This window comes from Pinus tabuliformis, chromosome 9 (genome assembly GCF_031772625.1).
Source record: "Pinus tabuliformis cultivar Carrire ecotype Pingquan chromosome 9, CPIR1, whole genome shotgun sequence".
Taxonomy (NCBI): Eukaryota; Viridiplantae; Streptophyta; class Pinopsida; order Pinales; family Pinaceae; genus Pinus; species Pinus tabuliformis.
Window position 1 is genome coordinate 92,679,869 of NC_142307.1, and position 60,509 is coordinate 92,740,377.

At 40.9% G+C, this 60,509-nt stretch overlaps 2 pseudogenes; both read right to left on the minus strand.

Annotated features, from left to right (window-relative positions):
• Nucleotides 1-1,551: 1,551 nt before the first annotated feature.
• LOC149147253 (sister chromatid cohesion protein PDS5 homolog C pseudogene) lies at nt 1,552-1,947 on the minus strand (annotated as a pseudogene).
• A 19,875-nt stretch (nt 1,948-21,822) lies between these two features.
• LOC149147254 (sister chromatid cohesion protein PDS5 homolog C pseudogene) lies at nt 21,823-22,504 on the minus strand (annotated as a pseudogene).
• Between the last annotated feature and the right edge of the window lie 38,005 nt (nt 22,505-60,509).

The following is a 60,509-nucleotide window of genomic DNA, read 5'->3' on the forward strand; positions in this document are numbered from 1 at the left end:
GAACAACTGTGAAAAATATGAATGGTGGAAACACATTAAACAACTATCCATTGGGCTTATGGAGTCAACAACACCTCAATATAACAATGAACTCAACCTTACATGGAAGTCAAGGCATTCAGCATTTAAACATTCAGAACATAAACTCATATGGGACCACAGAGTTTATAAATGTATATAGGAAGTCAGAGCACATTCAGTGAATTCTGAGTGATTATACATCCATACCACTGTAAGGATTAAGAAAAGGACAACATCACATATTCTGAACATAAAAAATCCTTCATGAATCCTGAGAAGTAAAGTCAAGCATGTATTACTGAAAATGAGTCTTACATAGGCCAAATACAAGCTTTTGCATAAAATTTCCAACAACGATTACATTGTTGTTTCAGCTATATATAGAGCTCTTATTCTAACTGATCGAGATTCCTCCTTAAACATTAAGGGAACTCGAAAACTACTTCTAATGACACCTATTAACCCTTTAACTAACTAATAAATACAACTGACTACTAATTGACAGCTCTAGAATCCTAAAACAATTAGAATTCTAATTCTACATCATGCTGAATGTAGCATTTATTACAATCAGGATTTATTCCCTGACAAGTGGTCTCTTTTAGTTTGGCTGTGATGGATCTTCAAGGCTCCATGTTGGTCTTCAATGTCACACGTTTTCCATTGTCCTGAAACATAGGAAATTATCCCTGTTTTACTGGTCTTTGGTTTACCTCAAAATGTTCGAATCCAAAGAAGCATGTCCTTTATCCTTTAATTACCCAAAATAGAGCAGACTGCCACGTCCTTGATGTGCTGTCCACCGTTTTCATGTACCTGTGTGATGACAAAACCTTTCAAAAAGATTTGCCGCTTTGTCAATCATAATTGATCAACTGAATTGTAACATGCAGCTACAGCAGTTTCGTAGCACGCTATGAAACTGCTGTGTAATTTCAAAAGCACAGTCTTCCTTTCATAGCTAAATGATCGCCACTGTTCATGGCTTAAGCACCCTACTCCCTTGATCACTTTGATAAGATTTGCTTGCAACTTTTCAAGAAACAGATATTGCTCCTGAGGAAGAGATGCAATGACACGAATAACACCGTTGACTGTTCCAAATATAACTGTATGAATCTGGTTAATACCTCACGTCCAAATTGTATAGGCATCTTCTCTTCAGGTGCAAGGGGATGTCCTAATATAGTTCCCTCTGGGATCTCCACAAAGAAATAGCCCATTCCTCCATGTAATACTTTCTTCTATGACATTCTGACATCAATATCATTCTCTCCAGGTCTAATCACATCAAACTCAAATCCTAATTTCTTCCCTGCCTTTAAAAATTCACTTCACATAGTTGATGCTTTGGACAAGGTTATGGGAACAACCTGTAAATGAGCATGATTATTAGTCTCAACTTTTCTGCACAGCATTTAACAACATTTATGGCTAGTGCAAGGGCAGCTGGTGAAGCTTTTTGCTTGTCTCTTCTCAAGCTATTCAGTAAAACAGATAACAGTTGTTGTGATATGTCTTCACTCTCATTCAAACCAAACTCATAATTGTTTGCATCGAAGCAGATACGTTTTCAATGTGGTTCTCACTAGCACTGGCAAGGAAATGTTGAAACATGTCAAGGATGAGATTATCACACTGAAGGTTCAGCATGACAATGCATGACCTGACTTTTGTGACAGTTTCTAAAATTGTTACCCTCCTTCCAAATGTGGGACTATTCATTTGATCTAGTCCCTGAAGGCTTCCAACAATCAACTGAAATATTTCCCTCATTAAATCATCATTATATGGTGCTTCAGGTGCCGTTATTCTAGTGATTTCACTAATGCAAGTAACAATAATGAGCCTGACATCTTTGTCTTGGTGCCTTAGAAGCTCTGGCTTTACCAACGCAGTCATGGATGGAATCACTGCATCCTGCATTATCAAAGAAGGTTACTGTTCCACCATAGATAAATAGTCCTCCACTTTCTGAAATTCCTGAACTGTACTTGAAACATTTGGCAGAGGCAACTGAAGTGGTTGTTGAGAAATATCATAAATAATCTCATGGTATTCCTTTTGGAAATCACTCTGAGAATCTCCTTCCGCTGACATCTCTGCTGTCTCTTCTCGTGAAAGCGCCCGCCTATGGTTTCGTTCCTCCTCTACCTTCCTCATATAGTTTAACACCTTTTTGAAACCATTCAGATGTTGAAGCTCAGACAGAGATTGCCATTGACAATGCGTATATGACTGTCCTTTCCACTTAATCAAGAACTCCATTTCACTCCAATCTAGCTCCCCATCCATTTGCATGTTCAAGACAACCAGCTCAGGCTGTTCTTTTTCTGCTGGTCTGCTTTAGTCCATTCCAGAGTCTTTGTCAACATCAGGCAATTCTCGGTGCCATTTGCTTTATGAACCATAGGACCTGCACCAAGAACCCACCGAGGAATAGACATGGCAAACACACCCTTGTTCTACATCCTGATTAAGAAATTGTCTTTGCGCATGATACGCATTATAACATCATGAGCTGAAAGATCTTTGACAACACAGAGTCGCTGAATGCTTTGAAATTGAACGGTCTTTTCCAACACAGATGACCAGGAGATAGTTTGCATTTCCCAATCTGTAATTTTGAGGCTGTTCTTATAAAAATCGCGGATCTCAAGTGTGTCTTTCAGCTGGGTGAAAAATCTCAGAAAACAGAATATCCAGTACAATGAGAATATCCCTGAAAACTGAGCTCAAGATTGTTTACAAGGAATAGTTTCAGACTGCTCCAAATTCAAAGAATAGAAGAAAAACCCACAAGAACATTTCCCCAATTGCTCTGATACTATTTTGAAAACCCTGATTGAACGACCAAAACCGCTGAGTAAAATACAACTGCAAACATGTGCCAGTACCAAGACACCTAACGATCTAATGATGAGGATAAGCGGTCAGATATGATAGACGAAGTGTATAGGCTGACAACTGTTGATGGATTTTGATGGATATGACAGCTGTGAAAGAATGGCTATGGATTCGAACAAATCCCCAATTTCGTAGCACATCCAGTGCAAAATATGAATTATGCGCTACGAAATCACCTAAAACATGTTGCGCTGCGAAACTGCTAAAAAGGATTTATGTGCTGCAAAACCACTTTAAAATGATTATAGGTGCTACGAAATGAGTTTGGACATATGATATCCATGTGAGATGTGAGACCAATGATAGACTAAAACAGAGAATTGACCCCTTTATACATACCAACAATACTCTTAACAAGACTCCTATTCAAACTATTTAGACTCTAAAACCAGATGAAAAGACTAGACCCAAAATTGACACCAACCCTTTGGCAAACAATCGAACTGATGTGAACAATTTAGAAATTTTTCTTGAGTGATAACAGTGGCTCCACTTGGGATAATGTGCCCTTGTGTTACACTAAGAACTCATAGGTCCAGTGCTTTATTTTTTTTTTATGACAGACGGAAATTTGCTTGACAAACATCCCTTTCCAGCTTCTTGGGCCTTCACCTCGGGCTTAAGCTTGATGATGACTGTAGGAGAAAGAAATCTACATCTACTGAAAAATGCTCAGTTGACCTTGAGCTTATTTGCATTTTCCTACCTACCTACCCTATCAATTCAAACTTCTTTCAGCTCAATCAATGTGAAATTTCCAATGTAGCCAATCATTTGTCTTATCTGATATTGGAGGCTCTTGACTGCATTCAACCTCAAAATAACCATGGTAGTGAGATGACCAAATCAACCTATAATGTATATGATCTTCATAATGCAAATGAAATTGAAATACTGATGTGCAAAACTTTGCCATGTATTCATTTATAGGGTCAAAGAAAACATGGTTATTTTGATAATCATCATAACATTCTATCTCTTTAGACAACTGATCCTTAGCCACACAAAATTCCTTTGATATGCTATCCAACTGCCTTTCTGCATGATTCCCATAGACAATGTAATTTTCCTCACTATTGTGATCATTCTTTGATGTAAGCTGCTGCAAGGAATCACAAAAATGAACAACCTTTTCTTCTGCCTGAGGATTATAAAAAATTTCTTCCAGTATTTCTTCTTGGTGTTTGCAATCAATTTCATATTCTTTATGATCAAAATACTGACAAATCTGCTGCATCTTTTCATTCATATCAAAGGATGAAACATGGTTTTCACAAATAAACCCCTGCTAATCTTCATGCTGCGTTTCATGAGATGTTATACTTTCTTCTTGGTGTTGAAATGCATTGTTATGAAGAGCCTCTAAAATTTCTTCATCCATAAATTCATCATCATCATAACAATCCTCCAAATATTGAATAAAACTCGTAGAATGTTTACAACAATCTTTGACCAGCAATAAGGAGGGATGACACTCTTTATACATCTCATAGAATTCATCATGAAAACTAGCTAGCGAATATATTGAACCATTTTCCAAACTTTTATACCAAGACCATGCTTTTCCTTCTAAAGTGGTCATAAACATCCTCATGAGACAATCTTCAGGGAAATGAACCTTAAGACTGCGTACATGCATATGAAACCTAACCAAATGAAGAGCAGCATTGTCTTTCTTTTCATCTTTGAATATCGGAAGATCCTCTAACCAATCAAACTTTGGCATAGGATTTGGAAAACCAGGGATATGAGACCGATTCATAGGAGCATACCTGGCATTCATTCTTGCAGTGGAATTCATCTTGAAACTTCATCAAGCTACTGATCTTCTAGCAGTTGAGTCACCTTCCAATTTCTTATTCGATGTGTGGAGTTGCCAAGGTAGTTTTGCAGCCTCAAATAGATGTCTGAGCTCCTGCTACCTTCAGAAGTTCAACCTCTTAATTTCGGGAATGAATAGACTTCAGGCTCCCGGCAGACGCACCAAAATGTTATCTCAAAATCAGGCCCTGATAGGCTGCTGGTCAGGTTGACTCTAAGTAACTATTTCAAACCTACTTTAGGCTGAGGCTTAGCCTCCTCAACCTGAGAGGGCTCTCTTGTCACACGGAATCTGTCAAGGGTGCGGACACGACTGACCTTCCTAGAAGTCTAAGACATTCTAATGACAAACAAGACAAAATGGAGTGATCTTTCTCTAAATACACCTTTTACAACATGAAAACTACAAGTGTTTAGGCTTACCTTATTCCAAAACGCTGTTGTTGAAGTCCGTTCTTGACGATCCGGATGAGCTCCTCCTTCAAGTCAATTCCTGCAACCACAAACAATCAAACAATTACCAAGCACTTGCATTTCATATAATAAAACATATATTCAACATGCAGACCAAGGAACACATGAAATAACTCATTAACACAAGCTATTGAGAAAAATAAACCAGTTTGTATTAATAACGAAACAAAGAAACTCTTACAACCTGGCCTTGGTGTTGTGCAAGTTCCTCCCAGGGTCCATCAAGGGTTTTCCTCTACTTTGACAAAGCTCACCCTCTCCCAAGTAGAATCAAGTGAAGACAATCTCTCCTCACAAAGGCTCTAATGGAAGACCTAAATCCTGCAGCATTTACCCAAAGAAAATGTATAGCTCCAACCTCCTCTCCTTCTGGCTCAATGCCTTTATTTATAGTGCTGTAAAGAGGTTATTCAGGTCCACTATCAATGGGATCATCCCCCTCTTTGGGTGGGATAGCTCCCTTATTGATGGGATAAGTTCCCCCTTAATAGAGATACATGAACCAACTGGAGGCGCATCCATTTCATCAAACCGACCTCTAGAATGTTCTAGAAGTAACCACAAGTAACTTTTTCAAGATAAAACTCGCGCATTTTGCCTTTTACAGAGGGACGCACCTGTCCCTTAACATACAGAGCGTCCATGGACGCAGATTTTGTGAACATGGTCAGCGTCCCCGCAGGTAAGGCTAGAGAGAACCTGCGACCCCAGAGATAAACATAGTTTTTACAAGACTTTCTCTCTTCTTTGAGTTTGAGATGGATAACAGAGGCATGAGACTTGCCTAAGAGGGTAGCATGACTGTTGATTTGAGCCATACTAACTGTAAGTAGTCAAGGTGACATTTTTTAGTGTAACAGATTGCCCCCTAAAGTGCGAAGCCTGGAATAGAATAGGGTTTTGTAATTCTAGGAAGGGTGAAGCGCTTTATCATTTCAAGGATTGCCTTGTGGATGGCCTGGTTGGAACCTGCAATTTTCAACACAAAATACATGGATAAGATTATATCATCACTGAGGTAGGCATTCCCATACTCAGATTCAAAACTTTAACTAATGGACTAACTATTCTGATACAGGAATGATCTTGCAGTACATCATTTTTATAGACTTTTGTAGACACAGTATGGACGCAGCCATCTGTTTATGATTAGTCTACATAGATAATGAATACAAAACTCCTCGCAGCCTGGATGGTAGAAACTAGATCCAGGGTCTTCACTTCTACTTCCCGAATTGGTACGATTCTAGCCATGTGATTAAATGATTCGATGTCGAACATGGTAGAAACCACTTGATTACCAGTCAATGATGTAAACTGTTAACAAGCGTGAGAGAAACCACCAGTAATGTCAATGGTTCTCAAAGTACCAAGCACAACCCGTGAAATGTGAATAGATGTTTTGATGTCGAACACTTCACGGAATCCTCTGATCGAAAGTCAATGATGTAAACTGACGTCAAAGGCGAGAAACCTGCCATTGATGCATGCAGACTTCAAGGTACTGTCGATTCCTAAGTCATCTTTCTAGATAATGTGTCGATGTCGATAGAAAGCGACCCGTTGCAGGCAAGCCCGCAACACGAAATCATTGTTCAAGTTGAAGAAATGTTGCTGTAAGGACTGACTCAGGGATGGTCAAATGGATGACAAGTATTTTGCAGATGAAAGTTTTTGCTTGCAGACCTCTTGAACACATAACGACACAACAGATGGCTTGGTGACGAATAACTCAAAGTTAATCCCCGAAACCCGGTTAAAGACTTTCAAAGTGATTTGGTCAACTGTGAGGTAAAAGATTTCCCAACCCAGGTGAATGAAAAGTGTCGTGTTCAAGAGTGGTAATAAAGTTTCTTCTGAGACAAAAGGTGACAAACAGGTTCATTCTTCTCTCTTTTCCCCCACCATTTCTGGCAAGTACCTCTTTATTTTTAACAAGCTTGAGGAGGATAACATATGCTTGATTATAAGCTCATCCTTCGGACGAGTCCAACCTAGTTTAAATTCGAACCCTAGGAAGGAGTGGTTCGTTCCTGTTTGTAATTGAACAGGTCCTCTACTGTAAAAGTTTAACGAGCCCAGTATAGGAGAAACTCGGCGTTTTTCAATTTTAGAGAGTCTGAAAAAACTAAAGGAGACTCCACGTTGAACTTTTTCGTATATTTGTGTCCCTCAAGCCCGAAAAAGTATAAAATAATACCTGGGGGAACCGCTTGATCTTGCGACCAAGGAGTACTTTCATAATAGTGTCGTTAACCTGAAAAGTAAAAAGCGATCAAGGACACGTCGTTTTATTTCCTTATCGAGTTCGAAACGACAAAAACCCGGCAATCTTTTCCTGATTTTGCGGTCAGAAAAGAGCTAAAAGGGGACCGTCTTTTAATTCCGTTTTAACGAGTGAAAAAGAAACACTCGGCGATCTTTTCATGTTTTAGGAGTCAGAAAAGGGCTTAAAAGATGACTCTGATATTTTTGTTTGTGAAAAATTACAATTTCCCTCGAAATCCCTTTGTCCTGCACAAAAGCAACACATTACTCATACCTGTTTAAAATAGGCAAAAATACATTCAAAAACATCTTTTCATGGTAAAAAATGAACTAATTCATCCAAAAAACCTATAAAAAGACCTTTTACCATGTCATTTTTACCGTTTCACTGTTGAGGTTGAAAAAGGAGCTTTTGACAAGAAACTTCCCGTGGTTGCTGCGGAAAATCTGACCGTCGGAATCGAACGCCGTCTCATCCAGGTATTTTACACATCCTACTCTGCATTTCTATCCGTTTAGAATCAATTTTTAGGTTTTAGTTTCATTTTTTGGGGGGTTTTGGTTTTGGAATGCGCCTCTCGGCGGACGCAGGTGCCCTTCGGGTGACCTGCGTCCCCCGACTTTTTCTCATACGGGAAAACGGTCGGAAGACGCAGCCCGCCTTCAGGCCAGCTGCGTCCGGGCGCCCTGTGCTACAAAGCCGGGGTGCGTCCTCCGAGAAACGCGCATTTCAAAACCCCAACTCTCTCAAAAAACCACCAAAAATTCCCAAATCAATTTCTAATTGCTATTTTTGATATGCAGGGCATTAATCATGTTAGACTGGAGAGAAAGAGAGCATGTAGAGGAAGATGAAGCTGCAATAAATCATCAACCTTCCCTGGATGCCCTAAGAGCATGCGGATTATACAAATATTGGACCATACCGGGCATGAGGGGCCAGGTAAGATTCTTGGAATGGCTGGTTGAGCGATGGAACGTACAAGAACAATGCTTTTACATAGGAGGGCACCAGCTCGAGATAGAGCCCTCGGATGTATACTTTCTCACTGGCTTGCCAAACAGAGGTGAGCAACTCAGTCTTGCGGGGACTAGGCCGGGTGGCCAATCCCTTGATAGTCTCCGCGAGAATTGGTGCACACCTGGGGCTCACCATTCAAAAGGCATAGAGATAAAACACATCACTCTACCGGAACTCAAAGTCATAGCGTTCACGGTTACCAGAATTTGCGGCGCGGCCGCTTTACACATTGCTTCCGGATCCCAAATGCGGATGGCAATTGACTGTTACCAAGGCACCATTTTCAACTGGTGTGAAGCTGTGTCGGCTCATATGAAGAGCCAACTGACCAAGGCAAAGAACGGACGACTAAAGACTTTTGGATATGGGCCTATAGTCGTGAGCTTTGCCTTGGAGAGAATTCCAATGCTGATCCCTCAGCAACTCACTGTTGATATCTTGGGTCCTCGGCAGCCAAAGCTGATACGATGGGTTGCGGTGATGGCCCGGCATCCTGACGAGGGCGCGACAGTAGTTCGATTCTCAGATAGTTATTTTGACTGGTTAGAGGGCCAGCTTTTTGTGATACAGGACTTTCCGTATGCCGGAATGGATTTCAGAGGTGATCCGGACATGGTTCTTCCACAGGGAGAACAATGGGACGACAGAGGTACTTTTTATTTTCACAAGTTTTCTAGTTATGTATTTTTTGTATTTTTTATATATATCGTCTCAAAACTAATAGTAAATCTTTCAAAATGCAGATGTTGGTCCACAGCGTCCAGCCAACCTCCGGCCTTATGATAGACTACATCCAGCTGCACCGGTACCGGCCCCACAGGATGCGACAGCAGAAGTACTAGCTGAGTTGGAGCATGATCTAGAGCGTCTCACGGCAGATATACCTGAGACTACTATGGACGACATTCCTATCAGGCTTCAGCGCTTCGTAGTCGCGGTCCCTGGACCGTTTAGGAGATTTTTGCGTAAGGTAGCCCGCGCAGTGGTGTCGTACAGAGAGCACCACCAGTGATTGACTAGTCACTTTTGTAGTCACATGTGACATTTTTGACTTTTTGTACTATCATTTTGCCGATCATAAGGTGTTTTAAACCTATGATCGAAGACGATGTATATATTTTTTGACACACTTCTATCTATATATATCACTATTACCGGCTTATCTTGTTTAACATATGTGATGAAATGTTTTTAAATTTACTTGCATGATTATCGTAAATGTCTGTCCAACATTCGAGAAGCAATTGCATCTGCTAATGTATTCAAAGACCTTGGAATATGTTGATATTCAATGTAATCAAATTCACGTTCCAAGAGACGCACTCTCAAAAACAACCTTAATAACACAGGATTTCTAATGGCATAAACTCTATTAAGCTGTAATACAACAAGTTCAGAATCTAACCTCACTATCAAACGTCGAATTCCAAATGAAATAGATTCGGATAATAATTCAACCACTGCACTGTATTCTGCAATGTTATTCGTTGTTTGACCGAGGCTTACCCCATGCATAGAAACTAACTCGTCAGAGGGCGAATAGATAACCCAAGCTGCGGAAGAGATATTCCGTGTATTACGACAAGCACCATCAGCAAATCCAATGTATGTTTGGAGAGGCGTCGACATCTACAATATCAAGAGTAAAACCAAGATAAGCCAGAATAATGACGAAAAACCACACTCGCTAAGCTAAGCACACTGACTAAACTAACACACTTGCTAGCTAGAAAGGAAATCTAACCTATCTAAAAATTTCTCCATACCCATCATTTTAAGCATAATACCTCTTTAGGTAAAGTCCATTTCTGGGTTTACCCAAAGAGTCCCCATCAAAATCAACTAACTCATAAGCCCCTTTTGCTAGCTTTCGCTTTACAATGTAGGGCCCATGCCACATGGGAACGAATTTTCCGGCACCTAGCTTATCGTTAGCTTGATCATATAATAGTACTAGGTCTCCTTCCGAAAAACTTCGAGGGGTTACATTTTTATCGTACTGAGCTTTCATTCGTTTCGCGTGAGTCTCGATAGCTAAAGTAGCGTCACGTCGAGTCTCATCTAATTTAGCCAAGTATAATAACCGTTTCTCCTCTTCGGAAGTAGCTGGAAGTAATTCGACAGCCATTTGAAGTGATGGGATTTCGCATTCAATAGGTAACACAGCTTCTAAGCCATAAACTAGCTGGAAAGGGGTGAAACCTGTTGAATTTTTCACTGAAGTTCGATATGCCCATAGCGCCGAAAATAACATGTTATGCCAATTCGTTCGATGGATACCAATGATCCGTCGAATCATGATGACTAGAACTTTGTTGATTGACTCAACCAAACCGTTGGCTTGCGGATAATAAGGAGTAGAGCTATCGTGGCGCAAACCAAGCTGGCTTGTAAGCTCAGTCATCATGACGTTTCGAAAATGGCTCCCATGGTCAGTAATGATTGCTTGTGGGACACCAAACCTAGTTATGATATGATTGAATACGAAAACTGCAGCTGTCTTGCCGCTTGCGTCGAATGTAGGCATCGCCTCGGCCCATTTTGTAAAATAATCAACCGCGAGGATGATATACGCATGCCCCCCGGCCGAGTGAGGGTTACAAGTAATAAAGTCAATGCCCCATTTGGCGAATGGACCAGCGGCAATTATAGGGTGGAGAGGAGCAGGTGGAGCGCGCATCTTTCGATCAAACACTTGACAGTTGTGGCATGTTCTGACAGCAAGGATACAATCTTTAAACATAGACGGCCAGAAATAGCCAGCGCGCAACACCTTCTGAGCTGTGGCATACCCAGACATATGACCGCCACATGCTCCAGAGTGACAATCATTCAAAACTCTCTCAGCCTCTTCGTGAGTTAAACAACGTCGAAAAACTAAGTCTGCCCCCCGGCGATAAAGTGTATCTCCAATAATTCTGTATTGCTGGGATCGAAACCGAATTTTTCGACGGTCTTCCTTGGAAGCTTCAGGCCGAAAGGTTTGGGTTTGGAGATAGATGATTATATCCCCATACCACGGATCTAAAGTGCTAATAAGAAACAAAGATTCGTCCGCAATGGACTCCTCTGCCACAGTCTCTGTGTCAGCACTCGGGAAATCACACATCAATTCCGCAAAAACTAAAGATTTCTTAGACTTGGACTTCTCGAACTCCAAGTCGAACTCTTGCAGGATAACAATCCATTTAGAGTACTTGCCCCCTAGCAGTTGTTTTGTCAAAATATAAATCATAGGGTTGCAATCCGAAATAACTGTAGTCTTGCGGAGAAGAATGTAGTGACGAAAACGCTGGACAGCTTGAACGGCTGCCAGGGCCAATTTCTCCACATGCGAATATTTTAACTCAGTGGGATTTAAGGTTCTACTAAGATAATATATCACATGCTCTGCTTTGAATTCATCTTCTTGAACTAACACCATTCCAATGGTGGAATGCGAAGCTGCGAGGTATAAGAAGTAGTCCTGGTTGTAGTTGGGAGGATGCAATAACGGTGCATGGGTCAACGCGTGTTTCAGTGCATCAAAAGATTGTTGGGCAATCTCGTCCCAAAAGAATTGTGCGTTCTGTTTCAACAACCGTGTAAAACCTTTAGTGACCTCGGCGTAGTTTGGGATGAATCGGCGTAAAAAGTTCGCTTTCCCTTGCAAACTTTGGAGTTGGCGCAAACTCGAAGGAGGAGGCAATTTGATGATAGCCTCGACTTTCGAGGGATCGACGCGAATGCCGGCTTTTGAAACAACAAATCCCAGCAATCGACCTGTTTCTATACAGAAAACACACTTGTGGGGATTCAACCGAATTCGATAATGCCTACACCTCATAAAGATTGCTCGTAGGTGGACAAGGTGATCAGCTCGTTGTAAAGAATGAGCAGGCAAATCATCGAGATAGGGTTGCACAATGTGCTTGATGTCATGAAATGCATAAGACATCGCCCGTTGAAAAGTAGCGCCGGCATTCTTAAGCCCAAAAGGTAATTTGCAATAAGCAAATGTCCCCCATGGACAAATGAATGCCGTTTTTGGTTGATCGGCAGGTAGAATATTGATTTGATTATAGCCTGAGAAACCATCCATGAAGGAAAACATCTCACTTCCGGCACAATCATCAATAATTTGATCGATATAAGGCGTAGGATAGTTGTCTTTTGGACAAGCTCGATTGATATCCCTATAGTCGATACAGATTCTTATTGTTCCTTGTTTTTTATTGACGGGAACAATATTCGATACCCAATCCGTTAACGGGATCGGATAAATGAAACCTGCTTTCAACAGCTTTTCGACTTCTGCTTTAATCGCAGCCGCTTTTCGAGGGTGAATCTGACGCAACCGTTGCCGAATGGGTTTAGCATCCGGGTAGGTTTTGATTTCATGAACAACAATGGCAGGATCAATTCCCGGCATTTCCTCGTAAGACCAGGCAAACACGTCGCGGAATTCTTGGAATAGGGCCTTGTAAGTTTGGATTTCTTCTTCAGTACATGCGGCACCTATATGAATGTTCTCCTCGATTCCGGGCTTCACTGAAATATCAATGGGAATAGTACGAGAAATATTCCCTAAATTCAGCTCTGAATCAGAATGTTTCGTTGGATCCTGAGCGTCTTTGACATATTCAGCGGTAAAGATAGATGAAAAATCATTTTCAAATGCATCATCCTTAGGTAAAAACGAAGATCTGTGATGGAGATCTTCCCATGGTAGATCATCTACACTTAGGATTTCGCGAAGTTGTTCGTCAGATGACACTTCTTCGGGAAACGTTATCCGTTCTAAGGGTGAGGTGAAAAGTGACTCTTCACTGACCACATTCATTTGGTCGGTTTCGGTTGAATGAAAGTCGGTAAAAGACATAAGAGCTTCATAAGCAATCTCATACGGACTCAACGGCATAACATCACCGAGTGAGTCTAGCTCAGAGTCAGAGGGAACATACCAAGGATCATCATAAATAATGTTTTCTGACGTGATCATATGAATTGTTGCAAACGAAGGGTCTGCATTGAGTGGAGGGAGAGGAAAAGTTCCCAGTAAACCGGAATCCTTAACTAAACCTACACCAATGTCCCTATAAGGGATTGTCGTTTTACCAACATGCTGGATAGTTTCTAAAGAGGTTGGGTCGGATGAAAAGTATGTCAGCTGATCAATAGTCACGATCTTACCGTTATGTGGAAACTTAATGACTCTGAAGACCGATGAAACGACCGCTGTCATAGCATATGACCAACTTCGACCCAAAAGAAGGTTGTAGTCTAGAGGGGCATCAACCACTTCCACATCCAGACTAACGGTTTTACCTTCGACCCCTATAGGCAATTCTTGTAGAATACCAAACGGACGGAACCCACGGCCATCAAAGGCCTTAAGGATGGTGGGGGATTGGTTCAACGAAGGAGAACCAAGCGATCTCCAACATTGAATCGACATAATACACGTAGAAGCTCCCTCATCAATCACAGTCCGATGAATAGGCCTGTTTTTGACTATCACTGGAATTTGGAAAGCCATTTGATGGGGGAGACGCGGTGTACTACTTTCTAGATCAAAGATCATTAGGTTCGGGTCCTGAACATCGACAGCTCCAATAGCCGACAAAAGCAATTTTCGTTGCGCTGGACATGATTGCAGCACTTCGAGTGCCGACATTGCTGAAGGTGAAACAGCTAAGTCTTCAACAATGTTGTAATTCTGGGCTGCTCTCGCATGTGGATTGAAAGCAGACCTTCGAAGTACACCCTTGGCGGGCGGCTTAATCACTAAGTCTGGGTTAGGTTTTTCGATCTGTAGTGGATCGGAACCAGGAGCTGAGGTTGATGGGTTAGAGTGAGAAGATTCTGCTTCCTTACCATCAACAGGAGCCTTACTACCATAATCTTGCGATCGAGTCGCAATCCTGACATGAGACATCATCAAAATGGGTTCTTCACTGGCATTCGAAGAAGAACCTATCATCTTATTCTCCTGCTCTGGAAATGGATTTTTTAACACAGCAGGAGTGGGAGAACCTTTGACTATTTTCACTACCTCGGCCCGATGAGGGCAGTCTCTCGTAAAATGATCTTCTTCACAAATAAGACAAGGATATCGAGGTTTGCGTTTTTCGTCATTGGTTTCCGACTTTTCCGTTTTCTCCTTTGGAGCCTTGTCTGCTTTAGCCTTCTTCTTTCCTTTCTTCTTTCCACCGTTTTTGGATTTGGCCGTAGATGACTCTACAGCGTGAATGTCGGCGGTAAGTTCAGGAGGAGAAGACTCTCCTGTCGGAGAATCAGGCAAAGTGATAATTGGAGTATTGGAGGTCTTGGAAGACTTCTTCTTACTCTTCGTAGTCACGATACCAATCATACCATCAGCGGCATGAGATCCCGAAGGAGCAGCAGCGATTTGGTTTGACTTTGGAAGATCCGGAATTTTCTCGTGTAACGTACCCGACTGAGTGTAAACTAAGTCAAGGTATTGTGCCTGAGCAATGACTTGCTCCTCAGTAACTACTCCGGCCTTAGCTACATCTTCAGTAATTCTTGGTAATAATGATTTGACAAACCATTCAGCTAAGATTTGGTCCGGGATAAAAACTTTCACTAATCTCCTTCGACGTCTCCACTCATGGATGTGATCAGAAATGTACGTGGATGTCGATTGTTTTAGCGAAGTTAATAATTCTGTACCATTATCGTATCTGACTGGTAACTGAAAATGAGTTAAGAACGAGGTAGCTAACTGGCTAAAGTTGTAAAAAGAGGCCCGTGGTAACTCAATGTACCACTTGGCTGCGAGACCAATGAGTGTACGCTGGAAAAGACGTAAGCGGATGGAATCATCTGAGATGGAATTTGATGCACACCAGAGGTGGTAAGTCATCACGTGATTAGACGGATCCTCTCCAGACTTACCTTCGAACTTGGGTATATCGCTGGGCAACTTATTTGGCATTGGCGGCCAGAACTGAAGATATTGAATTGGATCGTTCGTTAGGCGCGTCAAGTCGGGTAAATCTAAAGTCGCAATAAACGGTAACTGCCGGTTAGGATCTCTAAAACTCTGAGTCACAATACCAGCCCCAGGAGGAGGATATCCAGGATAACTAGGAACAGGAGTCGCATTTGGGATATTATATCCTCCTGGAAAACCAGGATTAACCGGACCGTACTGGGGTTGCTGAGGTGGTTGATAAGTGTACCCAGGATACGGTTGATACTGGTAAACCGGTTGTTGGGCAGCTTGCCCAGGTTGATACTGTCCCTGGTACGGAGGTTGAACAAATTGAGGTTGAGTAGTAACAACCGTACTTGTACCAGGTTGGCCTGCAGGCATCTGGACTGTGGTTTGAACCGTGGGTCCAGACAACGGTACAGATGTCTGAGGAGTGGTTACAGGGACAGTAGAAACCGGAGCTGCCGATACTCCAGAAGTAAGCATGGTAGATGAAGCGGTAGTTGCTGCAGCCGTGTGAGGTGGAGTACCAGGTGCAATTGGCGGCTGAGTAACTACGGAAGTTACAGGGGTCTGAACACTTGACTGGACAGGTTGCGGTTGCTGGGGTGGACCAGGAACTGCAGGTTGTCCTGCTTGAGGTACCGACTGTATACTTGGTTGCGACATCTGTTGACCCTGTGACGGATCCCATGTTAACATTCCAGGGTATTGACTCGTAACAGGTTGAGGATACTGAGATCCATAGCCGTATTGAGGATAGGGTTGATAACTGTAAGGTGCAGTCCCATATGATTGCCCTTGAGGTGGTTGATAACCTTGACCAGGGTATTGACCCGTAGGTTGATAACCTTGAGGTAAATACGAATACTGGGGTTGACCTTGACCTTGAGGTTGGTATCCTTGAGGTTGATACCCTTGGGGTTGATACCCTTGGGGTTGCCATCCTTGAGGTTGCCATCCTTGAGGTTGATATTGATACTGAGGTTGACTTTGGGGTACATATTGAGGCTGGGGTTGATACCCTTGGGGTTGATACCCTTGAGGTTGCCCCCCAGTCACGAATGAAGTACCTTGAGGTTGCCCCCCAGGCATTAACGAAGGTTGCCCCCCAGGCGGTAATTGGCCACCTTGAGGTTGGTTAATGGGAGTTGAACCTGACATCATATAAACGTCACCTATACTCAATGGTACATTACCACTGTTTCCAACTAATAACCCATGATCAACAGGTTGAGGAGATGCTCCCGCAAAGGTACCAGAAAGTGATTGATACCCAGTAGGAACAGAAGGACCGCCATGTAAAAATGATTCAGGACTTTGTGAAAACACAGATGACTGACCAGACATATTTACAGGAGAATGAATTCCTCTAGGTGGAACCGGAGTACGAGGTGTAGAAAAACCTACTGAGTTGTCTAAAAAATTGGTTAATGCAAGGTACCAAGATTCACTTCTAGGAGGACTGTAAAAGATGGATTCACGCTCCCTTAGATCAAGGGTAATTAGATCTTCAGAATCAGAAACGCCTATTTCTTCCTCTGGAACAAGTTCTTCTATAGCAATTAATCCAACAGGAAGATTTTCGGTGATAATTCTTTCTATTCTTGGTGAATCAGGAACACTAGGAGTTGGAGTAACAGGTTCGGAAATTTCAGGTTCTTCGCCTGTTTCACTGGCAGATGAAAAACTACCAGCAAGCTCGGAAACTGTAACAGCTTCGGGATTGTAACCTGTTTCTAAACTTTGGTAATCTGGATGGACTACCAAGGAAAATTCTCCTTCTTCAGGTGATCCTACTCTACTGCCACTAGGAGGAGTTACAAGGACCTTTAACCCTTCTAAATGACCCGGAATGTCTTCAGGAGATTCACCCCGCGATTTACGGAGTTTTCTTAACAAATCTATTCCGGTAACAATCTCAGGAGACTTGCCCCGAAGTCTACGGGACTGTCTCGGTAATTCCGCCACAATTAAAGATTTTAACTACAACACACGAAAACAAAGTAAAAAATTTCAAATCAAACCACCTAAAGTCTTCTAAAGAAGCAAACAAATTTGAAGCACACGCCTAAATAATCTAGAGCGTCAAACCACACACAAACAGTAGTCTTCCGGACCAAAAGCGCTAGTTGGTGATTAGGCCCAACCTCGCAGGATTCAGTACAGAAATGGTGGGTGGAACAGTTACCCCGGCAACCTGCTTAATGAATAGACTGGACCAAGTTCCTCCACTTTAACCGTCTCGAAGTGAAGCGAACCCCCCAGAAAATCCAAGTGAGTATAACCGACGTCTGCTCCAGGTACAGTGGGACCTTCCCTCCACCGTCACCTTGGGTAGAATCCTAGATATTATGGCCACTAAGGTTACCAATCACAACAATTACACCTGGGGGAACAGTCTAAACTCCGACAGCACGCAAGGGCAGAGTAGCAAGCTCCAATCCCCTTACCGGCTCCTTGACAACAATCCAAGGTTTACCGATAAGTGACCCCTGGCTCCTCGACAATGGTTAATCCGAGGTTTACCGTTTGTAATACGTACTGCCTGGCGTCGTTCCCAACGAGGGAGGAATGATCCCCTCACTGGTTCGGACACGAGCTCGTGCTTCTCCTTTAAGAGGAGCTTTCCCAGAATGTAACTGAAACAATTGGATTTGTTCTACTCAAGATAGACTATCTGTTTGGTTTTGTAGTCTTGGAGAGTTAAGTACTCACCTACTCCAAGACCCTAGCCTAAGCTATGTTGGTGCTTCAGAGCCCTAGAAAAATAAAGATTACTAGATTGATTTTAATTTAAGCGTTACTTTTAAGGTTGTTTCTTAAGTCAAAAGGTGATGGAAGTGAAACCAGTGGTGTGTTGACTCGACTCGAAACCACTACAAAATGCACCTAGAATGATTTATCCACTACTTTACTTTTTCGATGAATTGCTTAACTAAAAAGTTGAGAGAATGCAATCTTTATAAAAGCAACTTCTTAATTGAAGACAATCAAAGAAACAATTCGTTTGTCTTTTCCAAGCATAAAAACATAACCTCTCTTTACATGCACGAAAAAACTCTTTTCTTTTTTCGAAAACAAAAAGCTACTTGAAACAAGACTTTTTAAGAAGATGTTTTTGTATTTTTCTTTTAATAAAGCAAATAAATCTAATATAACCAAAAATCAATCTTAACAACTCTTAAAATCTATGAAAATGCACTCATAAGCAAACTAAAGGCAAATTTACTCTAAGCAATCTTAACGAGGCCAAAACTAACAATGATTATTTCTAAGGTGTTTTACTTGATCACAATCAAATCAAGGACTAGCTTATTGCAGAATCAAAAACTAGCCAAAACAAAACTCTAATCTTTTTGTTCTTTTTGTAAAATGGAAATCAATACTTTATAAACAAGTAATTCGAAATTTGACCCAAAACAACTCAAATGGCAAGTTGCTCACAAAAGGAGACTTTACGACAGGCCCGACTTCTAAGAAGGTTGACTAACCAGAGAGATCTAAGGCTGGACAACTTTCTACTATCAAAGTCACTACAAAGCCTTTCCAAAAATCAAACCCTAGGTCTAAACTTCGTTGAAAACCACTAAAACACTCAAAGCTCACAAAACTAGTTCAGGTGAAAATTCTTGACAGGGTACTAAAGGATCTGGGCAGAAAACACTAAGGAAAAACAAAATCTAAAAGCAATTTAAAGCAAAAATGGAATTTTCTTAAAGTTTACAGGAAGACGCAGGCAACCCGTTGTCACAGGTGCGGCCCCGCTCTGTGCAGACGGCAACAGCGCGTCCAAAGACGCACTGTGCAGTACTAAGAGGGTGCGTCCTTCTGGAAAAATGAAGAAAAACCAAATCTAACTAAATCTAAAGCTAAGCCACCCAAATACTAATTCTCACAGTCAAAAACCAGAAAATAAAAATGATTTTCTCAAAGCAAAGTTCATATAAAGGAAAAGACTCTCTCATTAATGGATTCCCCAGCGGAGTCGCCAATTTGTCACACGGAATCTGTCAAGGGTGCGGACACGACTGACCTTCCTAGAAGTCTAAGACATTCTAATGACAAACAAGACAAAATGGAGTGATCTTTCTCTAAATACACCTTTTACAACATGAAAACTACAAGTGTTTAGGCTTACCTTATTCCAAAACGCTGTTGTTGAAGTCCGTTCTTGACGATCCGGATGAGCTCCTCCTTCAAGTCAATTCCTGCAACCACAAACAATCAAACAATTACCAAGCACTTGCATTTCATATAATAAAACATATATTCAACATGCAGACCAAGGAACACATGAAATAACTCATTAACACAAGCTATTGAGAAAAATAAACCAGTTTGTATTAATAACGAAACAAAGAAACTCTTACAACCTGGCCTTGGTGTTGTGCAAGTTCCTCCCAGGGTCCATCAAGGGTTTTCCTCTACTTTGACAAAGCTCACCCTCTCCCAAGTAGAATCAAGTGAAGACAATCTCTCCTCACAAAGGCTCTAATGGAAGACCTAAATCCTGCAGCATTTACCCAAAGAAAATGTATAGCTCCAACCTCCTCTCCTTCTGGCTCAATGCCTTTATTTATAGTGCTGTAAAGAGGTTATTCAGGTCCACTATCAATGGGATCATCCCCCTCTTTGGGTGGGATAGCTCCCTTATTGATGGGATAAGTTCCCCCTTAATAGAGATACATGAACCAACTGGAGGCGCATCCATTTCATCAAACCGACCTCTAGAATGTTCTAGAAGTAACCACAAGTAACTTTTTCAAGATAAAACTCGCGCATTTTGCCTTTTACAGAGGGACGCACCTGTCCCTTAACATACAGAGCGTCCATGGACGCAGATTTTGTGAACATGGTCAGCGTCCCCGCAGGTAAGGCTAGAGAGAACCTGCGACCCCAGAGATAAACATAGTTTTTACAAGACTTTCTCTCTTCTTTGAGTTTGAGATGGATAACAGAGGCATGAGACTTGCCTAAGAGGGTAGCATGACTGTTGATTTGAGCCATACTAACTGTAAGTAGTCAAGGTGACATTTTTTAGTGTAACATCTCTCTTGATGGATTAATGATTTTGATTAAAGATAAGATGGCTAACTCTTATAGAACAACTGTGAAAAATATGAATGGTGGAAACACATTAAACAACTATCCATTGGGCTTATGGAGTCAACAACACCTCAATATAACAATGAACTCAACCTTACATGGAAGTCAGGGCATTCATCATTTAAACATTCAGAACATAAACTCATATGGGACCACACAGTTTATAAATGTATACAGGAAGTCAGAGCACATTCAGTGAATTCTGAGTGATTATACATCCATACCACTGTAAGAATTAAGAAAAGGACAACATCACATATTATGAACATAAAAATTCCTTCATGAATCCTGAGAAGTAAAGTCAAGCATGTATTACTGAAAATGAGTCTTACATAGGCCAAATACAAGCTTTTGCATAAAATTTCCAACAACGATTACATTGTTGTTTCAGCTATATATAGAGCTCTTATTCTAACTGATCGAGATTCCTCCTTAAACATTAAGGGAACTCGAAAACTACTTCTAATGACACCTATTAACCCTTTAACTAACTAATAAATACAACTGACTACTAATTGACAGCTCTAGAATCCTAAAACAATTAGGATTCTAATTCTACATCATGCTGAATGTAGCATTTATTACAATCAGGATTTATTCCCTGACAAGTGGTCTCTTTTAGTTTGGCTGTGATGGATCTTCAAGGCTCCATGTTGGTCTTCAATGTCACATGTTTTCCATTGTCCTGAAACATAGGAAATTATCCCTGTTTTACTGGTCTTTGGTTTACCTCAAAATGTTCGAATCCAAAGAAGCATGTCCTTTATCCTTTAATTACCCAAAATAGAGCAGACTGCCACGTCCTTGATGTGTTGTCCACCATTTTCATGTACCTGTGTGATGACAAAACCTTTCAAAAAGATTTGCCACTTTGTCAATCATAATTGATCAACTGAATTGTAACATGCAGCTACAGCAGTTTCGTAGCGCGCTACGAAACTGCTATGTAATTTCAAAAGCACAGTCTTCCTTTCATAGCTAAATGATTGCCACTATTCATGGCTTAAGCACCCTACTCCCTTGATCACTTTGACAAGATTTGCTTGCAACTTTTCAAGAAACAGATATTTCTCCTGAGGAAGAGATGCAATGACACCAATAACACCATTGACTGTTCCAAATATAACTGTATGAATCTGGTTAATACCTCACGTCCAAATTGTATAGGCATCTTCTCTTCAGGTGCAAGGGGATGTGCTAATATAGTTCCCTCTGGGATCTCCACAAAGAAATAGCCCATTCCTCCATGTAATACTTTCTTCTATGACATTCTGACATCAATATCATTCTCTCCAGGTCTAATCACATCAAACTCAAATCCTAATTTCTTCCCTGCCTTTAAAAATTCACTTCGCATAGTTGATGCTTTGGACAAGGTTATGGGAACAACCTGTAAATGAGCATGATTATTAGTCTCAACTTTTTTGCACAGCGTTTAACAACATTTATGGCTAGTGCAAGGGCAGCTAGTGAAGCTTTTTGCTTGTCTCTTCTCAAGCTATTCAATAAAACAGATAACAGTTGTTGTGATATGTCTTCACTCTCATTCAAACCAAACTCATAATTGTTTGCATCGAAGCAGATACGTTTTCAGTGTGGTTCTCACTAGCACTGGCAAGGAAATGTTGAAACATGTCAAGGATGAGATTATCACACTGAAGGTTCAGCATGACAACGCATGACCTAACTTTTGCGACAGTTTCTAAAATTGTTACCCTCCTTCCAAATGTGAGACTATTCATTTGATCTAGTCCCTGAAGGCTTCCAACAATCAATTGAAATATTTCCCTCATTAAATCATCATTATATGGTGCTTCAGGTGCCGTTATTCTAGTGATTTCACTAATGCAAGTAACAACAATGAGCCTGACATCTTTGTCTTGGTGCCTTAGAAGCTTTGGCTTTACCAACGCACTCATGGATGGAATCACTGCATCCTGCATTATCTCAGAAGGTTACTGTTCCACCATAGATAAATAGTCCTCCACTTTCTGAAATTCCTGAACTGTACTTGAAACATTTGGCAGAGGCAACTGAAGTGGTTGTTGACAAATATCATAAATAATCTCATGGTATTCCTTTTGGAAATCACTCTGAGAATCTCCTTCCGTTGACATCTCTTCTGTCTCTTCTCGTGAAAGCGCCCGCCTATGGTTTCGTTCCTCCTCTACCTTCCTCATATAGTTTAACACCTTTTTGAAACCATTCAGATGTTGAAGCTCAGACAGAGATTGCCATTGACAGTGCGTATATGACTGTCCTTTCCACTTAATCAAGAACTCCATTTCACTCCAATCTAGCTCCCCATCCATTTGCATGTTCAAGACAACTAGCTCAGGCTGTTCTTTTTCTGCTAATCTGCTTTAGTCCATTCCAAAGTCTTTGTCAACATCAGGCAATTCTCGGTGCCATTTGCTTTATGAACCATAGGACCTGCACCAAGAACCCACCGAGGAATAGACATGGCAAACACACCCTTGTTCTACATCCTGATTAAGAAATTGTCTTTGCGCATGATACGCATTATAACATCGTGAGCTGAAAGATCTTTGACAACACAGAGTCGCTGAATGCTTTGAAATTGAACGGTCTTTTCCAACACAGATGACCAGGAGATAGTTTGCATTTCCCAATCTGTAATTTTGAGGTTGTTCTTATAAAAATCGCGGATCTCAAGTGTGTCTTTCAGCTGGGTGAAAAATCTCAGAAAACAGAATATCCAGTACAATGAGAATATCCCTGAAAACTGAGCTCAAGATTGTTTACAAGGAATAGTTTCAGACTGCTCCAAATTCAAAGAATAGAAGCAAAACCCACAAGAACATTTCCCCGATTGCTCTGATACTATTTTGAAAACCCTGATTGAACGACCAAAACCGCTGAGTAAAATACAACTGCAAACATGTGCCAGTACCAAGACACCTAACGACCTAATGATGAGGATAAGCGGTAGGATATGATAGACGAAGTGTATAGGCTAACAACTGTTGATGGATTTTGATGGATATGAAAGCTGTGAAAGAATGGATATGGATTCGAACAAATCCCCAATTTCGTAGCGCAGCCAGTGCAAAATATGAATTATGCGCTACGAAATCACCTAAAACATGTTGCGCTGCGAAACTGCTAAAAAGGATTTATGTGCTGCAAAACCACTTTAAAATGATTACAGGCGCTACGAAATCACCTAGACAATTTCGGCTTTGAAATGAGTTTGGACATATAATATCCATGTGAGATGTGAGACCAATGATAAACTAAAACAGAGAATTGACCCCTTTATACATACCAACAATACTCTTAACAAGACTCCTATTCAAACTATTTAGACTCTAAAACCAGATGAAAAGACTAGACCCAAAATTGACACCAACCCTGTGGCAAACAATCGAACTGATGTGAACAAGTTAGAAATTTTTCTTGAGTGATAACACATAGCATCAGCAAGACATCAAACATTCAGGAAATCACTGAGCTTTTCCAGCCTTTTGCATTAGATAATCTGAAAATATACAATACATTTGCCTCAGAATGAAAATCACCAACCCTTCATACGTTGCCAAGGGAGGTATATATACATAATTTACATAAGAAAATATCTAACTGATGAGTAAATGCTTCATTAGTAGGAGTGGCCTCTTCTCTGTCTCTTTTCTTACCCCTCTCCTCATGTGCTGGGGTCTGCAAAATAGGTGTTGTAGGTGGTTCAGTTTGCGGTGGAGGGGTTTGCTCTTGTTGCTGCCCAATTGAGGAGGCAGGCTGTTCTTTCACTGTTTCTTCTTCAGCACCCATTATTCCTTTCCCTTTATCTGTACCTGGTGCTGCTGTAGAAGGTGCCTGTGTGGTTGGTGCAGTTGTTGTGGCCGAGGTCCCTTCTCCCACTGGATGTGGTGGCTTGAAGATCACCTGCTGCACAGAATCCAAGTCAAGAGTTTTTTCCAAATCCTTGACATTCTTTTGCATTATCTCTTCTTCAGTTAATTTTTCAATTAAAGTGTCTTGCAGCCATTCTTGCTGATTGGCATACTGTTCAATATGTGGATATTTGCAATGCTCATAGCCTAGCATCCTGTACTTGACTCTTCTAGCAGTGATGAAGCCTTCAAGGTCATAGGGGACCCACCGGAAGCTTTTTGAGAGCATGTACTTATCTTTGAGGATTAGCTCAGCATCTTGCCATCCCTCTTTCTTATTCATAATGAAGGGGCCTAGGTGGTGCTTGAACTTGAGATGGGCTTTCTTTTTGGAGCTGTGAAAGTGAGTGAGATCTGAGTGAATAAGCTGCCTGTAATACTCCAAGGCAAATAGTCTCATGGTCACATATTTTGGGAGCCTGTATGGACAGAGCTCACAACCATAGATTCTGATGACTGTATGATCCTGGTATAGGTACCAATCACCTATTTTATAATTCTTGGAGAGCTGCAGGATTTTCTGTATTTCAAATGACATTCTGGGAGGAGGGGACCTCATCAACAAACAAGAGACCGGGTAAACAAATTGATCAATGAATTCACAATATGAATATGGTGAATTTTGGGTGAATTTTGCACTTGGTGGAAGACGGATGTCCAGAAGATAACAAATCTTCTTTCTCCTTTAGAATCCAACTTTTTAATGTGGCATGGGAAAGCCTCAGACTGGTAGTACATGAACAGGTGGTAGATATAAGATGAATACTTGAAGATGCCCTCCCTGTCTACTTTGAAAAGCTGCTCATGTATCTTGTTGGCTATGAACTTAGCAAAATTATATTTGTAGGTAGGAGGTTGGCCTGGGCTATAAGCAGATAGTAATACCAGCACTGTTTCATCAACAAATTCACTGGTCTTATAGCCCAACACATATGAAATCATGTCCAACAGAAGTTTGCCTATATCAGTAAAGTGGACATATAAGTAGGGAGGTGGCCCTGTGGGCTGGCGGTCAGGCCTCATAAATGTCTGGGTGATCTTTTGCCTGTCCTCAGTGGTCATCTTGGCACCTGTATCCAGCAGATAGTTCATGGAGAAAGGGAACAGCAGCTGAGTTTGTTTGAAGTTGAGCATCTGGTTGATGGACTCAGCATTAATGTGAAAGAGGATGCTCCCAGATGGAGACTTGACAGCTCTGTGACTGGCATCATAATTCTCAGCACAAAGGCGAATAATCTCTGGAAAAATATTGACAGATGGGAGAAAGTAGTATGGCAGATTTGACTCCCATATCCCATATGTATCCTTACCATTTAAATAGTCATCTCTCAATTCCCTGAAGGTCTGCAAATGGTCCCTATCACCCACAAAGTCTTGGATGAGGTAGTCCCTGTCAGCAAGAGGCAAGGACTCCAGGTCTTTATTTGGTGCATTTATGGGGGCAACACTGAGAGCTGTGGGTGCAGGAGCAGCCATTATGAAGTTTGTGAATGGAACAAGGTAAGTGCAATGGTTTGCAAGGTTCCACAAAGCTCAAGTGACAGACTCAATGTAGACAATGCTAGAAATTTTCTTCAAAGTGGCATAGGCAGGCTAGGCAGACTTGTCTCTGCTGTGCTTGGGTAAATTCACAGGAATTGTGAATACTGTAGATGAAATGCAGAGGGTGGGCAGGATTTAAATTGGTGAAATGCAGCTATTCAAGCCTGCACTCGGCAAAAGGGAACAATGCCGGGCAGCTTGAGGACAAATTTGTCAATTTAGACTGTGAATTATCGTTTCAATATCCAAATTTGGAGCTGGGGCAATGTGGGTTGCTTTAATTCAAAATTAAGTAGGAGACAATCTTCAATTTGGGACTTAACAGGTGTTTTTATGGATGATTTGCAGAGAAATGGCTAAAACATGGGTGAAACAGGTAAATTCTGGCAAATACCTGGATAAATGATGCCGAGAGCCTCCGGGTTGACAGTGGATGAATAATGCAGGTGAATTGGTGATCGGCGGCGTCTGCAGCTTTGAATTTGGCGACTTGGAGGCGAATTTCGCAGCGCACAGCTCACAACGGCTCTCTGTCTTTTTCGCGTGAAAATGACATAAAACGGCCAAAAACGCGCGTTTTAACGACAAATTTGGCAAAAATGGGTTATTGGCGCTTTTCCGCCGATGACGTCAGCATGACGTCATGGCGGGCCCGGGGTACGGAGGGTGACGTGGGCGCTGAGCTGGAGGCCAGCGTGGCGGGACACGGTGGCAGGTGGTGCGGGGTGGCAAGGTTACGTGGAGGGCCACGAGGCGTGAGGGCGGGCGGAGTGGCATGACGTCATGGTGACGTTGGACCGATGTGACAGCGGAGGTGGCGGTATTGGGGAGAGTGGTAAGCGGTCTCCCCGCACCGCTTTTGGGAGAAGGCGGTATCGGGGAGGGGGGCTCCGAACACCCCCGCCGCTTGCCACGCGTCCCGTGTACGGGGGGGAAAACCGCCCTCTCCCCGGACGTTAAAGGGCGGCGGGTTGAAAATCAAAAAAGACCGCCCACCGTTGGATGAAGGGGGGCGGGAGATGGACGGCTGGCGGGCGCCCCGACCCGTCGTGCATGTTTGGGTGGGGACCCGCCGGCTATTTAAATAATAATTAAAATATGTCGGGGTCGGAACTTTAGGTTTTGGGGTTTTTGTGGGTTTTTTGGGGGTATGCGGGTTAGACTGTCGGATTTTATAAAAACATAGGGATATTGGGTTTTGAGAGGGGGAAAAGGGGTTTCTCATGAAATTTTTTAGGGCAATGGGTAAATGAGGGTTAAGGGTGAGCTATTAGTCTAACCAGGGGTTAGAGTAATTCTCAAAACAAGGGTTGACTATAGTCCCTGGTGGACTAAAGTCTCCCATAGAAATAGTATTTAGCTATAATGCTAAAGGGGGGATATTTATACATTGTTTGGGGTTTTATACACCATGGTGTTATAGTAATAGGGAAAGGGGATCATAGGGGATTTAGTGTAGATAGAGTTAGCAGTTAGTATTGTAGGGGAATATGAATGGGAAGTGATAGAAACTAAGTTTTTAGGAAACAAACTTAGTCAGGGAGTAGATCAAAATGAAAAGAATTTTTACACAAGAAATGTGGCTTCTTTTCAAAGAGAGAAGTAATTTCTGACATGAAGTTTGTACAAATGAAGAGTGTAAGGAGGACTGATCAGGCAGATCCTGCAGTGCTCATGGGGAGGTTAGTAAGAAACTTTTGAAGGGGATGAGGGAAGTTAGTGATAGTTCAGTAGTTTGCCCAATGAGCCATTGGACTTGCCTTTCTCCTGCTGGTGACATCATTGTAATTCTTGCCAATTGATATACTTAGATGATGCTTTTTGCAACCTTCAACTGCCTACCCTGCCTAATATGCCTAACATTTTTTCTTCCTTTGGATGGGTGCACTTGGTCTTGCAAACCCTGATAATTCTCTTTTCTTTTTGCTGCCCTCCTATCTAAGTCTACCGTTATGACTTCCAAGGGCCCAGATTTAGCAGTTGTGCTCCTTTCTTTCTCTATCCACCTAGTCATCTGTCAAGCTTGAGCTGTTTGAACATGTACTTCCTCTCTAGTCTACAACCTGCAATTTAAAACATGGTGAGGCCCAGCTTGAGCTGTTGGACCACCCATCAAAACGGTAGTGGCAATTTGGACTAGCCACTCTCATGGTCCTTTTTTGGGGTTCATTTCTTTTATTTTTTCATTGACCAATTCATTTTCTTGCCCTTTGATTTTTCTTTTAAGGCATACCCTCTTTACATTTTTTAAATTGTTTGCCTCTTTCACAAAAATGAAACCTTAGGAGCATGGAAGGTGAACATTTTTGGCACTTCCACTGTCAATCATGAGAGATGAAAACCTATTGGTATAGGAGGCTAACAAGAAGAACCATAGAGTCCTCTTTAAACTCTTTTCAGACTCTCTAAATAAGAAAAGGTTGTCGAGTGCTTGTCCATTCTAGCTCGTTAAAGGATTGGAAATGACATCTCTCTTGTATTATTTTATGCTTTTTCGGACTTGAGGGATTATTTTACGAAAAAGAACTTATAGAGTTTTCTTTTCTTCCCTTTTCAAAATCTCTAAACATGAAAAGGACCGAGTTAGCTGTGTCGTTAAACTCGTTAAAATATCAAAATAGCGACAAACTTGTCCATCTAAACAAAACCGAGTCTCACCATCGCTAGACTCGTTAAAACATCAAATAACAATGGGTTTGACTGAAGGGTGAATTATAGAACAAGCATATGTTATCCTCCTCAATCATGATAAAAATAAAGAGGTACTGGTCAGCAATGACTGGGGAAAATGGGAAAAATCGAGAAAATTTTATGGTAGCAAGTCACTCTTGAACATGACACTTCCACTTCATGTCTGTGATTAGTTGGGTTGGATCATTCAGTTTGATGGTTATCACACTGTTGGTCTATCACATCATCCATCACTTTTGTTTTGGGTCAACGCTACCAATTCATCTCAGTTTCGCCGATATGTTCAAGAGAAGTCATCCAGTTAAAACTTCATCCGTTGCAATACTGTAAGCCTTCATTTTCATGACCGCCATTCCTAAACCTTGTGTCGTTAGTCGCTTCTCATATCCAAAATCATTTACTTCATTTCGTGTCGTAGATGTGGGATACATCAAGGCCCTCTTACAACGAGTCGCTTCTTGTCGACATCAACTCATCATCCAAGAAGTTGACTTAGGAACACACTTTCAATGCTTTGAAGCTTGCATACATCAATGGCAGGGTTCTCGCTTTCGGCGAGAGGTTGACATCAATGGCCTCCAACCGAAAGATTTTGCATGGTGTTCGACATCAAATCATTTATTCACACCATGCGAAATGTACTGTAGTACCTTGAGGATCATCATTATTATCGATGATCCCTGTCGCGTATATTAACATCTTACATCTGTTATCACAAAATCTAACCCTGATAGGCTGCTGATCAAGTAGACTCTGAGTAACTCTTTCAAACCAATCTTTTGGTTGAGGCTTAGCCTCCTCAACCTGAGAGGGCTGTCTCAATAGGTTTAAGATTTTTGATTAATGATTAGATGGCTAACTCTAGGAATAAAAATGGACAGAAATGTACATCTGGTTGAATCAAAGATTAGCAAACATCTATTGGGCTATGGATTCAAGATAGTCTTCAACAAAACATCGTGATCAGCAAAACATGGAAGTAAAGGCACTTGGAGTTTAGGTTTACAAGTAAAACAGTAACACAGTGAATCAACACAGTTTATAAGCATGTGAAGGAAGTTACAACATTTTCCAATGAATTCTAAGTATCACAAGCTCATAGTATTGTAAATAAGTAATTGAAAAAGGCCATAAGAACATCAAACACATAAACCCCTTGTGAATCTTGAGTAGTAAAACTGATCTCTGTATTAAGTTTGAAAAACACACAGTCTGCTCACATAACACCACTTCTTTTGCTAATACAAATGCCAACCTTGAGGAATTCGACCTCATGCTTCATATAGAGTCTTCACAACCTTGGATTCTATGATCCATCCTTAGGATAATTAAAATTTGACACCTATCTACTCATAAAACAAATTCTTAATTACAAACTAATAGCTAACTGTCTTTTAGGAGTCCTAATACAAATAGGAGTGAAACTCCTAAAACATGTTTCAACAACCTTATCTAAGACTTAAATATATTATTTGACAGTTGCTAATCCATGTCTTCAACCTTTATGATTCCTCCAACATTGTTACCAACCCTGATGATCCGTGACCTAACTGTCCATAAACTGTCTTTGAACACCTGTGTAAAACTGGAAAATTCTGATTTTTTGAAAGTATGGCTTCAAAGAAAGCCTTGTTTCTCTCAACTGGTAACACTTTTTAGGAACTTGAGAGACATTATTGTAGCTGGGAATTTTATTAATAGAAACCTCTTTCAGAATTCTAAAATACGTTTTAATTTGGCTAGAAAATGATCATGAAGTAAACTACTAAAACCAGAAAACAAAGTTTTTCTCTCAATGACTTTCAGCAGTTTTGTAGCGCAAGTTGGGTCATCAATTTCTCCCACCTCATAATGAATTTAACGAAACTGAGAGAGGTTTTTGTAGATAATTATGTTAGGAAGAAAAAAATATTTCATTTTTCAAAAATGAGGTTTAGATTGCTGAGGAAACCCCTTGGAATTTGACTTCTAAAAACAAAAAAAAGAGCATACACAGCAGGGTTTTTACCTACCACTGTAAAACACTTCTTTGACCATTCTTTCTTCTGCTTTTAAATTTGAGTCTTCATCTGTGATCTTAATCTTTCCATCAGCAACACCAAAATTTGAAAACAAATAGTATTTACCTCCAAATACATGCATAAAATGGCTAAAATTCACCTTCAGCAGTTTCGTAGCGCGCTACGAAACTGCTGAAGGTGAATTTTGGGCATTTATGCATGTATTTGGAGGTAAATACTGTGTATGCTCTTTTTAAACACGGCCTTCAAAACTCTGTAGTTTGGTAGTTTTTCAAAATTCCATAAAGACTGATATGGTCAACCAAAAATCAAAATCACTTACCCTTATAGATGTTCTTCTTCACAGCTATTCTTCCTTTTATATGCCAAAACTCTTTTTATGTGCCAAAACTGTTTTTGATATATCTCCTTCACTGCCCCTTTTCAACACCCTATTTCATTATTGTTGTAGACCCTTTTCCAGATTTGGTTAGTTGTATTTCTAGATCTTCAATTTTCCTCTTCAATCCCCTGTTTGTAGCTCTCAGCTGAGCATTAATCTTCCTTACAAATCTGGCTTCTTTGATTGCAGGAACAATCCAAGTAAAGTATTGAGTTTCACTACTTACTATTTCTGGTTTGGACACCTTTTCAGCTTCCTAGAGAGCCTTCATCCTTTTGAAATTTGTCCTTTAAGCTGCATGCTCTCTTTCTCTCACTCTTGGTCTAGAAATTTCATAACCTTTCTTTCATAACCTCATAACTGGCTTTTTGTTTGAGTGGCAGGAACTGTGATTTTGTCATCTTCAAGTCTCAATCATCTCTTCTTGAATCGCAGACGTTTCTTCTAATCTCCCCAACTCAATATTGGACTCTTTCATCTTCTTGGATTGCCTGGTTAAGGGTTTTCTGGGTTTGAAAACAAATGTTGAGACATCCTCCTCAAATTCCAATTTCTTGGAGGGTTTCATTTTCTTTGACTTTCCTTGATCAGATTTTATCACATTTTCCTACACCAAAGGGGATTCTGCAATATAAATGGTTTTTAAAATATCATTTAAATCACCCTTCAAGCTGGAACCTTTTCCCGAGATCACCGTTTTACCTTTCTCCTTTTCAATTTGACTTCTAGTCAATCTCTTTTGAACTGGTTTGCTCGTTGACTGTTCTTGTGTCATTCCCTTAACCTCAGGCATCTTTTCCTTTGTAGATTTAGGAGTTTCAAGGATGACTACTGGTGCTTTGATTGCTTGTTCTTTCACCTGCTTCCTAGGCTTCAACTTAACATACCTTTTTGCCCTGGACATTACAAACTTGATGGTTTCTGCTGATGGAGTTCCTTTAACCCTAGGGCTAGTGTCTACACCTTGTTTTTTCTACTCCAAAGTCACATACAAACAAAGAAGAAGACCCATATTTGTTGATCCTTTTGAGTACATGTAAAACTATCAATTTAATTAGACCATGATGAAACAAGGAAGTCTCACATCCTTGGGATTTTAACTGTACTTTATCTGCCATCTTAGATATACTTCGAAATAAGAAGTAAGGCAAATCTAGAGAAATCATACCTGTAAAATGTAGCAGGAGTTTAAAATGATATGAATAAACCTTTTGATATCTGCCTTCACAGGTGAAGTAATGCTGAATGTTGAAGAGAAAATTGGTATAGCTGTCCTTGATGTAATATTTGGAAACTGCCTTGGTTAAGTCGGTTTTCGAAAACTGTGGCTTCAGGAACACCTTACATGGTTCCATGTCGAATCTGAAGTTTTTGAACCATGTCTCTTGCCCCTAGGAATTTTTGTCACCAACGCTATGACCTCTGAAGAAATTTGCAAGTTAAGCATTCCAACCTTTGTGCTTAAGCCATTGAAATGGAGTGCAAACTCCTTTGTCACCTGAGTATGCCCTCCCTGCAATTTCTTACAAAACTTCCAGCACCCTTCTTTCTTGAAGGCTTCTACAACTGCTTTGTCTCTGATTAAGACCTCAGTGCTTTCAGGATCTATTCTTAAGCAATGACCAGACCTGTGCCATTTCTTCTCCTCTTCCATCTTTCCTTCTAAATTCCTGTGACAAAACCGGCCTCTTTTGAAACTCTATTGATCAACCTCGCTTGCCAATGGTGGTTAGCCTTGCCTGAATTATGGATGAGGAAAACCTTGGTGGACAATTACCAAAGTTTATTGTTCGAAAACAATTATGTTTCAAGGGTTTGCATGCAAACTAAAATGATGAGACTAGCCAGCCCTTTTCGAATTTTGAAATTATCTTTCATAATGAACCCTAAATTCGAAATGATGAGTTTGGAGTGGTGGCAAGCTTAAGGAATGACTCCTAGTTGACACCTAATAATGAAAATTTTAACGGAATATTAACGGATTAATGTTTGACAAGACTTTTTTTACGAATCCACGCTTTCGTAGCGCGCAGGGAAAAGCGCTACAAAAATAATAGCGTTTTCGTAGTGCAAAACAGACAATTTACACTATCTGTGCTACAAAAACGTGTTTTCGAGGCTAATTCCAAAAATTTTCAAATTGGCCTTGAGCTATGAGTTTCTAACAAGAATTTAGGACTCATGAAACATAGAAAAAGGATGTTAGACTTTATTTAGATATGAAAATGAGACTTTTGAGACTCTTACCCCATCACCTACCCACTAAAACATAAAATTACTTGTAGACCTCCTTGAAAGTAGAGTTAACACAATGATGTTTTGAGAATTTTTGGGTGATAACAACATCATTGGCTAGTAATCAGGCGATGTCTCTCCATGTTCAACCTCAGAACATCTATTCACATGGTTAGACTTGTACATTGAGTGAAGATTGAACGAGATTGAAGACCCCAGATCTAGTTTCATCCATCTGGGCTGCGATATATTCAGGAGTACCAAATCAAATGTACAAAGGCTTTACACAGATGGTCATCCTAATCATGGATCACAAATATATATATGTAGAATCATAAGTCTATATCTATAGACGACTATCTGATCTATGTACATGTAATGAAAGTTTATAAGCTGAGCATGGGAATGCCTCCCTCAGCTAGTTCATGAAAAAAATCAAATTATCATGATGAATTGTATTGTAATTGATGCAGGTTGCCTTCCGTTTCGAAACTTCCTATCCTCATGATAAAGCATTTCACCCAACATAGATATTTATGACCTCATGCTTTAGGGGGCAACTGTTACAGATTTATTTGGGCATATCAACCCCAACTTACAGATCAATGTTATTAGGGTTCATCAACCCCTAATATAGTTGTTACATGCCCTAAAGAGGCTAATCATCAGAATACCTTACTCCCAAAGAAGTTCCATTACAGAAAGCATCCAAAAGTACTCCTAAAGAGATCAGCGCAGGAAGCCTTCTATCAGGCTGCAATGCATTGCAGGTGCTACACTGACTGGGTGCTATGCATTGCACTTAGTCCCTCTTTAGCCTACGATGAGCGAACTTGGGCAATTTTCCATGAGGGTTTGAAGATTCCTTATCCACTGGAAACCTCTAGAAGTTTCTCAAGTGCCACCTGCCCTCTGAGTTCACCCTTGGATGACAAAAGGAAGTAGGAAACATCAACCTCCTATCTCCCTCTTTCATGGAACCAATTTCTAAAAATAGAAAGGCATTCATCATCATCATTGATGACCCAACCTCCTTCTCTCATCTATAAATAGATCACTCATCTAAGAGATCTAGAGGCTGAAAAATACTGAGTTGCAAGGAGATGCTGGTGGTATGAGATTAGGATTGAGTACAAGTATCGTGATATTGTTGGAATGTCTTGCTTTTCATGAGGTGAAGAAGGATTGAATTGGAAGGATGACGCTGGATCAAACTCGCATTGGTTGTAATCTTTCCTCTTATCAATAAAGTTTTTGAGATTTTTCCCTTATGTTTGTGTTAATGTTAAATGCATTCATGTGTATATCATGCTTTCGATTCTATGCTATTTATGAACAATAGATCATTATGCTTTGATGGGCTTTTGTTTCAGTAAGTTGCGCAGGTACTTCTCAAGCGATTTAAGTACGGGAAGGAGCAATGAAACCGATCATGGGAGATAAGGAACAAGTGGAAGTTACAAGTAGGTTCTCTATCCCTTATCTTATCTGTTGTTTATAGGAAAAATTAAGATTGTTTTGACTGTTGTTTCTAGATCAGCTACTAGATCTAGAGGGTTAGGCATTTTGTAGAAACAATAAATATTCCCGAAACAATAGAACATCCATTAGTTCGTTTTCGGGGGTAGTAGCAGCTATAGAGTCTAGTTTTCTTTTCTTTCTTTGCCTTTTCACCATGGCCTTATGTTGTGGGATATAGAATACATCTAGAGGGGGTATTTCTTCAATTTTCAGAATTATCTCGGAGGTGGGGGTGACAGGGGTATGCCCTACTTCTAGTTCATTTGCAGTTTCTTCCACTGTAATTTCCAGAGCTGTCTTGTGTTGTAGTGTTTGTAGCTCTAGCACCTGTTCCTCTATATTAAGGCTTTTATTAAAATTATCCCACTCTTCCTCTAAATCAATTACCATGGTTTTTATTAGTTGTGCAGAGGTAGTAGGGATTTCAACTTGCTTGCTAGCTGAAGCTTGTTCAGCTATCTTCTGTGTAGATTGGGCCATATCCTCGATGCTCCTGCTTTTGCCGTTCTGTGATGAATGTCGCGATTCTCCAATAGATTTTTCTTGAGACTCTACTCCATAATCGGATTTGGAGTTTTCTTTGGAGTCACCTTCTATAGTCACGCTGGGAGTAGGCTCCCTTATTGGTCCAATTAACAATTGGTCTAATGGGATCATTGCGAGCCTTCTTTCTCTGTAACTGTAAAACTTTTCCAGATATTCATGGTCAAAAAGTAGTTGGGCCATATGTTTCACCTCTGAAAAGGTGTTTTTCTGCAAAAATATATCATCAAAAGCATCCTCCTCATTGGTGAATACTTTTATTTTCACCATGGTGGTGAAATTCATGATTGTTCCAAATGGGTCATACTGCCGTCCAAGGAATTTGGGTAATTGCAGAGATAGCATGTTCTTTTCTTCTTTGAGCGCATGTCCCAGGTCATGTAGTGAAAATTATTTGCAGTGTATAGGGAATGCAGGCCAAATGGCCTTCTTTGACTCTTTCAATGTATGGCTCATTCCTCCCTCAGTAGTTGTCTGGTAGGCTATTTCCCTAGCCATCAATTTATCTGGAACATAATATGGGAGGATGTGGGGGGCAGTGATGCTACCAAAAACTCTGATATATGTAAATGTCTCCTCCCCGAACCATCTGGCCACTGGGAGGATGTCAACTTCAGCTTCTTGGGAAAATCTGGGGGCGTCTCGATTATACAACCACTTATAAATAGGGAGCATAACTCCATGGCAAATCTTGAAAAAATGTGGTTGAAAATTGGATTCCCACATGACCTTGTGATAGACGTGAATGGGAAGTGGATTCTAAGCAGTCCATTTCCATTCCATGATGGGGAAATTTGAAGTAAAACAAATAGCGTCCATAACATAGGCGCTCATAAAAAATGGAGGGTAAACCCTCGAAGCAATGCTTCTTCTTCTTCTATAATCGACAGTTGTTTTTGCTAAATTATCTGACAGGATTTGGGCCCAATTCATAATAGTTACGTTAATGACTACTTCAATTAACGACAAGAAATCTGGGGAGAACTTGGTACTATCAGGTCTACCAAATAGTTGACATAACATAGCCGCAACAAAACTATAAAGGGGACAAATAGATGCAATAATGTACATACCATTTTTGTCTTTCTTGATCTTTTATTCATCATTCGACCAGGCACAGGTGCAATCTGATGGGTCGCTGTTCTCTTTAACAAACTTTTCCATGAATTTTTTGTTGTAGATGACCTGTGGCTCTGGTAGGTGGTACATAAGCCGTAAATTGTGCGGGGTGAAAGATCTGATGGCCCCTTGGCTTCTCATCCTAAATTGTCTATCTGAAATATCTGCTTCATCGATAACCCATTTTACCATATCGGTATAAGGGATTATCTTTGGTCGAGAAGCTATGCAGTGCAAAAACGAGCAAGTCGTCTCTAGCATGGAAGCATTTGAGGAATCTCGGCCATCAACTGTAATATTTGTTTCCATAATCCTCAGTTGTTCCTCCTCCAGTATGTTGTACATAGTCTCCTATGTAGAGGTTCCTCCCTCTTTACTGCATGTGGTGTTTGTGAATAGGGGAGTCATCTCTATCTTCTCAGAGGCTACAACCTTGCCTTTCTTCCCCATTCTTCTCAACGCTCTGCTCTGCGGGTTTTTTCCTGAAATGAAGAACAAAAGCTATCGAACACTCAAAGATGAACGTAAAAATGAAATAATGCAGATAGCTTGTAAAGGTGGTAAAAGAAGCATTATTTGAATGCACGTAACAAGATATCATATCAAGCTAAATGGATTTTCATACATAAATGCAGTTATTACCCACTAATGCCCACTAATGATTTGTTATCCCTTAGCTTTATTGCTCATAAATGTTTGCATCGAAAAATGGGATGAAAGTTTTTTAGGGTAGCAAGCCATTATATTGCGATGATAGCGATTGTGCGATTTGCGAAGCAATATCTCAGATCGCAATATCGCAAGGTGTGCCTTCCAACATTCTTACCTCCTGTTGTGTGTCTACGAGATGCGAGATGTGAGTTGTCCATTAGTTGTCTCACGTATGGTTACTTACTAGGCTCATCTTAGGCAATAGATTTGACGGACTTGAAATATTTGCTTTTAATACTCTACAGTGTGGGTCCGGGCGCAAATCGCATATCGCAATATCAGCTTATGGTAGGTGCAAAGTGTTTGCTTGAATACCCGAAATGTGATGCGATAAAAGCCAAAGCACCATCGCGATTTCACAACTTGCAAACTTTGCTATATTGTATTTAAGATAAAACTCTTCATGGGTCCTGTTATGCGATGCGAGACTTAAGCCTAAAAAGTTTAAGGACTTCCTTTTTTTTTGTCGGATTTTATGATAATTTAGACCATGGAGCCCTTATCTTAAATGTTTTGCTTGACTTTGGAGGTTTTTTAGAAAGTTCCTTTAGTGGGTTTTTTAGACGTGCTATATATGAAAACGTGAGTTTTTAGTAGTTCCCAAAAATATCTTGACTATTATTTTGCTTTATTCAAAAATAAAAGAAATGACTAAATGCTAAGTTTGTTTTTTGAATAAAATTTTTAAAGGGTCCCCATTTAGTTAATGTAACATTAAATACTGTTATTACTAAATGGGGGGTTGTTGAATACCACAATAAGTTGATGGTACCACGCAGACAGGTCCAAAAGTATCTGTTGAACTTACTATTCACGATTTGATGGAAATAATTCCGTTAAAGGAGTGGGTAGGCGCCATTAATGGCGAAAATCTTTGAAGATCTTCCGCCAACGATGCATTTATGATCAGAAATTGGAGGGAACGACTGGATTTGAATTCAAAAACTCCTATAAATTGGGCATGTTGGTCTGCCAAAGAACACTTTTCGTTCTGAGAATTGTCTGTGAGCCTTGCTATTTTAAGTTTATGAAGCACGAAGACTAGGAAGAACTCTTTTCACGGACATCATTCGCAAACGTATCTGTAGCAACCCATGAAATTATTTTTGATCGAATGACTGCCACAAATCCCGATCAGGATGTTAGTTCTAAAGCTTCCATCTTCGACGCGACGATTCCTAAATAATGGGCATGGAAGCTACACCTAATGTACCTACGGTGCCGAGGTCACCTAGGCTAAAGCAAGCAGTTGCAAAAGAGAAATAGAAGAAAACTATGCCAGTGAGACATTCACCGAGGAAGGACCTAGAGGTTTGGCAGAAGGAGAGGAAGGATAAGTAGCCAGAGAAAATTGTGGACCTGGAGGAAGAAGAATTCCAAGGAGTGGAAGAGTTAGATGCTGAGGCAGAGCGCATTGGCATAGAGGAAGTTGAGGCTTCAACTTCCCAGCATTCTAAGGAGTAAGAACTATCGGGACTGGGTGGAGATGGTGGAGAGGATCATAACAGTCCCTTCACATTGAGGAAGTGTGGTAAGGAGACAACTGTCAGGTCGAGGAAGAAGCACAAATTTGACAAACAAGCGTGCATATACCCGATGATCCTCACAGAAGGGGATCTAGATGAGATTGGAGACAAAGTAAGAGACACCACCACAGAGTTGTGGCAACAATTTGAACAGAAGTATATGCAGATGCTAGGGAGAGTCTAGAAGGATTTGTGTGAGTTGCAGATCCAAACTAGCAAAATTCAAGCGAGTGTTGGGCAAGCGAGCGAGGTGCAAGCGATCTTGGCGTAAGGGAGTCAGAAAGTAGTAGAGCTGGAACAGACTCTAGACCTCAGAGTCATTCCCTTACCAGAACGATCAGTCTATGCGGAATCAGAGGAAGACCGTGCCGTGTTGAGCACAGTCAAATACATTGGGGTGAACTTAGTCGCGCTGCTACTTCAGACTCTCCATGCGCTGCATTAGGGGGTGTCAAACGAGCTTAGGATCAAAGAGCAGCGCGCGCATATAATGATTAGTGAATTCAATGTAAATAATGAGCAGATGTTCACAGAGAAAGCTCAAGCTCTAAAAGAAAAGGAAGAGCTGCAAGCACAAAGTCAGAGCCTCGAGACAACAATCACACAGGCGTGTCATTCACTTCCAGAGTTAAAAATTCCAGAGGATGTCACAACTACAACAAAAATCAGGAAATTGGCTGCTATGGTCTGCGCATCCAAGGATCAGATAGGTAAAGTCACATTTGACTTTCAGATGAAGATCTCAAAGCTTCAGCTGAAGTTACATCCAACCACTTCGCCAGAGGTCCGGGAGAAACGTGGAGCAGCTATCAGGGAAAGCATGGGCACTTTGGATATAGCAGTCACAAGCTTCCAATTGATATTCGAACAGGCCATGGAGTTATGGACAAATCTGCAGGAGGACCCAAACCTGTAGAAGCTTAACACATATATCCAGGAGACACAATGCAAGTTTGATGAAGTCAAGGTGACTGCGTGCACCTTGGCACTAGTCCAATGCCTGCGCGATTGTAGGAAGGAAAGCAGTTGCAATCATAAATTGAAGAGCTATAGAGGAAAGAGGCCCTTCTTAAGGCCATACTACAACCATGGATAGAGGAAGATTGTCAGCTTACTCTGTCACTTCAGGAAAAGTTAAAGACACTGCAGCAGACACAGAGAACGATGTGCCTAGTAGTAGAAGGCCCGATGATAGAAAAGCTAATAGAGGAAGTGCAGTAGGCCACCGTACAAAGTTCTGCTGATGTAGCAACATTGCAGGTCGAGTTCAGTGACCTCCACAAAACAATTGAGGTGCCAGTAGAATGACTCGAGGGTGAGTCACCATATTTGTGTTGGGGGCCTGTTGGGAAAGGGTTCCTAAGGTCAATTTTGGGTTAGTTTAACCAATTTTTGAGAAATATTTTGTAAAAGAATGTAAAGTCTCTACGAAATGTGGAAGCAGAGCACGCAACTAAGTAGGAGTCAAAGGGGCTTTAGCCCCTTGTTTGGGTAAGTGATAGGTCAGTTTTGAGACTCACCCATGGTCCGTGGACCATGGTATTGTATTGAAAAATCTATATATAGTTGATTCATAGCGAGTCTAAGTATCAATCTAGGATAGAAGATTATTGTTTTGGGAAATTGCTAAGGAAGGAAAGCTCTATTTCATGTACTTAGGCGAAAGGGGAAGGCTCCTGCAATTGAGCGTGCAGAGACCTTGGAAAGTCCACAACTGAGTGTGTGGGCCCCTGTAGTTGTGTGCGCAGGGTGGAAGAGTCCGTAAATTAAACGCTGAAACCTAATAAAGATTGATTTTGGAATAAATATCTTGCCTTTGTGTATTATTCTTAGTTATGTTCAAGTTATGCATTATGGCTTAATGATCTATTTTCTGTGGAATAATGTATAATTTTTGCGTGAATCTACTAAATCTTTAATCTCTATGCATGAACTAAGTAATAATCCATTTTCATGAAGGTAATGGTTAAATATGTTATGATTTATGTTGAATCAAGTAGATCTGTGCAAAGGTAGATCTAGGGTTACTATTTAGTGCAAAAAAGTGGACAGTCTATTTATTTTAGGTTTATAAAGTCTGATCACAGACCTTTGCGAAGCTCTAGAATCCATTTTCTTAGAGTTGCAGTAGCAGACCATAGAAAGATACAAGTCTGTGCGAAGGAAAATCTGAGCTACAAGGGCTTAAGATCACTTATCACACAGTCTCTGGATGCAGAAACTTGGTTCTAACATCCCCCAATACTGCTTTGGGTGAGACTGCAGCCTACGATATGTAGGTTGTTGCTGAAAGGGCCAACAATTAGGGTTTTGTTGGTTGGCGTGAATAACTCTGAACCTGGGTTAGGCCCCCTTAAGCCAACATTTAGGAAGATGGAAATATTGTTGGATATCTCCTCAAACCACCATACATACTCCTTTAGGATCTAGGGGATATACATAACCATCTGGAGAATAAAATTGTGTTTTTCAAACCTAAAATGATGGATGAGGCTTGTGTGTAGGCGAGATATCGGAGAAAATACACCAGAAGAAAGGGAAATTAAGTGGTTCAAAGAATAAGGAGCACCAGGAAGCTTCCAAGGATGGGAAGAAAAAGTAGGAAGTAGGAAAAGAAAAATAAATAATAGCCATAGCAGCCCTTGAAAATATCTCAACAACCAATGCAACCACTATAATATTTATGGTCATACATAGGAAAAGTGTTGGAAGTTTCATTCAGAGCTCAACATGAAGAATTGAAATAAAGATGTTAAAAAGAAAAATTTCTTGGACACTGAATCAAGCAGCCAAGTGAAAAGCAACTCAGACATGGATGAGAAGATTGTCTATACATTAGTCCATAAAAAGGTGAATTCGACTAGCCTTCAACAACATGAAGAGAAGGAAATGACTAGACTCTTCCATATATTATAAAATTAGGAAGATAAAAAATGATGATCCTATTAAACTTAAGATCACGGGATAATCTCATATTAACAAACCTAGTCAGGAAACTAGGACTAGAGAGTCATGACCATCCTAGCCCAAATCCATTAGGATGGGTTAACAAGGAAGCAAATATAGATGTAACTAAACACTATAGAATAAAATTTGCTATCAGTGCTGATTTTATTGATGAAGTAGAGTTGGATGTGGTTCCACTTGATGTATGTGGAGTTGTATTTGGGAGTCCCTATATGTACATGCAAGATGGATCTTCATGTGAATAACCAACCAATACCACCTCATCAAGGACAAATAATCACATTATTGAACTCAAATTGGTTAATGGTCATCCAAAACTGCCACATTGTTCAAGTCAAAATGGATAATGGTAAACCATAAACCACCAATATCGATGGAAGATGATTAGTGGATAATGAGGGAAACAACCAAATTAAGTGAAGATGGTTAGTGGTCAACCAACAAAATCACCACATAAAGAATCCAAAGCTCAAGCTTGGATCCTTCTAATACTTAATCATTGAAAAACCTCTCAACTTGCACTTGATAGGGAGCAATATCAGAGCTCAGTCTTCAATATTCATTAGGGTTCGAGAATTTTAACATAGCAACTAGTTTCCTCAATAATAATCATTCTAGTTATTCATTGGGAATTTTAAAAAATGCTAGTTGTTAACTTCCATACATCCATATATTTACATTTTTTAGGATGTCTTCATCGATACTTAGTTAGGAAATTTTATATTGAAGATGACAAAATTTATTGGTAAATTATTTTGACTAGTGATTGGGAGCAGGGGAGGGGGGGGGGGGAAATGTTAGATTGAATTCCTTGGACAATCATAAATCCTAAATTTTAAACCTTATCTTTAATGAGGTGTTTTCACAATACACTAACGAGTTGTCAATGAGATCTAGATCTAGAATGGTAAATTTAATGTATTGCAAATTTATATAGTGGTATCAATACAAGAAAAAAGAGAATGACATTAAGCCTTTTCTGCCAATATCGTCTTGTCTTGTTTGTGCTCCAATTCTTAACAATGATTTCTAAGTTGGTTGTGGTTTGGGAATTAAAAGCACAATAGGATACTACCCAATATCCTAGGCATATGATTGAGTAAGATAACATAAATAATTTAACTTCAAATTGTAAACCACTTAAATATGTTGAGGAGGTGGCTCAATAATTTCAAAAGTAATTGTGCTATCCTTAAACACATTATTTGGGTCTAACTTATGACTTTAGGTAGTGACATGGCTAGGATGGGAGTACACAATCTGAAGGTTTGGAATGATGAATTGATGAGGAGTGAGTGTCTCTGCTAGCCATACAATTTAATCCCTCATAGTCCCAAATTTTGTTGTCATTTGCAAAGTGCCCTACCCAGCAATATGGGTTCTCCCTATAGTGTGTCTTAATTAGTGAATGCAAGGTTAACTATATATAATCTAGTTAATGCTTCTACAAAAGAAAATTTATTCAAGACAAAGAGTATAAACACACACACACACAAAATGTTGAGAATTTTATTATGAAATCATTTTTCACAACCTCACGTTCACCATTTCAAAGAAAATATTTTAGAAAAAATCAACAATATATATATATATATATATATATAAGTCTATAAGTCTATCACAAAATGAATACAAATTTATAGTGGCACTAATAACAAGGCACTAGAAGTAGTTCTCAACACCCATCACCCAAATCAAGGTTGTTCTTCAAAATTGGCCTTGAGGGCTGGCTTCTTTTCACTAAAATTCATAAAAGATTTTATAAAGCTCCAATAGAAAAAATTTCCTCTTCTTGTCCAATTGATTCATTTTTATACTTAATAGCCTTAGACATTTCAACATCCTCTTGTTCATTGAAACCATTGTTTGCATGCTTATGAGCATTTTCTTGCAAAGTGGGTATAAAACATTTGCATTCCTCATGAACACAAACTTTACAAGCTTAAGGTGATGAACTTAAAAAAAAAATTCCTTCTTGGAAAACCTTCATGTGCCTCCTTGGCTTTGGAACATTCTCCATCATGTTGTCCATAACCAAGACCCAAATACCTAGGCCTTTCCTCAACAACAATTGGCTTAACTATGCCTTGTGCATGTTTGCCTAACCCTTTACCTTCATAACCCATTTTCATCAACAAATTGGACCCTATTCCTCTAGTGTGTCTTTCAAAAGCACCAAAACATTCACTTTGAGAGGAAACTGAAGATAAACTTGAATTGCATACCACACAGTGAAATGATGCTTGCACAATTTCAAAACCAATAGCTAATTCTCTATCTAAACTTGGCAAACCATCTCAGGGTTCAAATGAGCTAACATGTGCTCTTATACCAACCTGATCTAAAATCTTGAGAAAACTTTTTAATGCTATGCAAGCTCCCTTATCAGTTAAAATTATATTTATGATCGTCTCTTTTACCGAATTATGCAAGAAGTTTATGTGTAAAATTATATGTCTTTGATGCATCATGTGTGAGAAAATTATGAGTTAATTAGATGCTTAAATAACATGGATAGAAAATTAAATGTAGAGAAATATGCACAGAAAAATCATAGACACGGTTGATAAAGGGGTTCACCCCATCCTCATGGGCTACATCTCCTTGGACCTCCTTCAATGGCTAGGCCCTCTTGAAAATAATTTGGTCAAATGTCTGATTACAAGCTTCTTCTCAACTCCAATGGATTTTCAAACTATACCATTGGGTTCAGAGGACCCAAAAACCAAAAAAATGACTATTAGATCTCTGAAAACTTACTCTGGCTGATCTCGGCATGACCTCCTTCCCTGGTGGCCCTAAACTTCCCTGAACTTCCATGTGGAAGAATCACCTTTAGAAGTCTTCTATTGCCTCTGAAACCTGCTCAATTGTCTGCATAAGGTCGAAATAATCCAAAATTGACTATTCAGTTTCAAAAATTAGTCGAAATCCCATCAAGTTATGGTCTTTTTAATTTTTCTGTAGGAATATCCTCCAAATATGGAAAACTTCAGTTAACCCTGCTAAATTTGTCCAGAATCTGCCAAAATCTCCGCCAACTAAAACCTACTTAATTAAGGGCTAATCATGGCTTAATTAGCATTAATCCTCCGTGGTTAAATTTCAATGCTAGTGGTTAAGTAGAGGTGGTCACATGTGCATTTAGTGTTAACCGCTAGTGGTTAAACCCAACCTTCTCCTTTAACCTTTAACATGAGCGCATTCCATTACATGTCAAGTCTTAAGGTTTGATGTAGCAGTAAGTGTTGTGGCTTTTGGATGGGAGGTCGTGGGTTCAAACCCGACTACCACCAAATTTTTTTCCAAAACGCATTGATCCTATTTGGCCATTTGGGAGGTGCCATGTGGCGACCTCCAGGCTTGCCACGTGGTGGCCTCTCATTGGCCCATCCAAAACCAATAGAATTGCACCACATCACCCAAATCGAAACCAAGCACAAGGTGACACTTGATGTGCCCTCATTGGGCATTGACCACCTTTGACCTGCTCAGTCACCTGCCACGTCAGCAATACGGACTATTGACTGGGCAGTACCTGCAATTTTTTTTGTTGTTTGGTGAAACAGCTAGGGGGCTCTAACTTCCTCATATGAACTCTGTTTTGAGTTAAACGAGTTGCGTTGGGATCGTATCACCGAGAAGGATGCATTCGTTAAAGTTTCAAGTGATTCTAAAGACTTTGAATTTTGAGAAAATTTTGGCCCCTAATCTAGATTCTAATTAGAAATACCCTTGTAATTTTTTGGACCAGTCTCTACTCAAAAGAAAACCATAGGCTTTAGGAGTGTCCATAAGAAAAATATTAATGCATTGGTGAACTCTATGGTCTGATGACATTATTAAGCTCACCAATTTCATGAACTAATGATCTATCCACTTGTATGATTTGTGCACCTGTCTTTTTTCATTTGACATTAATTTCTTAGCAACAGATAGTGGCATGAAGTTTGCGGATGCACCAAAATCAATGAGACAATTATGGACATTATAGTTAAAGATTTCAAAAGTTAAGAGAAAAGGGGGGCACAAAGTGTTAGTATTCAAATTAAAAACATTAACTATAGAATTGAGAATGCTACGAGAATTGCAAAAACTTCGTTCCCTGATGGAAGTTGTGATGCAACTTCTTGGATGATCAATTCCTTTTGCCTTGTTATCTTTGCGAGCTCAAAGATTGAAATATTGGCACAATCTCTTTTCATATCCTCAACAATATTTTAATCAATACTTTCATTTCTAGCAAGCTTTGCTGAAGCATATGGTGGTGAAGCTTTGTTTGAAGCTTTCAAAGTGATGGAATTACTTTTACTGTTCATGGAAGTGTTCTTAGGAGTAGGAGCACTTCTAGACTTATTTTGCAAACTCTGAGTAGGATTAGTAGGTGGTCGAATCCTTCACAATAATTTCTTTTTAAGCTCTTTCTTAGAAATTGGTCCTAAGTTTCTCCTCAAATTATATCTCTCAATTGTTTGTTGAGGAGGAGACTCACTCACTGGTGGTTCATCAACACTTTGTTTATCAGTGTTATATTTGATACCAAATGTATTGACTAAATGCCCAACACGTAAACTTTCCTTGGTCATGGTAGATTCATTTGCTTCTTCAGTCTGCTCAGACTACTCCTCTACTAATAAAGTATCTACAATGTTTGTCATCATAGCAGTCATGTTATGGTTCCATTAGGGACATGTTTTCTCTGAAATGCCTCTCCTAATGGAAAGTAAAAAATTTGTCCATGCCCAAGCTTTCAACATTAAACACAACATTGGAACTCTGAGCAGATTTAGTTGGTTGAAAATTTTTATTCTTCTTAAAGAAATGAAGCTTGAAATACTTACTGTTGGTGGTGGCCTCACCTGGCTTCCTCTTTAGTTCAGATACTTCATTAGTGAGAAACTTCAAAGATTCATCCAATATTTCCACATCAAAAGAATCTTTCTCTTTGGATTTAGTGGAAGGGATTTGAGTTTTCTCACCGATGTCTTTGGAGTCTTTAGAATATTCTTGATTATCAATGGATCGAATAGAACTCAAGTCTTCTTCAACAACAATCGTTGATGAAAAGTTCAAAGCCAATGTATCCTTTGTAGCTCTTTTAACAAACACGAAAATATTAGTAGGAAAGGTAGTTGTGTTGTAATATTTAGTGATAATATCATATGGTTGAACATATGCAGGGAATTTATTCAACAAGCATGTAAACCTTTGATTAAAATCCTTCACTTTTTCCTTTTCCCCCATCTTAACATTCCCGATTTCTTTGAGCAACATAGTGGGAGTTTTATCATCAACACATTTATCCAAGAACAACTTCTTGAACTCCCTCCAATTATGGATTGAATTAGGTAGAAGATTGTGGTACCATAATGATACTCTACCTTCTAGAGTGTATGGAAAAATTCTACAAACAATTCTACCAAGTATTGATACGCCTTCTGCAATATCTTCGTATTGTAGATCTAGTTGGGTGTCATCTTGAATCTAGCCGGCTCCTTTTCCCAGTTCTTCAAAATGTCTCTGGATTTGGTACTGCTACTGGGTAAGCTGAAAGGAGTATCCATGATATTCACGGGCTCTAACATCTAATACATCTCATCATAATCCCGTGCCCAGAAGGTCACTAGCTTCTTCCCGCTGACATTGCTCAAATTCATCATCTCGGGATCAGGGTGCGAGACGATCTAGTGTATCATGTCTGCTCATGGGAATGTGGGGTATCCGCATGCAATCCGGTACAAGGCAGACTTGTGAATGTTCACATACACCTGGTGGTCTTCGAGGTCTTCCCTAAAAGTGCCTACAAATGCTTCATTTACCTCTTACCATTTCAGCTTGATATCCTTGTCTAGAAATAACTTGGTATCTTCATAGATCGGTAGATATGCGGACATCCGTTCAATTACTGCTCCAGTTGTACTTCTGTTAGTGTCCTTTGATCCTGCTCTCTTGGAGGCCATTAATCCTATACTACTAAGAGGTGGAGGAATAGTTGAGAGATCTGGAGACAAAGCGACATGCATGGCAAGAAATTTGTCAGCGAAAACCAAAGCAAATTCGGGGAATGATAGGAAAATATTGCCAATTTCTTCTTGGAGGCTGGGTGACTGGATGCCAAAACTGTAAAAAAGGTATTTTGGGTTGTCTGGGAGGCAAGACTAGCTACTATATTTGTGCAATGTGCAATCTAGACTGATTTCTGACTGTTGGGATTGTGAAATGCGCGATTCCAGCTAGCAATGAGTGCAAGGTTAGGGACTGCATTGCGCAATTTTCTGGGCCAATAGTCAGTGTACCTCAGAAATGCACTAAGAATTCCTGGAGGAGAGTGCTTGGGTATAAATACACATTTCTGGAGAGGAATATAGAGCCTTCCTTCCTCATATTGCGTAATGTTGTCTTGGTGAGGTAGATTCCGGGCCAAGGCTGGCCAGACTCGCCAACGGGAAACTGAAAGAAACTGTGAAAGTGAATGCATGGTGACACTAAGTGAAAGTAGAAGTGATTGATCATGCATGCAAATATTGAACGAAGGATTCAGTAAACAGATCAATATGCATGTGGGTGAAGTGAGTCGCCGAATCTGCGACCATTCATGCAAAACAGTTTCATGCCTACGACAACGGTGAGATAGCAACGAAAACTGAAACGGTGCTAGTACAATCTAGTATGCATGTAAACGATAGAAAGTGTTCAAAGAAATCAAGAAAACAACACTCACAGAAGTGAAAACACCAAAAGCGACAGAAATGATGAAAAATACGAGTTGAGACCACTTACCCATGAATAGATGAGTCAGATGTGTCGAAGAGTCCTGGATGTGCTGTGGGATCTTAGAGCTCCAATATTGATGTGAAAGAATGATCTCTGATGTGTTGAATAAATATGATTGAGCTCATGACGTGCATGCCACAAATCTAGGAAAAATCGACACTTAGAGGAAAGTTTCTAAAATGATTTTGCATGTAACCTTTGGCTACTAAAAATAGCTCCCTAAATCATGGGAATCTTTTTGCATGTTTACTTTTCTATTCTGGGAAAATGCAAGTCATGCATGCAAGTCAAGTTTCCTTGGTCCTAGGTGAAATTGATCAACCCAACTGTTCATGCATGAGGCTGCTCAACTCCCGGGAGAAAATGTGCATTTCTAGATAGGAGCTGGGCTGGTTGCCCAGGATATTTGCACAATTTCTGGGAAGAGAAGTTGAGTGTTGCCCAGGATTGCACAATTCCTAGGTTGAGAAGCCCTACTGGGAAGGATTGCACAGTTTTCTTGGTGAAGCGTGACTGACAAGATTGCGCAATTCTGGAGCCTAGCAAGCTTCCAGAAAAAATTGCACAATTTCTGGAGGGAAGGCTGGTTTCCCTCCAAAATTGCACAATTTCTGAGGGGAGTTGCTCACCCTGCAACTGGACCAAGTCTGAATGAACAACCTATGAGGGGAATGCATCAAGATTTGATTGACAGGTTGCCTTTCTACAAGAAAAACAATGAAGCTTGTGTACTTGACGAAGCAAGACAAGGTGTTGTGAAAGTTTGGTAGGGAGGCTCCAAAACTAAGCTAAGGCAAAATTTTGGAGGGTTATTGTAGCCGCTACAAAAATGCCCAAAGAATAACTAATATGCGCACATCCCAATCATAACTATTTGCATTACAGATCTTCATCAAAGCATTCTCAGGGATTTTATTAAAGGCTTCAACTGTGCCATTTTCTTGAGGATGATACAGTGTGCTCTTCTGGTGATACATCTAAAATTATTCAAGCAAACCAACAATCGTTTCTTTCAGGAAATGTGAACCCCTATCGCTCATCAAAATATTAGGACAGTCAAACCTAGACAAAATGTATTCAAATATAAAATTCTTAGTTTTTGTCACGCTGCAATCCTTCACGAGCTACGCCTCAGCCCACCTGGTTAATTATTTTTTCGTTGTGATGATGTATTTTGTCCTATCTTCTTTCCTAGTGGTTGAATAGGCCCCAAAAAATCTATTGCCCATTTGTTGAATGTCTGTAGAGAAACATGTGGGTTCATAGGTAATTCATCCCTTTGCAATGGCCTCCAGGTCCTCTAACAAACATCACACGCCCTAAAATATTCCTTGTAATCCTTGTGCACAGTTGGCCACCATATCCCATCTCGTAGGATATTCTGCGCAGTTTCTCTTCCCACATAATTTCCTCTAGCAACTCCTCCATGTGCTTCAGCAAGGATACTTTGTCATTCATAATATGGGACATACCTACACAGAACCTCATCTAAGCCCATTTTATACAAGTGCCCTGCAATGACAAAAACATATGCAGCCCTGACCACCAATTCTTTCTTTTGTTGCATTGTATATCCTTCAGGAGTTGTACGTATCGATAGGAATTGGATTATATTTGCAAAGTGTTCATCTGCAATGCACACAACAAAGAGATGTGCATCAGGCAATCCTTCCTCAAGACTTGTAATCTCATCGCCATTCTCAATCCATGAAAGGTGATCCTGTCGAACATTTAATCTCCCTATCTTCACAACTACCTCAAATTTGTACTCCTGGAATAGAAGTAACCATGTACAAATCCCCCCCCCCCCCCTAACATAGGATTTTTGACAAGGTACTTCAAAGAGGAATGATCTGTGTACATTTTCAAGTGTGCACCCAACAAATAATTCTTGAACTTCTAGAGCATATATACCATCGCCAACCCTTCGCTCTCCATGGTTGAATAATTGTTTTCTTCCATAGATAACTTTCTGCTCACAAATGCAATTGGATGGTCGATATCTCTTGCACCTAGTTGGGTTAACGCTGCTCCTAACGCTATGCAGGACACATCTACATGTATATGGAATTCCTTCTTCCAATCAAGGAACACTAGAATAGGTGTTGTAACCATTTTATCCTTCAACACATCTAATTTTTTCTGGCAATCATCATCCCAAGAAAACATTGCATCCTTCTTCAATAACTTTTCCATGGGTGGAATGATCTGCACATATGCCTTGATGAACTTCCAATAGTATCTTGTATGGACCAATGTTGCATGCAACTGTTTTATATTCCTTGGAGGCTCCAAATTGATAATTACTGCAATTTTAACAGGGTCCACCATTAGCCCTTGCTTACAAACAACGTGGCCTAAATGTATCCCATATGTTACGCAAAATATGCACTTCTTCAAATTAAGGGATATCTAATACTTCCTACAAGTATCCAACATTAGGCTAAGACTTGAAACGCGGTTTTTCACTAATCCAAACACCGTCCAATCATCAAAAGAAACCTCCAAAAACTTATGAATAAATTTGATCCAGGTGGATATTGGTGGCTCCCTGCCAAGTCCACCTGGACCCCCACCATTGTCTTTCTCAGCATTTTCAGTTTCCTTAATTGTAGCACAACTTACTATTTTTAGCAGTTTTTCGGGTCCTGAACTTCCGGAGCCGTTTTGAGGCCCTAAACGACGTTTTTTGGGGAATCCGGGGGCAACATGGGTGCATGGAATGGACCGATGTTGCCCGTTCCAACAATGATAGTGCTCGGATAGATCTTTCTAATGAGCTATTGTATGCGTCAAACGGAGATCATATGCCAAAGTTACGACCCCGGGAAGTTGATGTACCAATTTACCCCAAACGGGGCCCACAGTTTGGCGTTTCATCTCCTAGGGTTAGGTTTTGGAATGTTAAGGGTTTTCCATTGTTTCTCAACAATAAATAGGCCTTCGAGCCTCATTGTAATACAGTTCAGAGGCATGTAGCCATCACATCTCTTCTCAGAGATAAGCTACCATCGCCCTAGCTGGTTTACTTCCATTTCTGGTTGTAAGCATATTTCAGAATTTTCCATTAATGAAATGAAGTATTATTTCCGCTGCATCTTTGTGTATATGGTTACCTCTGTAATTTGTTGCGTTTCTGTTTAAATCCGGATCAGTGGTATCAGAGCGGTCTGCTTTTTCTCTGTTTTTCTTTGCATGTCCCCAACAAGGTCGGGATATAAGGAGTTAGGGCTTGAACTGGTTGAACCTTTGCAAGACCAGCCTAGCAAATCCCGACGGCCTCCCATGGCGGATGAGAAGAAAGACGAGGGGGCAGGAGATCCCATCAAAATCTTGCTCGAAGAAGCCCTCGAGCGACAACGGAACGCGATGATGGACAGCTTTGCTCAGATCCTTCAGCAGCGACCCAGAAGCAACGCATCGACTTCCAGCAGCTACTCTGGAAACGCCACACCCTTTAAGGTACAAGTTAATTTTGAAATCCCCATATTCGAGGGTCAGATAGACGTAGATGCCGTAGATAAATGGTTAAATCTGCTAGAGGGTTATTTTTCTGTTCATGAATTTTCGAGTCGGGAAAAGATTGTTTTTTCTCTTCTCAAAGCAGCCCCCCACGTCAAGGACTGGTGGGAAACCTACTGTGAGCAGAAGGATGAAAGTACTGGCTCACTATTTTCAGCCGCACCCACCTGGGATTCGTTCCGGGATGCCATCAAGGAGCAGTACTACCCTGTCGGAAGCTATGAGGATGAATACATAAGGTGGACCACGTTGCGGTAGGGAAGGGACCAAGACATGCCGGAGTTCACCAATCTTTTCCATACCCTTCGCACAAAGTTGGGTATCAAGGATTCGGAACAACACTTGATACTCAAATACCGTGGCTGCCTGCACAAGTACATCCAGGAAGTAATACAATTCCTGAACATCCCCTCGCTCGGCGCAGCATACCGATATGCCGTCAAGGTCGAGCAGAAGTTTAAACAAAAGAAGCGAGACTTTGGATCTGCGAATCCAAAGCAGGGGAAAGGTGCCCCTAAACCACAGAACAAAGGACAAAGCCAAGGCGGGACAGCCCAAGACAGCCAGCCGAAGCTGCAAGCAAAGAACAGCGCCGCGAAGCCGAGAAAGGACACTGGAAAATGGTGCGAGTTCCATAAGAGCTCCACTCACAACACAAGTGAATGTCGGGCCAAGCAGTCACTGGTGGCTGAGCTAAAGGTTTCAAAATCAGATGCATGTTCCGACTCTGAGTCAGAACCCGATAAGGGGTATGAAAAAGGGAAGCAGATCATTGATGCGGATCCCAGCGCCACTGTTGCTACCGCAAAGATCCAGAAAAATGAACCCGAAGATCCAGAGGAGGAGGAGCGTCTCTTCCACTCCTAGATGTGGGTAAAGGGCTCCCCGATACAGTTCATTGTTGATAGCGGGAGTCAAAAGAACCTCATTTCGGCAGAGGTCGTGAAGCAGTTGGGCTTACTGACCACAGCACATCCACAACCATACACCATTGGGTGGCTTCACCAAGGACGAGATCTTCGCGTGAGCCAGCAGTGTCGCCTTCCATACAACATCAAGCCCTTCACGGATGAGGTATTGTGTGACATTGCTCCCCTTGAAGTTTGTGATGTATTACTAGGACAACCATACTTGTGGAAGCGACATGCTGTGTATGAATCAAGGCCCCGTGCAGTTATTATTACATTGGGAAATAAGTTGTTCAGGATACCAGAGGTAGCACCACCTGCCGCCATCTCTTTGATTACTGCAAAACAATGCAGTAAGATCATTTCCAAAACCAGGAAATTTGTTTTCTTGATGATACGCCCTCAAGGAAAGAAGAAGACAGTGGTCGCGGCCTCCAAACAGGGTCCCTCTGCACGACAACTACAGATGGACAAGGTTGTGGAGGAGTACGAGGACATCTTCACCTCCCCAGCAGGGGTTCCTCTGCACTGTCAAGTCAAGCACTCCATCGATCTGACCCCAGGTGCGCCGCTACCCAATGGACCAATTTATCGGCGCTCTGTTCTGGAGAACGATGAAATCAAGAGGCAGATTCAGGAGCTCCTGCAGAAAGGTCACATCCGTCCGAGTTCATCGCCCTGTGGGAGCCCGATCGTGTTGGTACAGAAGAAGGATGGGACGTGGAGACTCTGTATTGACTATCGGGCGCTGAACAAGATCACTGTCCGTAATAGATACCCGATCCCACGGATCGATGACCTCCTAGACCAACTAAAGGGGGCGAAATATTTCAGCAAGATCGATCTGAAGTAAGGATATCACCAGGTACCAATCGAACCGTCCAATGTGTGGAAGATTGCCTTCAAATCCAAGGAGGGCCTCTTCGAATGGTTGGTCATGCCTTTCGGATTGACGAATGCTCCTGCAACCTTTATGAGGCTAATGGATGACATCTTGCAGCCATTCACCAACTCCTTTGTAGTAGTATACTTGGATGACATTCTGATCTTCAGGCAGAGTTGGGAAGAGCACCTCCACCACATCCGACAGGTTCTCCAAACACTGCGGCAACACAAGCTATGTGCCAATTTGGAGAAATGCACTTTTGGCATGACCCAGGTTCAGTATCTGGGATACATCATTGATGAACAGGGGGTGCATGTCGATCCAGCCAAGATCCAAGTCATTCGGGATTGGCCCTCGCCAACCACTCTAACAGAGCTCCGCAGCTTTCTAGGCCTTGCCAACTTCTACCGCAGGTTTGTGTTGGGGTTTTCTCATATTTCTTGGCCCTTGAGTCAAGTCACCAAGGGCGGGGCGAAAGCAAAATTCTTTTGGTCTGAATCTCAACAGAAGGCATTCAGGGAGTTGAAGGATCGCCTCTGCATGACACCAGTTCTCACGTTACCAGATTTACAACAACCATTTGAGGTCGAGACAGATGCCTCTGACTATGCTATTGGGGCAGTCCTTACTCAACATGGACATCCAGTGGCATATCACAGTGAAACACTTTCAGACACAGTCCAGAAGTACCCCACTTATGATAAAGAGATGTATTCCATTGTACAGGCCTGCCGACAATGGAAGCATTACATTTTGGGGAAGGAAACGGTCATCCACAGAGACCACCGACCTCTGCAGTTCATACAGACCCAAGGGAAATTGCAGAATGATCGCCATCAAAAGTGGTCTACATACCTGCAACAGTTTCACTTGAATATCAAGTATAAAAAGGGCAACACCAATAATGTTGCAGATTGCCTCAGTCGGCCACCGATCATGGCGCTAACCACCGTGCTCAACTCTTGTGGCCACGAGACTTCTGATTGGCCACGTCTCTACAAAAGCGACCCAGAATTCAGCCACACATACCAAACACTCTTGGAGGGTCGGCATGTTGCAGATTTTCACCTCCAGGATGCCCTATTATGCCACCTCGGTCACCTTTGTGTTCCTTCAAGCGAGCAAGCCAAGATGATTTGGGAAGCACACTACAGTCGGGCTGCTGGGCATTTCGGGGTCGAGAAAACAGTGGCAGTACTGCAAAATTATTTCTATTGGCTGAATCTTCGACAGGATGTTGGGAAGTACATTCGATCATGTACTACCTGTGCCATTTCCAAACCGACCATTAAGAAGCATGGCCTCTATACCCCGTTGCCTATCCCTAGTCGACCTTGGGAATCCATCTCCATGGATTACATGTCAGGCCTTCCTTCCACTAAGAATGGAAATGACTGTGTTTTTGTGGTCGTCGACAGGTTCTCGAAGATGGCCATTATGGTGGCCTGCAAGAAGAATATCACAGCAGAAGCCACTGCTAAACTCTTCTTTGAACGAGTGTGGGTGCACTTTGGGATCCCACAGTCTATCATCTCAGATCGGGACAGTCGGTTTCTTAGCACATTTTGGTCCAGTCTCTGGTCAATGCTGGACACCAAACTCACGAAGTCCACAACCTTCCATCCTCAAACTGATGGCCAGACAGAGGTTGTCAACAGGATGATTGTGCACATTCTGCGCATGTATAACTCAAAGCATCCATGCACATGGGACGAGAGCCTCCCCTATTTTCAGCACAACTACAACCGAGCTCTTCACAGCTCCACTGGCCATAGCCCTTTTCAGGTGGGTTTGGGATTCCAGCCACTATGCCCCATTGATGTGGCCATGCCACTTGTAGCTACTCACATGAATTCAGCTCATGTCCAGTCCGAAACAGATAAGGCCACCAGCTTCATTGAGCGCATCCAGCATATTCGCCAGCAGGTCCATGACATTCTTGAGAAATCAAATGCCAAGTACAAGCAGCGACATGATCAACACCGGGTGCCACACAAGTTTCAGGTGGGCGACAAAGTCTGGTTGCATTTGCAAAAGGAACGCCTTACTGGAGCCTATCGGAAATTGAGACCACTCCGATATGGTCCTTACACCATTACTAAGGCTATGGGAGACAATGCATTTGAGCTCAGCATTCCCCCATTCCTTGGCCTGCACCCAGTGTTCAATGTGGACCGCCTTCGGCCATACTTTCCACCATTGCTAGACACATCTGACATTGCAGAACAGCTCAAACCCACAGAATTAAATCCAGATTGCATCGAACAAGCTGCAACTGATCGGATCATGGACACACAGATCAAGAACACTCGCCAACAGAATATCCAACTGTATCGAGTTGTCAAAGCAGGCCAACTCCTTCAGCAGGGCAAGTGGCTCACCAGGGAACAAGTTCAGGAGAAGTTTCCTCATCTCATGGAGGAGCTCAACGCAATGGGGACCATTGCTTCCTAAGGGGGGAGGAATTATCCAGGTGGATATTGGTGGCAACCTGCCAAGTCCACCTGGACCCCCACCATTGTCTTTCTCAGCATTTTCAGTTTCCTTAATTGTAGCACAACTTACTATTTTTAGCAGTTTTTCGGGTCCTGAACTTCCGGAGCCGTTTTGAGGCCCTAAACGACGTTTTTTGGGGAATCCAGGGGCAACATGGGTCCATGGAATGGGTCCATGGAATGGACCGATGTTGCCCGTTCCAACAATGATAGTGCTCAGATAGATCTTTCTAATGAGCTATTGTACGCGTCAAACGGAGAACATATGCCAAAGTTACGACCCCGGGAAGTTGATGTACCAATTTACCCCAAACGGGGCCCACAGTTTGGCGTTTCATCTCCTAGGGTTAGGTTTTGGAATGTTAAGGGTTTTCCATTGTTTCTCAACAATAAATAGGCCTTCGAGCCTCATTGTAATACAGTTCAGAGGCATGTAGCCATCACATCTCTTCTCAGAGATAAGATACCACCGCCCTAGCTGGTTTATTTCCATTTCTGGTTGTAAGCATATTTCAGTACTTTCCATTAATGAAATGAAGTATTATTTCCGATGCATCTTTGTGTATATGGTTACCTCTGTAATTTGTTGCGTTCCTGTTTAAATCCGGATCACAATTATTTAAAGGCTGCAACTACCACTGTAGAAAATATCGCAGGGGCATTCTTAAGTCCAAAGAGCATAACTGTATACAAAAAAGAGCCCCATTCTGTGGCGAAGGTAGTCTTACTTCAATCTTTTGGTGTGATATTGATTTGGTGATAACCTGAGAATCCATCTATAAAAGAGTAGGCTTCTTGGCCTCCAATGTTTTCCAATACTTCAACTGTGAATGGTGTAGGGAATGGATCATGTACATAAGCATCATTAAACTTCCTTAGATCTATGCAGATTTGGATTTCACCCTTCGTCTTCTTCTCCTAAACCACCATAGGACTAATCTAGTCTGATCCTTCTACAGACTTAATAGTCCCTGTTGCAAGCATCTTATCCAGTTCTTCACGCATTTTTTCTTTGTATTTAGGATTCAACTGGTATGGGAATTGTTTTATAGGTTTTGCATCTTGCTTCAGATTGATCTTTATAACTCCCAGATCACTACTATCGAGAACTTTGTTGGAAACAAGTCCTGATATTTCTATAATAACTCCACAATTTTGTCAAATATGTGCTCATCCCAGTAATCACCTATATTCGTAAATGTCGGCTGAGCTTCCAATCAAATGTTCACTTTCTTGGTATTCAATGGTTTTGAGATGTCAGAAACTTCTACCTTAGGGCCAGCGACTTCACGTTGTCCCTCTGACTCATGGATATTGATATTCGTGGGGTCTTCCTCGCCTTCTTCTATGGTAACATTGTAGAATTCCAAAGCATGGTGTAGTTGCATACTCCAGTCTGGTTGTACCCATGTGATAGGCTCTACAGGCATTCTGAATATTGCAACCTTGATTCCCTATAATGCTTCATCAATACATTTGAATCCATCCTCAAAACTAAATGTTAATGGAAACCTTTCCTTTAGAACATTCTGCTCTACAGTTTTCTGCTGCAACTCTGTTTCTAAATAGCAGTTCATCGGAATAGTATCCAAAGTGTGGAAAAATATGTGCACCCACTCAGGATGCGGTTCCTCTCCCCATGATTTCGTCCAATGATATAGATGCTTACACAGATCGTCCTTTCCTGTATATTTTTCAGCCATGGAGGTATTGGCATATCCAAACCACAACTTCACCAAACTTCAGTACTCCTTCTAATATGTAAAATTGTTCTTATGTGTACCCCACCATCTGACAGGCATAGCTCTCAGTGCAATGTCCAGTTCCTGGAAAAGATGTTCCTCTGCTACATCCCTTTGAAATTTATACAAAAGAAAATTTACATCTTATAATCCATCATAATATGGTAAATTGTGTACCTCTCTAGATATACATCAAATTGATTTAGTAAGCCTATTGCATCACAACATTTATAATTCATGCAATCTATTCTCCCAATGCTCGAGTTCCTCATCATAATCTGAGTTGTAGGAGTTGTACTTTTCCAAATTAATTCATCCATCCATCGTAGGTTTGATCCAATCCTCATTTCACCTAGTAAGCTTATAGATATGCTCAATATCATACTCCTCATAGTAATCTCGGACTAGTTCAATATACTATGCACCCTCGGCCGGATCCAATGGAATAATCACTCTCAGTTCCTTCTTTTCAAATGTCATGATGTGCTTCTTCAGGTTGATGACCGCATTCATATCAAACGACCAATCAATTTCAAGAAACGCCAGGTAGGGATTACTGTCATCCACTATTTCTATTACTTCAAAATAAGCTATAGCGCGTGCCCCTTAAATGTCTATAGTTACTCCATGTAAGTACCCCATAGGAATAATATTCTATTGGTTCGTCATTCGAAGCTAAATTTGGGACAACTGTACAATTGCCTTTCCCATTATTTCCCATATTTATTCAGGAAAAACATTCACATCAGATCCTAGATTAAGGATCACCTCATCCGTTTCAAATTCTCCAATTTGTACAGTCAATCTCATCTCTCGAATAGTCCTTTTCTTACCTTTGTCTATTTTATGCAATGTGTGACATTCAGGCAGTGGCTTACCCTTGCCAGTGTAGTTGTCTATCAACTCTTGCAGTCCTTCTACTGCTTTTTGGTCCCTTAGGAGCTTCAGGAAAGTGTGTAAGAAGGATGTTAACACTGAAGGATCTGTTTCTTATGCACCAATGACCTCTTCAAGCTTCTTCGTTCATGCATTTTGAGTCTTTGATGTGGAAGCTCCTAAATCCGCAAATCTATTTTTCACCTCCATAAAAGTTTCCTTTTCTTTATGCAAATCAAACCCAACATCTTTGTCAGTAGCCTTGCGCATCTATACATTTTCTTCTGGTTTCTTCCTGTGGCTATATCCTCCCCGGTAGCTATACTTCTTCATGTAACTATATTAATGTTGGGCCCATATTTTTGCAATTCTAATCTCATCATTTGGATGCTCTAGGTGGGCTACTGGTTCTTCTTCTCTTGCATATTTGCGATGAGCACAGAACACTCTTCTATAATGTGCTCAAAATGTCAGCAATATTGACAAGAGGGGTGTGTCGGGTTTTGACAATCCCACGGAAAGTGGCCTAATTCCCCATAATTGTAACAAATAATCTATCTATGACCTCTTCCAGCTCCTCCCCCTCATCCTCTTCCTCGTCCCTGGGATTCTTCACGTGCTGCAGTTGTTTCGGGTAGAATCACCCTAGGGTCTTGGGTTGAGAACCCTAATAGAGCGGAGGGCATACAACATAAAGAGACACATAAACAAGCAGTCCTAATACTTAAACAGTTAAACTTGGTACAAAATGTCTTACCCGTAGGTCCTACGTTTGAGGTCATTCCTCTAGGGTTCAAACCCTCTTCTTCTTCCTTGCGCTTTAAGACCTGTAATTCATTCAAGGCAAAGCATATACACCAAAAATAACTGAAAGAATGTTCATGATATCAAGATTAGATCATATAAGCATGTAAGAAAATAAGCATTAACATGAGATTTTATAAGAAAATCATGACATAAATTAATGCATAAAAACCATAATGATCAGGAACAAGACAGTGCCTCTTTATTAATGTAAGCTAAAGAAAATAAGGAAGAACTACAACCTGAGTCATCTGCCAACTCCAAGCAAAACTGTCCTCTGGATCCGTCCTGCCCAGGCAATCCTCCTCCATAAGTATACACAAGGATGTCATGAAGGGATGATGAACATATCAAGAAGGAAACATGGGTTTCCTATCACTTGGGAGTGCAGAAGGCACAGGGATATCTTCATAGTTGATCAAGGATGTAATCAACTATAATATTAATATACCTTCCTCCTCTTCTTAGGCCTTCCCATGGAGATGTATTTATACTTCTCCAAATTAGGTTTTTCAGCTAGGAAATATTTGTTCCATAGGCTATAGTAGGTGGGTATCCGTTCAAACCCATAAACCCCACCCGAATTAAGGGAGATTATACATTTTTTAATGTTTAACACATATATGTGGGTTGGGTATAGGTTGACCCACGTGTACACACGCTTTCGATAGGGCATAATCACGTATGGGATTTAAAACATTGTTTTTTAGAAAATGGACCAAGTCTAGTAGGGAAGGTTTGCCCTAGGCCATATCATAGAGCATCGAAT